The sequence below is a fragment of the Thamnophis elegans genome, chromosome 12 (assembly GCF_009769535.1).
Source record: "Thamnophis elegans isolate rThaEle1 chromosome 12, rThaEle1.pri, whole genome shotgun sequence".
NCBI classification, from domain to species: domain Eukaryota; kingdom Metazoa; phylum Chordata; class Lepidosauria; order Squamata; family Colubridae; genus Thamnophis; species Thamnophis elegans.
The window spans coordinates 47,702,933-47,772,683 of record NC_045552.1 but is presented as its reverse complement, the minus strand read 5'-3'; the positions used below and the strand labels follow the sequence as shown (position 1 = coordinate 47,772,683).

The following is a 69,751-nucleotide window of genomic DNA, read 5'->3' as shown; positions in this document are numbered from 1 at the left end:
TGGACACTTAAACCATCTATCCAGGGCTCGGATGGAAAAGTGATAGCAACCAGTTCTCTGCCCAGTTGTTCGGGTGGGCATGGTATACTTGGCCTCCTGCACCACAGTGGTGTGGGGCGTTTTTGCCCTCCCCAGGCTCCAGAGTCTTTCCTCGAGCCTCTGGGAGGATGAAAACAGCCTCCCCTGGGCTCCGGAGGCCCTCCAGAGGCTGAAATCAGGCCTGTTCCGGACTTCCAGAACTTCCAAGAGGCCCATTTTTAGCCATCCCACAGCCTCCATGTGGGGCCCTGCACTTAATTGGCATGATGAACGGGCGCGTGGAGACTCCTGAGAGGGGAGGGGCAGGGTGGGCGGGGCAACTACCGATTCAGCGAACTGGATGCAAAATTAACATCTAGTTCGCACGAACCTGTCCAAACCAGCTGAATCCTACCCTAGCATCTCTCTGGATGAAGGATTCTTACTTACAAGAAATTGTCGTGCAGAATAGTATTTTCTCAACCTTGGCAACTTTAAGATGCCTGGACTTCAACATCCTAGCCGGGGAATTCTGGGTATTGAAGTCCACGTTTCTTAAAGTTGCCAAGGTGGAGAAACACTGCGTTCAAAAGACAAGATGACTGATCTTCAGAATCAAAAGCATCCCCAATCAGGAGCCCTTTGGTTATACGGTTTCTAACTTTCGTATCATACGATACGTAGCAGCTGACTATTTGAAGAGCTCGGTATTATATTTTCCCCATCCCTCCTCAACTTAGCTACTTTTGGCCTTGGCCCCGCCTGGCCCAGAAGCCCAAACTCCTTGGTTTATGTTTCACCGGAAAGCTGATAGGAAAAAGAAACTTACTTGGAAGGGATACGGAAACCTTTCTATAATGGAAAACTGCTCGTGTTCATTAGTATCTTCTTTTCGCTGCATGCAAAAAAGTTTGGAAATGAAATAAATAATAGAGACATGAATGGATGCATTCATGCATGCATGCATACATACGAGTAGATCAATGCTTCTGCGTTACACTTCTGGGGAATTTGAAACGCTGGGATCGTTCCACCTGGCTTCCATGGGCTAAATGCAAAAGCACGTTAATTTTCATAATCTAACTGTGAAATTCCCCTCCTGCCAAGCCAGTTAGACATCATTCCGCTGGTTGGCTTTTTATCCCTAGCCAAGGATCCTAATTTGGATACCACAATAAAAAGCAAAACAGGGGACAATGCTTTCTTATCGCTTGACTGACAGCTCCCTATAACAGGGAGGGGCTGCAGTGAGAATGGCCCACCAACAAGCCACCTATGGGGGATTCAACCAGCATTTTTTTTAGAACAGGCAGAAATGTCTCGTTACCAACACCCGTCGTTCTGGAGGCGGATTGTTTTCCGGAACCACAATCTCGACGCAGGTGATTTTATCAATGTCCACTGAGCCCTTCTTACTTCCTCTGCGCTGCAGGAAGACAGTGAAAAAAAAAATTTGGAGGGGTTGTTTTTGTTTTTAAACAAAAAAAGAGACCTAAATTTTCAATCTACAATTTGTGCAGCTGGAGGGACGGTACAGATTAATTAACAGAGTTGGAAGGGACCTTGAAGGTCTTCTAGTCCAACCCCCCCCCCCGCCACCCAAGCAGGAGACCCCACAAACCATTTCTGACAGATGGTTTGTTTAGTGACCGTCCATAGTTACGACGGCACTGGGAAAAGTGACTTATGGCTGTTTTTCACTTTGACGCATCCCCATAGCCATGTTTTTCAGGCACTTGGCAACTGGTTCATATTTATGACCCTTGCTTTGTCCCCGGGGGTGGGGGAGGAGTTGTCACGTGATCCCCTTTGCGACCTTTTGACAAGCAAAGTCAGATTCACTTAACAACCAGGTTACTAACTTACCAACAGCAGTGATTCACTTAAAAACCGAGGCAAGGAAACGGGGCAAAATTCACTTGACAAATATCTCACTTAACCACTGAACTTTGGGGCTCAATTGTGGTCATAAGTGGAGGACTACTTGTACTAAGACACTTAGGGGTGAAATGGGAGATAAAGTGAGGGTATCCGGTTGTTGATGTGTCTGAGATCTAATCCGTCTTTTTCCCTTCCAATAAATCTGGTTAAAGAAGACTTTGTGCCAATCTTGGGTTCAGGTCTCCAGGACTCACCCCACGTTCGAAGTCGTATTCATAATAAGAGAGCTTGCTCTCTGTCAACAGAAAGAGGCGCTTCTTGAAATTCAGCGGGGAAGTCTTCTTCTTTTGCTGGGAACGTTTCAGAAAGATGCTCTCTAGGATAACATTGGACATGGCTCCTCTCGTCCTCCTCTTCCTCCTCCTCCTCCGTGATCAATTTGCTGAACTGCCGCTGGCAACAATCATAAAAATGCTAAGCAAAATTGAATAGTGGGATATATTTCTATCCAAATATATATATATATATATATATATATATATATATATATATATATATATATATATATATATATATATATATATATATATATATATATATATATATATATATATATATATAGTGTATGTGTGTGTGTGTGTGTTTTAATAGATTTTCACGGGTGTAGGTATGCTGGTCTTGTTGTATTCAAGTCTTTTCCCGTGTAAGATTGAGATTGAGATTGTCTTGGCAACATTTCGGCGAGGTCCCGCTCACCATCCTCAGGCTGGGTTTTGGGCTTCATGCTTGTGCGGGTAAGGCGTGGTCGGTGCTGTCGTCTTTCTATAAATCTTGGGGGGGAGGGGGGAGTGCTGGCTTTGTTGCTGTAGGTTGTTTTGTTGCTGATGACAGCTCCAACCACGCCTTACTCGCACCAGCACGAAGTCCAAAACACCAGCCTGAAGATGGCGAGTGGGACCTCGCTGAAACATTGCCAAGACAATCTCAATCTTACACAGGAAAAGACCCGAATACAACAAGACCAGCATATACATATACCTGATTGATTGATTGATTGATTGATTACATTTATATGCTGCCCTTTTCCCCCGAAGGGGACTCAGGGTGGCTCACAATTCAATCAGGGAAGGGGGTACAAACAGGGGGATAAAAAAGACAAGACATAACAATACAAAATTTAAAAACACACAACAACCATACCATTCGAGAAGGGGGGCAAAAACTCTTTAGCCCCAGGCCTGTCGGAACAGCCAGGTTTTAAGGGCTTTGCGGAAGGCCTGGAGGGTGGTGAGGGTTCGAATCTCCACAGGGAGCTCGTTCCAGAGGGTCGGAGCAGCCACAGAGAAGGCTCTCCTCCGGGTGGTCGCCAGCCGGCATTGGCCGGCGGATGGAATTCGGAGGAGGCCTAATCTGTGGGATCTAATCGGTCTATTGGAGGCAATTGGCAGCAGGCGGTCTCTCAAGTACCCAGGTCCAATACCATGAAGGGCTTTATAAGTGACGACTAGCGCCTTGAAGTGTATCCAAAGACCAATAGGCAGCCAGTGCAGCTCGCGGAGGATAGGTGTTACGTGGGTGAACCGAGGTGTACCCACGATCGCTCGCGCGGCTGCATTCTGGACAAGCTGAAGTCTCTGAATACTCTTCAAGGGCTGCCCCATGTAGAGCACGTTGCAGTAGTCCAGTCTAGAGGTCACAAGGGCGTGAGTGACTGTTGTGAGGGCCTCCCGGTTCAGGTAGGGACGCAATTGGTGCACCAGGCGAACCTGGGCAAATGCCCCCCTGGTCACAGCTGACAAGTGGTGTTCAAAAGTCAGCTGTGGGTCCAGGAGGACTCCCAAATTGCGGACCCTGTCTGAGGGGCGTACTTTTTGACCCCCCAGCCTGAGAGATGGAAAACTTGGCCAATTAGTGGGAGGGAAACACACCAGCCACTCGGTCTTATCCGGATTGAGTGCAAGCTTGTTATCCCCCATCCAGACCCTATACCTATACCTATACCTATACCTATACCTATACCTATACATATACATACACCAGTGGTGGGTTACGGATTCCGTTCCAACCGGTACAGTTGGAAGGGCCCCGGCGTCACCCACATGCATGCTCATGCGTTGTAGATTCAAATGACATTTCCGCAAGCCTCCGCGACGCTCCAGCTGCTCAGTGTCACAGAGGCGCTGTATGCGCCATGCACGTGCGCAGAAGTGCCGAAAGCTTTAAACCATGGTAAGGAGCACAGGCGGGCGGGTGGGTCCTCCGGAGCAGTGTACTGTACCGGTACTCGCCTGCAACCCACCACTGATACACACACACATATACCAAATTCTGTAGTCTTAAACAGTGGTATTTATTTATATCCAGTCATTCATAGATGATAGATAGATAGATAGATGATAGATAGATAGATAGATAGATAGATAGATAGATGATAGATAGATAGATAGATAGATAGATAGATAGATAGATAGATAGATAAGATGATAGGTATGTATGTATGTATGTATGTATGTATGTATGTAGGTAGGTAGGTAGATAGGTAGGTAGGTAGGTAGGTAGATTGTAGATGAGTACATAGGTAGATAGATGATAGGTAGGTAGGTAAGTAGGTAGGTAGGTAGGTAGGTAGGTAGGTAGGTAGGTAGATAGATAGATAGATAGATAGATAGACAGACAGACAGACAGACAGACAGACAGACAGACAGACAGACAGACAGACAGACAGACAGACAGACAGACAGATGATAGATATCTGAATATGGGGCAATGTGTAATACAGACTCACTTCTGTTGTGTTCATTTTAAGCAATATTCTTTATTTGTGTAACCAGCAAAAAAAAACCTGGTATCTTTCAACAACATTATTTTGAAGGGACAGACATATGAGGATAGCCAAGAAAACAAATATTCATATTTTTCATGGCACATTTTACTACTATACTTTTAATTACTTCAGTAGGAATGGTCAGATAGCCAGAAAAGAGCAGTGCTCTTGAGAGTTAACCTGTTTTTCATTTCCGCCACACAGATATGGATGGGGACAGTATTGCCTATGGAATAGAATTTTTTATTGGTCAAGTGTGATAGGACACACAAGGAATTTGTTTCCGGTGCGTAAGCTCTCCGTGTACATACAAAAAACATGACAGGTCACAGATCATAAATAATAGTTACAATCATTAATCATCAGACACAAACAACAACAACTGATAAATCATGTTACTAACAGAAGGAAAGATGAGAAGATAAGAAAGGATGAGAAATGAGAAGATGAGGAGGATAATAGCAAAACAGCCCTATTACCTGTGTTCTCCCGAAAATAAGACAGGGTCTTATATTATTTTTTGCTCCAAAAGATGCATTAGTTCTTATTTTCCAGTTTAGAACTTATTTTCAGGGAAATACAGCACTAAATGTGTCTGTTTGGCTGACAATCTTAACTGTGGGTTATTTTGGGAGGTAGGGCTTCTATTCTGAGCATTCTGAAAAATCACAATAGGGCTTATATTCCGGTTGGGCTTTATTTGGAGGAAAACAGGGTACATGGCTAAATATCTTTAGGTCTAAGGCAGTACTGTGAGAATGAACTGTTCAGCAGAGTGATGACAAAACAGCCTTTGTATCTAGTTGTTTTGGCATGCAATTAAGACTATCATTAGATATTAGACTCTTGTATCCTGTGAAAACAGCTTGAATTAAAAAGGAGGGGGGGAAAGGAAGTGCTACTTCCTTGAACCACATTTTCCTCTAGTCAGGGAAATGGTTGTCATTTTGGTGTACCCTACAACTCTCTTTTTTCCCACTGGTTCAGCATCTGCTGTGCACCAATGTGCTTTATGAAAATTGGGGGCTGTGCAACCCTAACATCGAGCAAGGAAGCCTGCTTGTAGTCCTAACCCATTTTCTGCTTGAAGATGGTCAACTGAGACAACCTTATACTCTCCCCTGATGACTGTCTCCATTGTAAAAATGCTACTCCTGCAGAAGGAAGGAAGGAAGGAAGGAAGGAAGGAAGGAAGGAAGGAAGGAAGGAAGGAAGGAAGGAAGGAAGGAAGGAAGGAAGGAAGGAAGGAAGGAAGGGTGATATTTCCATAATAACAGGTATCTGCCTCATGGGGCTTTGAGAAAAGGTCCACAGATGCCTTCAAATTCTACAAAGGCCCAATTGTCTACTAATCCTTGCCCTGCCTCTCTTTCCTTCAAGCTAACTATATCCAATATCTACTTTGTGTCCGCCCTTCTTTGCATCTATTTGTGTTGGGCTTTAACTCCAGGGGATCATGTGAATTTGGCCATTGTGTTTTGCAAACCACAAATTACACAGATGAGTGGTATGTGTGAACCTAGCCAGCACATCTCTGTAGAAGGCTGAAATCCTATAAAAGTCAACTAGATCAAGGGTCTCCAACCTTGGCAACTTTAAGACTTGTGGACTTCAACTCCCAGAGTTCCTCAGCTAACTTTAAGTCCACAAGTCTTAAAGTTGCCAAGGTTGGAGACCCCTGAACTAGACAGAACTTGCTTCTGAGTAAACCCAGGCTTCTGCAAAATGCCCACACAAAATAGGAAAAAAGAGTGCTCCTCTCTTGAAAAATGCACGTATCTGTTAGACAACTCAGACGCCTCTTCTGTGTGAATTTTTTTTTTTTTTTTTTAAAAATCAAGAATCACCTTGCAATGCATAAGCTTTCAGCCTGCCTATAGTGGACAGCTGCATTCTCAGAGATTGGCAGAGCTGCATTCCCAGAAAGGTGCCACGTTAGAGAAGATGTAACAGACAGGCAGATGTAAATATTATGTAAAATGTTGGCACTGAATTTATTTCTTCCCCAGGCATTCACCCAATATACTGATATAGAGCAATTATTGCAATTGCTTAAAAGTTCTTTCCTTGCTGGAAGGAAGGTAGAAAAGAAGGAAGGAAGGAAGGAAGGAAGGAAGGAAGGAAGGAAGGGAGGGAGGGAGGGAGGGAGGGAGGGAGGAAGGAAGGAAGGAAGGAAGGAAGGAAGGAAAGGAAGAATGAAAGAGAGAGAAAAGGAAGGAAGGAGAGAAAGAAAAGGAAGGAAGGAAGAAAGGAGAGAGAGAAAAGGAAGGAAGGAAGAAGAGAGAAAAGGAAGTGGGGAGAGAGAAAAGGAAAGAAGGAGAGTGAGAAAAGGAAGGAAAGTAATAAACAAATAAAAAGGAGAGAGAGAAAAGGAAGGAAGGAAAGAAAAGGAAGGAAGGAAGAAGAGAGAGAAAAGGCAGGAGGAAGAAGAGAGAGAGAAAAGGAAGGAGGAATAGATAGATTGATAGATAGATAGATAGATGATAGATAGATAGATAGATAGATAGATAGATAGATAGATAGATAGATAGATAGATAGATAGATAGATATAGAAAGAGAGTCAGAGGCGCGCGCACACACAGATGGTAGAGATGATAGAGGAAGAGGTAGCGGTGGAGAGATAGAGATAGAGAAACAAAACTTACTTACTGGCTATTTCCTCTTTCTTTTCTTCCTCAGATTACAGGCAATCCTTTCAGCGAGGGCCCCACCAGATTCTGGGAGAATGGACCCCCACTGCCTTCCTGATATCTGAGCAGAGGGTGACAGCGATGGCAGTAGCCGGAGGAGACTGATTTGAAGAGCCACATTGAACAACATGCAGTCCAACTCTTATCTGCCCTAACCCCACCCTTTCAGTTCCTCTTTTCTTAGTTTCTGACCAAGCTCTCTCTGTTTCCTCTCACCGAGAAGCCACATGGGTGCAAGTCAAGCTATATTTTTTTTAGTTCTGGGGGGGAGGGAGGGATCTCTAGTCTCTGCCCCCCCACCTCCAAAGGCAATGAAATCATCTCCAGGTGTGGAAAGGCTGGAAAAGGCAGCTGGACAACTGGATAGAAGGTGGAAGCCAGCCGTGGAGACCAAAAGAGACCCACAAAAGCCTTGTTGTTGGGTTGCATATAGTATTCTTCTTCCAACCGTTGAATTGGAAACGTCCTGTGGAAATTCGAAATCTTGGTACTTTGCCTTTGGTCCTTCGTGGAATAATAGGTGGCAGCACAGCAAAGCAGAAAGAGACAGCTAAATAGCGATGGTTGGCATGAGGAGTTTAGCTGAAAAGGGGGAAAGAATTTATTAGACGCTAATAAAGAAGAATATTTGTAGCTCAATGTTGAAATCCAGGGTCCTTGGCGACTCTGAGCTTGGGGGTTTCCTTGCAGATGTTTCCTGATCCAACTAAGGAATATCATCACTGCTAGCTCGGTTTGGGTTTAGCTGTGTTCTGCGTGGTTTCAATTCATACACTCCATACCCTGAAATGTATGGCTCCTATAACCCAGCGAAATGAAGCTTATTCAGTAAACCAGGGGTTATACAATAATAATAGAATAGAACAGAACAGAACAGAATAACAGAGTTGGAAGGGACCTTGGAGGTCTTCTAGTCCAACCTCCTACTTAGGCAGGAAACCCTACACCACTTCGGACAAATGGTTCTTCAACATCTTCTTTAAAACTTCCAGTATTGGAGCATTTACAACTTCTGGAGGCAAGTTGTTCCACTGATTAATTGTTCCGTCAGGAAATTTCTCCTCAGTTCTAAGTTGCTTCTCTGCTTGATTAGTTTCCACCCATTGCTTCTTGTCCTACCCTCTGGTGCCTTGGAGAATAGCCTGACTCCCTCTTCTTGGTGGCAACCCCTGAGATATCAGAACACTGCTATCATGTCTCCCCTAGTCTTTCTTTTCATTAAACTAGACATACCCAATTCCAGCAATCATTCTTCATATGTTTTATAAATGGTTTCGTGTGCGGTACAAAGCCAATCCATAGAGGAGATTCCTTTTGCAGCTTGAACTGGGAGTTTAATGTTAGTTGTCAAAATCTAGTTATAATGATCTTGCACCGTAAGTGTCTCTGACCACGTACAAATTGCATTTACTGCATCTGTTAGCATTGATTTTAGCCACCGCCTGTCTCCTCTTTTTGCAATGATCAACATTAAAACGTGTTTTTTCCCCAAACTGGTCTAATTCTACGAGGTCTCTTGTCGAGATCGTTGACTTTGGTAAGCTGGATTCTTCTGACATCTGGCTTGGCCCCCGGTTTGTTCAATCAAGAACTACAAGTCACGACTGATTGATTTCAAACCACAGACTAAGCCAAAAATAAACCAGCGACCATCTGGCTTGTTCTGTGCATGTGGAGAGACGCAAGCCCTCGCAAGCCTGGCCTCAACTGGGATGAAATCTGCAAAGAAAAAAGTCCTAAGGTTGCAAAGGCCACCCAGGCTTCCCCTTTTCGCGAATTTCACTCCAAAGAAGCGATGACATATTTTGGTTCTGTTTTCTCTTCCAGAGAAAAATCTCTACCCACCCCTCCTCCCTTCTGCTTTTTTTGCTTCTCTGGCATTTAAACACGGTTCCTCCTCTGGTCATTTGAGTGATTTTGAACCTAAATCATTGACCACGCTTTTACGAAACGACGAAAAAAGGAATTATTATTATTATTGCCGTATTTACTCTTGTACACCACCACTTCCTGCCTTTTCCGGCAGGGGGCAGCCGAGGTTTCCTTATTTCTTCCACACTCTGTGGGATGGGTATGGCGCTCTATCCTCCAAGCTTCCTTCCTTTTTTCTCTGCTCTATGGTCTTTATTTCCGCTTCCGGCGAGAGGCTCTTTCTCTGGGCGCCGCTAACGTTGGCAAGATGGTGAGTTAACCGAATCCGGTTCCATCCGCCGCCGGGGCTGAGGGTTGGGGCCTCGGAGCGGGGCTCAGGGAGGCGGCCAAGACCGAATAACGTGGCCGTGGGGCTCTCGTGGGCCGCGAGGAAAAAGGAACGTGGTTTTATATTCGGTAAAGCCGGAGCGAAATATGGAAGGAATAAAGGACATGGTTCTCCTAACTACTAACCGCATTGCCTTCGCTTAGGCCTAGTTCCCAGTGCAGTAGCCAATCAGATCGCTCAAAAGGACTCCGTGATACTTAAAGAACCGATTCCGGAATGTCATTTTTCCTTCTCCCTCTCGGTCTCGTTTTCCTCTGTTGTGCATCTTAAATCAGGGGTCTTCAACTTTCGCAGCTTTAAGCCTGACGGACTTCAACTCCCAGAGTTCGCCAGGGCTGGGACATTCTGGGAGTTGAAGTCCTCCAGGCTTAATGTTGCCAAGGTTGGGGACTCCTGTCTTAGATTGTTAAGTTTTAGCGTCTTGATTCCCCAAGCCTGATTATGCGCTCTAACAATCCATTGTGTGGATTTTTGAATGTTTTTCATGGGCCAGCGTTGGCTTTTCCAACCCTGTTTCTTGTGAATTAGAGATCAAAAGATCCTCAGGGATCTCTGAAAGAATCAGTGAATTGCCCGTCCAGATCAAAGCCAGAAATGAGTCTGGATTGTGGGTCATTTTGCAGTGCAGTGAAATAGTGAGAAATGGAGCTTTGGTCAAAGCAAATCAGCTATGGAAACTTGAGATATTCTGCAGCAGAAAAACTGAAATAATCCCCTTTTGGGGGGGGGCGTGTTTATTTGAATAGTAGAAATCAACGAATTGGGTTAGAAGTAACTTTCTCCCTGCTGGGGTGAATACCAGGCTTTCATTGTCAGGGAAATTGTCAGGAAGGGTACAATCCAGAAATATGAGTCTTGGTCCAAAATGTTTAATGGCTAATATTATTCTTACAAGGTGCTGAGATGATCAACCTTGTTCCTAAAGTGCTTCAAAATGCAAAATGTTTCCCTGTTTCTTTTGAACTGGTAAAAGAATGAAGTTCTATAGCAATGGGAGCTAATCCAGATTATTTTTGGAAACTAATCCAGTTTGACAGTTGCAATTAACAATAGTTAATCATACAACTGGTGCCAAAGGCAGAGTTTGCAACAAATGCTAAAGTAAAAGTGAGATTGGTAGTTTTTGGTTCTGCTTGCTGTAGGAAAGGCCTTCTAAGAAAGTCGGTGTCTCCTTCAGGGCCTTGAGTAAATTAATACATGCGGAATTTTTAAAAAATCTAATAAAATAAACCCTGTTTCTGATGAGCCAAAAGCTTTTCCTTGCTTGGGTGCTTTCTAAAACTTCCAAGCATACTAGCAGGCCATAGTTCTGGAGTTGAAGTTCATATTTGTCTGAAGTGGTGTAGGGTTTCCTACCTAAGCAGGGGGTTGGACTAGAAGACCTCGAAGATCCCTTCCAACTCTGTCATTCTGTTTCATATTGGGAAAGATAGCAGTGTTGGAGAATTCTACCTGGAATATTTGCATGTTTTTCCCTACATGGGGAATGCAGAATTCTATTAATTGGTGTAAAACTGATTCCTTGACAGGTGAATGTCCCGAAAACCCGCAGGACTTACTGCAAGAAATGTGGCAAGCATCAGCCCCACAAAGTCACCCAATACAAGAAGGGTAAAGAGTCTTTGTATGCGCAAGGTAAGTTGTGTTTGGCGCATCCTTGTCTCTGTAATTAGCCCTCCATGCATTAAAGCACTGCGTTTCACTTCCTGATTTCTTTTAATGATAAAAGCAAGGGGCCCTTCTTTCCTTTCCACTCTTTGATTTATTCTTAGGCACAATTGCCGTTTGCATCAGTTTCTAAATATATATATATATCTAAATATATACACTTTCTAAAAAAGCCTTTGTTTCTTCTCTATTAAGAGGAGAAAAGGCCCACCCTCTCAATTTATTTCCATCCAAACCAGACGTCACGATTTTCACAAATGTTTAAATTTCTTGTGCATATCAAGAACAAAAAGCCTCAAAAATAGGGGGCGGGGAGGGGAAAAACCTGCGATTGGGCGTTCTGAAAAGCATTAGGGCGGAAAGGAAGCACTGAAACTCTCCATAAAGAATAGTAGCCATATAAATTTCTAACTTTCAAGAGCCATGGTATAAAAAACTTTGTAAATAAAGATGATTCGATTGATGTAATTGGTCGTGCTTTTTCACTCGTGAGGTTTGCAGTTGAGAAGAAACAACACCGTGATTTTATCTGAAACTTTCTTTTAGGAAAACGGAGATACGACCGTAAGCGCAGTGGATATGGAGGTCAGACAAAGCCCATCTTTCGCAAGAAGGTAAGCTACACTTGGAGGTCTGTTCAATCTTATTTGAAGCATTAATGTTGGAAGATATACAATTTTAAAAAATAGTTTTATTAATTTATAACATGACATGCAAAAGTAATAGGGACGCGGTGGCTCAGTGGCTAAGATGCTGAGCTTGTCAATTAGAAAGGTTAGCAGTTCGAAAACCTAGTACCACAAAACGGAGTGAGTTACTTGTCCTAGCTTCTGCCAATCAGTAGATTGAAAGCACGTAAAAAATGCAAGTAGAAAAATAGGAACCACCTTTGGTGAGAAGGTAACAGCGTCCCATGCGCCTTCGGCATTGAGTCATGCCGGCCACATGACTCCAGAGACGTCTTCAGACAGCTCTGGCTCTTCGGCTTTGAAATGGAGATGAGCACCGCCCCCTAGACTCTCCCCCCTAGAGTCGGGAACAACTAGCACATACGTGCAAGGGGAACCTTTATGCAAAAGCAAATTTTAGGGAAATTAGGAAAGGAAAAAGGGAAGTGGATAGTGGGGGAAAGCAAGGGGGGAGGGAAAGGGATTAACTTCTGACTCCTTTGGTGCAGTAAAATAAGGCATTAAGATCTACTCTCAATTTTTTACTTTTTCATAATAATAGAAACCAGCCGTTTCTATAACAACGGAAGATCCAAAATTTCTACGTTAGGATGCTAACAAGCTGTAGAGCAGTGGTTCCCAAACTTGGCAACTTTAAGACTTGTGGACTTCAACTCCCAGGCAATTTTCTTGAGCCCAGGCCAAGAAAATAACAGGTCTCAAGACAAGGCCCTCCGTAGTTGATACGAAGATAAAATGAAGAATAGAAGCACATTCAGACTTGCTAGATTCGCTTACTGTAGCTATTGCAATAAAAACAGCCCTCCCTTTTATGGCATTGATGTATTTTATCTGGTCTACCTTGTTGGGAGTGTGACATTAATGAATAGGCCCCAAGTCAAGAAAGTTTTTTAAAAAAGCTTTCTACAAACCCAAGTTTACCAGGCGAAGCTCGCAGCAGACGGAGAAAACTGAGAAGGGTAGAAGTTTCTGAAATGATCCGGCCTTGAGGATGTATGACACCACCTCCTTCCTGCTTGCAGGCAAAGACCACAAAGAAGATTGTGCTGAGACTGGAGTGCGTGGAGCCGAACTGTCGGTCCAAGAGGATGCTGGCCATTAAGAGGTGCAAGCACTTCGAGCTAGGAGGAGACAAGAAGAGAAAGGTACCGTTTCTTCTCATCTAGGTTTCCCAAGAGCATGAAGTAGACTCCTCATCCCCATTAAAAAAACCCTTTCATTTAAGTTAAAGGGAATTCCTCTCCATCAATGTCCCAGCCAACAGTCTTTCATGAGATTTCACAACTACAGACCTTTATGGGGCTTGGAGAGCTGCCAGGCTGATAACTTCCAAATGCCACTCTGTAGCAGACAATACTTGACAAGAAGTCAGGAACAAATCTTCACCCTAAGGAATTGAACCAATTGTCTCCTGCAAACTCCACTGCCCTTTCGCTCCTCTCTTTTCCCTGTGGGAGGGGCCATTCACCATCCACCTGTGCCTTTACTCCTGAGTCAGCCCTTGTTCCTTAGCTGTTCTCTTCTTCTGGCAGCTCTGCGCATGCGCACAGTGGGAAGAGACTCCAGCTGTTCTTCTGCCCCACTAATATCCGACTCCAAAGGCAGCTGATAACTGTCGGACAGCCCTGGCCCCGTCTCTGCCTCCGACACAGAGCCCTCATCAGAGCCTTCCCCAGATTCCAGGACCGGCCCATGTTCCTCCCCAACCTCCTCACTTTCTGAGTCTGCCACCAGCTCTGCTGGCAGGTCGTTTGAGTAATATTCTGGGCAGTGGTTGATCCGTTTATTTAGTGCAGGGCTATCAAATTCACGGCCCACGGGCCGGATTCCTCATGTGCTGGCCATACCCGGTTTAGCAATGGGGGGAAAGTCGCGATATGTCATGTTACACCATCGTGACAAGCATTTGATACCCCTGCTTTAATGTTACGAAACAAAACTGGTCTACTTGGATGAATATGTGCTTAGCTGTTCTGGAGATAGTAGCTTTCATGTGGAATACCAGATTAGCCACTGAATTGGGTGGAATACAAAGGATAAATGGAAAGCATTTGAGCAAGGAATATATAGAAATGTGGTAAATCTACTAGTTTTCTTTTATCAGGATAAACGTTTGAAGTTATACCTTTTGTTGTTTTTTTCACATTTGGAAAAAATGAGGGAGAACCAGGTTAGAAAATGTTATCTAGGGCCTTCCGTGTCCCAAGATTCTGACTTCATAGATTTTTAATCGAAGTCTAGGCATATTTTCAGTTTTCTAAGACGGGGATTCTTTTCAAAATTGAAAATTCATCAAACGAAATGTTTTTTCATCTGTGCCTAGAGCAGATGCTTAGTCAGTGTCTTATTTTTCTTTCCACAGGGCCAGGTCATCCAGTTCTAGATATTCTTTGGTATGGAACCCATTAAAATTCTGTCAGAACACAATGATTCCTTGTACTTTCTTTGCTGTTCGTTATTGGGAGATTCCCCCCCCCCCTTTTAAGAGTTCGTCTGTTATGAAGACTGTTCTTGCCACAAAGCGCACATTGGTAACCAAATAAAGGATGTGATTACCTGAAGAAACTGCCCCTGGTTTGGGAAAATAAGTGAGCTTTTTCAATTGTCTCCTGCCTTTTGGTAAGTTTCTACAATTCCAATTCAACACATTCTAATTCTGCACATTTCTTGTTTTAACTATTATTTGGCACATTATATTCGAAAGCGTATTAAAAGTCTACTCAAAATATATTACGTTCAACATTCAAGAAGTAAAACGGTTCCACAATCCTCCCCTCCAAGACATTAATTACAATTTTTAATGTGCGTATTTATTCAAAGAACACGATGGAAGCCATTTTCTGTTTGAAGAAACATTCACAAAACTTTGATATTTTATTCTCCTTCCGCAAACTGGCTCAAAGTAGTTGATTAGATCCTTTGGTCGTTCTCCTTCAAGAAGGAACAGTAACTGGAATAAACGTGACAGTTTCGCTGATTTGATCATAATCTGGGCCCTCCAATCAGTGGCTGCCTTGGACAAAGCTAGCATCAGTGTAGGCAGAAAAGATTTATTGAAACAATGGAGTGGGAAATCTTGGTGGGGAGGGGGAAACATTTTAATGAACTGCAAAATTCATGTTCAGACGTTAAGGCTGGAATTCTCAAGGTCAAAGTCTTAAGTAGTGCCATTCCGATGTAAGTGCAGAGCCTACATCAGAACTAAAATCTGTTGGATTTTAGGAGTAGCAAAGTGCACTTAAATCCTCTTCTAAGAATTTCTTTGGTTATTTCACAATTTACCCGTACAGCTATTGCATTCTTTTGTATCTCTATTTTCCTCTAGTGATTGTTGAGAAGCAACTGCAAGTATATACAATTACGGTCATCTTTTTTGTATCCCGGCAAAGTCCACCTCAGAAAGAAACGGGCTACTATTGTAACACAACAGTTGTGTTTGTATAAAACCACTTGACAAACACGGTCAAGTGAGCTAACTTTTTTTTCCAGCTGTGCCTCCAGGAAGAAAGACAGATAATGTCATCCTTTCGAGGCTTAAAAATCTTCAGAATCCCGGAAAGGCCATATAAGCATTTTTTTGACAATCCGTCTCTTGAAGCAAAGACTCTACAAGCAATTTTCCTTTGATTGCTTCAGGAGGTTCTGTAGGCCCTGCCTTAGATCCTCTTCGTAGCATTTGAGAAGGGAGGATGCTGTCACATTATAAGAGATCTTTAGGGTGGCTTTTCCCATTGCCAATAAAAAGTGTGTTTGTGTTCACCGCTATCTTCAGCAGCACCGTTCCAGTTGGGTTCACCTCCAGCTTCAAAAACGAAACCCAGTTGTGTAGCCCCAGGTTTCTCCTGGTAGGAAGAATTTGCTGGATCAAACAACTGGGATTACAAGCTAAGCCATTCCCAATGATCATGGTGGGGAGGAGATATGCCTTTGGTCCACCCATCTCCTGCCGGTTTATTACAGCTACGGCAAAAGCTCCTTCGGAGAGCGGCCGTTCCCACAGCTCAAAGGTTTTGTCCTGGAGAGAATAAATAACATCAGTCAGAAGAGGTGTAAATGCACCTTTAATCAGATTACGCAGAGACCAAGAATCATCTTTTAACAACCCCATAATAATCTCTCATAGGATGGAGTCTGGGCAACTGAGCGGAGCTAGCAAGAGTGTTTTAATGGCCAAATGCCCTTCCTGTCGCCAATGCGGAGTTTTGTTCAGCAGATACATTCTCAATGTGCCCAGAGAGAGAAATATCTGCCTCTACCTAGGATCGAACTCAGCCTCTTGATTGTGAGGCAAGAGCGCCATCTCTAGGCCAATGCACCACTCTACACAGGGACCAAGAATGGCTGCAATTAGTTAATCAAATCTGCCTATTTGATCCTGTTGCAGAGGGCCTCGTTTAATAACCCGACTGTGAAATAAATAAGCATTGAAACATACCCTTCTTGCTTCTCAAAGTTAACCATCACGAAGGATACACACAAGACTGCTCTTTCCAATTAGTATTGATTCCTTGTGAACAGGTGCAGTGTATTTCAGTGTACACTATTACACCAGATACAAGTATACTAAAGCTAATGGAATGTGTTTGAGGGAGATTGGATCTATTAAATTCTTAAATATTCATGGTGATTACAATTTATGCAATGCCACATGCAAATGGGAAATGATGCAAGCAATATATATATATATATATATATATATTGCTTGCATCATTTCCCATTTGCATGTGGCATTGCATATATATATAAACTTGGCAACTTTTAAGTCTCGTGGACTTACCCCTAACACCCCTTGGTGTGTGTGTGTGTGTGTGGGTGTGTGTCCTGGCATGCAGCACCATCTCAGCTCCGCTGCGCATGTGCAAGCAACTCCCAATGGCCATTGTTCAGTTTGGCCACGAGGGGCAGGCGAGGCCCATGGGGATGCTGCGCGAGCCCAACCACAGCCCATTTTGGCTTAAGGGAGGCTTAGGCTAAAAACAGGGCACCGGGGTGTGTGGGGCATTTTGCCTTCCAGGAGACTGCAGGGAAGCCTACCAGGCCCAAAATGGGTCACAGGGGAGGTCGTGCTCGCATGTGCTGCAGGCAGGGGTAGTGGGATGTGTGTCTTGTGTGACAATATACATATAATTCATTCCTTTTCCTGTCTAATACAGGATTAGGATGAATATCCAAGCAACGCTGGGTTATCAGCAAGTGTAAAATAGAATTTAACATAGATTTTAACATGCTTTGTCTAGATTGGATGCAAGAGACTTGTATGTTTATTCAAGGATGAAAATGCTGGTTGTATTCAAAATCAGATAAACGGGAAAGGAGGTACCAGAGGTGATATTCAGCATGTTCCAACCAATTCTGGAGAACCAGTAGTGGACATTTTGAGTAGTTCGGAGAACCAGTAAATATCACTTCTGACTGGCCCCGTCCCCATCTATTCTCTGCCTTCCGAGTCCCAGCTGATCGGGAGGGAAAGGAGATTTTGCAGTAACCTTCCCCCTGCCATTCCTACCAAGCCACGCCCACAGAACCGGTAGTAAAAAAAAATTTAATCCCACTACTGCGAGGTACCTTAAATCACAATTATACGGTAATATACTTTGCACAGTGCCAATAAAGACGTTTTACAGCCGGAGTCTCCATGGATGGACTTACCTTGGTGATTCGGTAGCCCTGCTTGCCCAGGGGATCCTGGTTGATGGCTATCACTTCCTTGTTCTGGAGGAGAGCCTTGGCCTTGGTGCTAATCTCACGCAGGTCGTTGGACATCAGGAGTGGAGCCGCCATAATAGCCCAGAAGGCCATCTGTGTTATTTGCTGGTCCCAGCTCAGGCCAAAATTCCCAATCACCAGCTGGAAAGAAAAGTTCACAATGGATGCCTTCCGTGCCTCAAAATTCAGCTGGAGAGCAGGAACTGAAAAGACTGGCCCCTTCCCCAGGTCCATAAAGGATTGTAGAAACCCTGACTCAGCCCCCGGGAGATCCCGCTCCAAGAATCAAGTGGCAGGTGTTGGGAAGATCTCTTGGAAACGGAGTTGACACTGTAAATCCCAAACCCAAGGGTGGGGAAACTTAAAATGCTCAAAAAGGCACAAAGTCCCAATTCCATTTTTTTTTTTACTACCCAGTAGTAATGGCGACCGAAATCCACCTCTGGCTGGGATCAATCAGGGTACATTTCTTTACCATGTCTGGGTCATTCCAGCCACCTGGCCCAGCTATGTTGATCAGAACGTCCTGGTTAGAAGAAGTCCAGTCTAAGATCTCCTTGATGCTGCTCCAGGCATCAGAGATGTCACCGTAATTCCTCCAGTAATTGCAGTATTGCTTAATTTCTGTATAGTTGACCTGCCGAGAAAGAGGCAAAAGAGAAGCATACATTTCACACCTTTAGCCCTAAACGTGGAGTTGGACCGTGGCACAACAAAACCGACTAAGCCGCGCCCGATTAAACCGCATCGCTGACGTCAACAGGGCGACAACAGCGAGCGCGGAGAAAGAAGGGCGCTTTAAATAGCGCTTTGAAAGCAAGCCGATTCAACTTAAGGTAAGGGTTAGGTTTAGGGTTAGCTTTAGGGTTAGCTTTAGGATTAGGATTAGGATTAGGTTTAGGGGGTTTAGGTTTAGGGGTTAATTTTAGGTTCAGCGTTTACAGCGTGCTTCTGTCTCTGCGCTGTTGTCGCGCTGTTGATGACGTCAGCTATGCGGTTTCGTCGAACGCGGTTTTGTGGTGGAACCGAGTTGGACACCCTCCATTGTAAAAAAAATTAAAAAAAATGGAACAGACTAGTTTTTATTCAGGTTGCAAGTGGGAAAACCTCAGAAATAAATCCTGCAATGGGAACAAACGTTGAGAAATTGTAGGAAGCTGCTTTAAGACTGAGATCTCTGCTTGACACAAGATGGTCTTATTTTCTTTTGACTCCCTGAAATAAGCCTTGGTTTTGGTGAGGTCTTATTATTTTGGAGGTGCAGGAGGAGGCAAGCATGGTCACCTCATATCTGCTGCTGTATTGCAATATTTGGGGGGAGGTTTTATTTTCAGGGGAGGGCTTATTTTGGCGCATGTGCTCAAAAGCCCAATTGGGCTTATTATCCAGGGAGGTCTTATTTTCAGGGGAACAGGGTACGTATTCTTTACCAGATGTTTTCTCTTAGAATGAGCTCAAGGGAATCCTCCCCATTACCTTTTTAAAGGGTCTCTGGTAAAGTGGCCATTCGCAGGAATACACAATACTTCTGCCAGTTCTATTCAAAGCCGAAGACATTTTCTTATAACCTGGTAGGAAAAAGAAGCACTCCCTACCATCAAAATATTTCAGACCTTTCCAACATCCGCAACAAAGGATAGGCCTCCCATCAGCCAAGCTTGACTTCAGGCAGTCCTCATTTAGTGACCACAGTTAAGATTGGCAACTCAGTCGTTAAGTGAAGCAGTTGCTAAGAGAAACCACATCTGCAGTTACAACCTTACTTCAACTTTCCTTCGCTTGCAGACCTGCGATGGTCACAAATGCAGGGATTTAATTGCAAAAATTCCTGTTTCATTGTTGTGACTCTGAATCAGTGGTGGGATTCAGCCAGTTTGCACCTATTCAGGAAGAACCGGTTGTTAACTTTCTAAGCAGCTCAGAGAACCGGTTGTTGGAAGAAATCGCCTTTTGTTTTTTCCCCCACTTTACAGGGCTAATCCTGTAAGGAAGGCAGGAAGGAAACGTTCTGGTGTTGTTTCTAGCCTAATCTTTATTGCCCTGCTTACAGAAACTGCCTCTCTGGTTAACCCTTATTACATTGTAACAGCTAAAGCGAAGCGCCCATCAACGTGAGTGACATTGAGTTGGCCATGCCCACCCAGTCACATGACCACCGAGCCCCACCTACCCAGCTAGTCATTAGGGCAGAGAACCGGTTGTTAAATTATTTGAATCCCACCACTGCGCTGAATGCTTGCTAAACAAGGCAGCTGCTGGATAAGGACCATCTTTATTTAGGCACAGAATCATAGGCTTGGAAAGGACCATGGAGATCTTCTAATCCGACCCTCTTCTCACAGCAGGACTCCTCGGATCTTCCCAAACCAACAGTAATGAGCAGTAGAAGCTCTCATTAAAAAATGGCAGACAATTTAAGACGGCATTAGGGCCAGACAAGTGGAAAGCACAAATAATAGCCAAAGCCTAGAATGGTACTGGCATATATTTATAGGGCTTTCCGTATAAACTAACAAAACAGAGGCCAACAGTGGCTTGTCAGCTATATTTTATCACAGGGGTTTCCAACCTTGGCAACATTAAAAGTTGTGGACTTCAACTCCCAGAATTCCCTGGCCAACAAGCTGTCAACGTTAGACAACCCTGCTTTATGAGATACCAGCTGATATCCCAGCGCTGCCTGGGTATTTATTTATCCCAATCATCCTTCCTTGAACGTCGCCGTAATTTCTAATGTTGGTTTTCCCCCTTACCAGAGGGAGCCCTCTTGTGGAGTACTGTGAAGCCATTACCAAGGCAACTCCACAGCGCTGTACAGTAGAAGCCATTTTAAGGCAGTACGGTAGAAGTCATTTTAAGGCACAACACGCTGTATCTTAACAGATTGATAGATTTAGTGAATCCTTCCAGCTGTGGCTTATTCAAGAGATCACAGCAAAACCAGCCATGGCTTAGCATCTTGCATGAACGAAACAAACACACCTTCAGCCATCTCCTCCAGAGTCCCAAAGTCACACCCGTCGAATTTCAGAAGATCCACTTCCCAGCTGGCAAAGGTCTCTGCATCCTGTTCGTAGTGGCCGTAGCTTCCGGGAAAGCCAGCACAGGTTCTGTTCCCAATGTCTGCATAAATGCCCAGCTTCAGTCCTTTGGCATGGACCTGAATCACAGAGGCCAATGGGAAAAACGAAGACAAGATCAGAAAAGGGCAGGCAAGTTGTATTTCCTAAGCATTCCTCAAAAAATAAAACATACTCAAATTAAAATTTCTGAGAGCCTGGCAATTCTCCAATGTGTGGGCCTACAACACTCAAAATCCCCCAGCAAGTATAGAATGCAAAGCTGTACCAGTCTAAAACATCTGGCCCATTTTGGATAGGTAGCTTTTAATGGGGGAGGGAGGGTGGGAGACCAAAAAATCATGCCATCACTCAGCATAAGTCCAGATTGGAGACAGAGATTACCATATTTTTCAGTGTATAAGATGCTCCAGAGTATAAGACACACCTTAGTTTTTTGGGAGGAAAATAAGAAAAAAAAAATCTGCCTCTGCCTACCAGCATGATATTCTTCTGGCTAGCATCCTGTCAGTGTGTGAGAGAGTTGAGGGCTGTTTGGAAACACAGTATTTGCTGTGTGAGCAACAAGGAAGGAGACAGCAAGGAGCCTGGGCGTGGCTTGTTCTGTACTAAAGCTGCATGCTATGCTGATATCCGACACTAAAACTGAAAGTGAAACTTCTCTGTTGAACTACCACATTGGAAAAGCTGCTTTTGGTATTGTACATTTACTTAATGTACTTACTTAAATTTAATTGTTATATTATATATAGAGAGAAGTTAATGAATCCTGCTGAATCAGTTACTTGTGTGTGCTTTCTGAATGTGATTGCTGCTCCAAACTCTGACGCATCTTTGCAGCAAATAGCGAACAGCCAGGTCAGCTTCAGCGCATAATTGCAGCCTGATTCAGCCTGAGCAGCTGATTGGCAGGTGGATCGGCCTGCTGGAATACCCCCACTCAGCTGTTGCAGGCTGCAGGGACTGCCACAGACCATCGCCTCCTCTGTGCCTCCCGTTTTTGGCTGCATTTGGTGTATAAGACACACGCTCTTTTGGATGGGGGGGAGCAGAGGTGGGTTCCTACCAGTTCGCACCTATTCGGTAGAACCGGTTCGTCAAATCTACCGAACCGGTTAGAAGAGGTTTCACCAGTGGACCCAGAAAGCAGGCCACACCTACAGAAAAGGTTCCAAAAATTTTTGAAACCCACCACTGGTCCTTGGATATGATTATTCTACACTATCATGCTCATATTTATAAAACTCAGTTCCTCTGTGAAAGGTAAGGATGACTACTGCGTTTGTGGTGCAATCAGAACATTATGTGTATTGAAGTTGTTTTAACGCAAACCAAAGATGCCTTTTAAAAAACAAGTTTACATCCTATTCTTATGCATGCCAGTGCTGTGTGAGAGGTAATTTAAGGTGGTTCTGACAAGTGTCGTCGGCATCTTCATATCCGGTCACATGGGCAGCAAGCCACTCCCACAAAGGAGGCCACACCCACAGAGTAGGTTCGAACAATTTTTGAAACCCACCACTGGGGGGGAGTGTGTCTTATACTCTGAAAAATACGGCACTTAAATTATAAACACATACTAGAGGAAATACCCAAGTAAAACCACCCACTCACAGTTGTAGTCTACCTTTAAATATCAGTTGCCGAAGACAGATAACAAATCAGATGTCCCATTTTTTCAAGATTTGAGAAAAACAATTCATCGCCGTCAGAGAGTCAAACTCCACCCCAAGTTAGGTCTTTTTGAGTTGACCCAGCAGAATGATATTTATGGAATTGTAGAGACAATGAGTTAGGAGAGCAATTTAGGGTTTACTGTTAGAAATTAATATAGAAGGCAAAATATAAATGGGTTTTGTTTAGGAAACCTCTCCCACCTTCTCTAGAGAGAAACTGAATTAACATCTTCAGAGGTTTCCATCAATCCAGCATTCCTGAATTTTCCAGCCACCCCAAGTTGGAAGAAGCTCCCAGGACAAAAAATTCTCAAGCAGCCACTCACATAATCGGCGAGTTTCTTAATCCCGCTGGGGAAGCGTTTGGGGTCTGCCTGTAGCCGTCCCTGTTTATCCCGAGTGGGAGCCATCCAACAATCATCGATGCACAGGAAACGGTACCCAACATCTTTCCATCCCTCTGACGCCATCCGGTCAGCCATCTGCATGAAGAGCTGCTCACTGGGAGAAGAGAGAAAGGACAAAAGGCCAGAGGTGAATAAGGAAGTAGAAACTGAAAAAAAGAAAACAGTTATTCATTCCCTAGAAAGATTCAGATTGTCTATTCTGCGTAGCAACAAGCTGTCACTTCCTACCCAAGGTAGCAAATGTTCTACACCAAGGGTTCCCAAACCCCAGTCTCTGAACTGGCACTGAGCCATCGCATGCCAGAAACCAGGCCACACTGTCATATTGCGCACAGTGTGACTATGTGAGACAACCCAGGAGCAAATACAATAAACAGAGGTTTGTATTTAAATAGTGGTTTTATCTACAAAGAATATATACATACACGTACTTTAGTTAGACAACAAACAATCAGCAATTACAGCATGGAAGCATACATGGAGAGAGAGATACGCTTCAACAGGTCCTCTTCTTATTACAGGCTCTTAAAGTGATATCAGCCCCAAAACCTTGCAGACTCATTCTCAGCATTACATCATCATAGCAGCTGGTCAGCTATTAAATCATTATTACCCTGACATACAAACAAGCAAAGCTCCCATTGTGAGATGAAGGCAACATGTGAAACCATGCTCCCTCCGGTCCACGGGAAAAACATCTCTCTCCAGTTGCTGGTGCCCAAAAGATTGGGAGCCACTGTTTTAGCCAAAACTTAGGATATTCTGCATGCAATTATGGGCAGACCTCTTCCTCCTCCTGGGCTGAAGGCTAAGTTTGGCCTGTTTTTCACATTGCAATTGGTTAGGTAGTCCTTGACTTACAACAGTTCATTTAGTGATTGTTCAAAGTTACAACAGCACTGAAAAAAAGACTTATGACCGTTTTCCACACATACAACCATTGCAGCATCTAGCCTGTAGTCACATGATCAAAATCCAGATGCTTGGCGACTGATTCATATTTATGACGGTCACAGTATCCTGGGGGGGGGGCAAGTGATCCTCTTTCTCGAACGTCTGACAAGCAAAGTCAGTAGGGGATCCAGATTCAGTTAACAACCAGGTTACGCCCAAGTGCAATGATTCTCTTAGCAACTACGACAGGGAAAGTCATAAAAGGGGCCACTTTAAAAACATGTTTCACTCGGCAACATCATTTGGAGCTGAAATGTGGTCACAATTTGAGGACTACCTGCTTGGTGAGTGAACTAGAAGTGGATGGATACACACAAGAAGGGCTTAGCAATTAGGAGGTGCAGGAGCCCTTTCTACCACAAAACACTTGGGAAGACTGTAACACAGAGTCCATTCAGAAATTCCCAAACACAATTCTAAACCATTCAAGTGAGGATAAATACACGAGAGGGTAATTTGACAATATGTTGGGGGGTAATAGAGAGTCGTAGTGGCACAGTGGTTAGAGTGCAGTACTACAGGCTACTTCAGCTGACTGCTAGCTACAGTTCGGCAGTTCAAATCTTCAACAGGTTCAAGGTTGACTGAGCCTTCTATCCTTCCAAGGTGGGGTAAAATGAGGGTCCAGATTGCTGAGGGCAAGAGGCTGACTCTGTAAACCACACAGAGAAAGCTGCAATGCACTGTGAAGTGGCATATAAGTCTAAGTGCTATTGCTAAATTATCTGTGGGTTCTTTGTGGAAGTAATAGCATTAAAGACCAGGAAAAGGAGTAATTGGGTCAAATAGTTTAAGAATTACTGATCTACGGTAAGACAATTTTCTCTGCTTCTGAAGAAAAATCACAGCCCAAATTAAAATAGCTAGAAATGACAGAATATCATGTCTGTGCTGTTTTGTTGATGAAAACACGACCAAAATTCCAGTGATAGCATTCCAGCATTTTAAAAATCCAACATTTCTACTAACGCTTATCACTGGGATGGACGGAGCACTTTTTTCTCAAGAAACATTCATATTCCACGCTGTTTGAGGAAAGGACTTTCCGTTCTGTAATTGGCCCTGTGTACTGACAGCCTGATATAAAAAACATATCACGAGACATTCACCTCAAGTCACTGAAATGAGTCACAGATATTCCTAGATTATGAATTGCTTAGTGGCAGGTTCTGCAACCTTTAGAGGGAAAACTTGTTAACTGCCACCAAAGGAACATGCTGGTTCTTGTTGGTTGCGGTCAATTTGCTTCTATTTGGTTTTCTATAGGATGCAGTGGCTCAGTGGCTAAGACACTGAGCTTGTTGATCAGAAATGTCGGCAGTTCGAATCCCTAGCACCGCATAACAGAGTGAGCTCCCGTTACTTGTCCCAGCTTCTGCCAACCTAGCAGTTCGAAAGCACATAAAAAATACAAGTAGAAAAATAGGAGCCACCTTTGGTGGGAAGGTAACAGCGTTCCATGCGCCTTCGGTGTTTAGTCATGCTGGCCACATGACCATGGAGACGTCTTCGGACAGTGCTGGCTCTTCGGCTTAGGAACGGAGACAAGCACCGCCCCCTAGAGTCGGAAACGACTAGCACATAAGTGCGAGGGGAACCTTTACCTTTTTATTTAGTTTTCTTGTATGTAACAATTGTTTTGTGCTGAGAACCTTTTTCTTCTTGCTCTACAAAGAAGGCCAAATGCAATTGCAGAAAAAAGGATATAATACCAGGTTTCCCTATTAGGAGCTTAATTTTATGCATGAACCAGTCTTTGCTATATTTAAGCCATGTTTTATGACTAAGCATTTTTTGTGAACCCATTATTTCTGAGCAAGCAAAGCAAGTAGTAATCAATAGAATGAGGGACATGGAGTTCCAAGAAGAACTAAATAGGTTGCCTCTCCACAGTAGGGACAAAATCAAACAGGGTGTGTGGGAATCGGCAAGATATCTAAATGACCTGATCTCTCCAAAACAAAGAATAGCTTTCTTCAGAGCCAGATTTAACATTCTTCCTTCAGCACTCCTCCAGGGCAGGTATAAGAGAACACCTATAGCCGAACGCGTTTGTATATGTGGTAAAGGAGAAGTGGAAGATAATTCACATGTACTATTACACTGCGAGCTATACAGAGCTTGTAGGTCTGCACATATTCTCCCCTTATTAGAGAGATTGCCAGGGAGGGCAGACAATTTTTATCTAGGCTTTCTCCTCCAGGACGCTAACCCGGTTACCACGTATGCAGTGGCAAAGTTCTGTGCTGCTGCTATGTCCATAAGAAAAAAATTGGCTACAGTATAATACCAGCTTGTACCTATTATCTGGACATACCTTTAACAATCTTTGGACCATAATGTTATTATCCACTTTTAATCTCAATACTTTTTAATCATATTTTAATGTTAGTATTTTTTAATATAGTGTAAAAACAAATGTATATTGCTGGTCTTTGACAGTAATAAAGATCTTACTTACTGATAAATCCCTATACACTGCATTAAAATTTGGTTTGTTTAATCCCAGTTTATGAAACCATGATTCATACTTCGCTCGCTGTTCACACAAACCCAAAGGCTAGGCTCAGACGAGTCCCTTATATCTTAGCATAATATGAATTCAACCAGTGCTTTATTCTGGCGTAAATCAACTAATATTGAGACTACCCCATTCATTTCAATTCTTATTAATTCTGGGGCTTGAAAACCTATCCTTTTCAGCCAATGGGAAAAGGGTGCGTAAAAAAAACAAACAGAACCGCATGGGGATTGGTCTGTTGCTGGATTTTGGAGCCAATGAAATGATCACAGTTAGGACCAATAAAACGGTTGAGTCCGAGACTGGACCACCAATCAGATGGGAGCTAGAATGGAGGGAAAACAGTATAAAAGGGGCCCACCGCCCACAGAGTGGGTCAGACTGCCTGGAGAAAAGAAGGGGAAAGGAGGAAGAGAGAAAGAGCTGGAAGGGAAGAGAAGACTGCTGAGGCACGAGAGAGAAATCCTAGGAGCTGGAGCACTGACGTTCCCAGGAAAGGAAACGTGCATTGGGAGCCTGTGGAGAAGTCACCCTGCAAACCAGTTGGACCAGTGTCCTGTGGGAACAGCACACTGGGGCCCTTTGCTGAAGAAGATCTGGCAGGCAAGATGCCATCAGCCCATCCTGGCATGACTACAGATGGATATTGCAGATTCTGCTACACTTGAAATACACTTTGGTCTTGATTCTTTCTCTTGTGCAACCTCCTTAGCTGATTAAGCCACAGCCCAGAATGTTTGAGGGAGAGATTAGGACAGTGGCGGCTAACCATTTTCTCCTTGTGTGCAAAAATTGTGTGCCATGCCCATAATGCAATGTGCCCTGCCCCCTGCAAAATGCGCTTCCTTTGTGCTCCCCCCCATGCATGTGATGACCCCTCCCTGCATCCTGTTTCGGGGCTAGCAGGCCTCCCTGCAGCCTCCAGGGACCAAAACTGGACTGTGGGGGATTCCATACTCCCCTGAGCCCCATTTTGGGCCTAACAGCCCCCCCCAAGCATCCTGAAAACAAAAATGGGGCAGGGGGGGGGGCATGCATCTCCTTCACCTGCATGCATGGTGGAGCTGAGATGGGAGACAGTTCATGTGTCCACAGAGAGATTTGCCACCACAGGATTAGGAAGACAAGGAATGTGATTTGGGACTTTCGGAAAGGAGCATCAAGCAGAAGCAAGACCTTGCTTAAAAGGCTCAGTAATCCGCTATGGCTGTGTAAGCAGGCTACTTCTGCTGACTGCCAGCATTTGGCAGTTCAAATCTCACCAGGCTCCAGGTAGACTCAGCCTTCTGTCCTTCTGAGGTCAGTAATATGAGGACCCAGATTGTGGAGGGCAATATGCTGACTCTGTAAACGACTTAGAGAGCGCTGTAAAGCAGTATATAAGTCTAAGGCCTATTGCTCTTCCTTCTCTCCCCCCCCCCTTTCATTCCTTCCTTCTTTTTCCCTTCCTCGCTCACTTCCCCTTTTCTTCCTACTGAGATGTGGTGGTGCTGTGGTTAGAATGTAGCATGACAAGCCCATTCTGCTGACTGCCAGCAGTTCCATCCGGACTGGCTGACTCAGCCTTCTATCCTTGCAAAGTCAGTAAAATGAGGGCCCAGATTGTTGGGGAGCAAGATGCTGACTTAGAACACGCTCCTTAGAGAGAGGCTATGAAGTGGTGTATAAAATCTTAAGTGCTGCTATTGCTATTAGTTCATAAGAAGCTTTTAAAGAGGAGCTGATGGTGTCACATTTTAATCCCACGTTCAGCAAAGAGCAGGACGCTTTGGGGTGGCTTCTCTGACTTGGGGTTTGGGAAGGCAGAGATGGGAAGTCAAAAGTGGGCTGGCTGGCTGGCTGCCACCCTTTCCAAGGCGACCTTAAGAGTTCAGAGAAGAGCAACAAAAATGATTAGGGGACAGGAGGCTAAAACATACAAAGAACAGTTACATGAACTGGGTATGTCTAGTTTAATGAAAAGAAGGACTAGGGGAGACATGATAGCAGTGTTCTAATATCTCAGGGGTTGCCACAAAGAAGAGGGAGTCAAACTATTCTCCAAAGCACCTGAGGGTAGAACAAGAAGCAATGGGTGGAAACTAATCAAGGAGAGAAGCGACTTAGAACTAAGGAGAAATTTCCTGATGGAACAATTAATCAGTGGAACAACTTGCCTCCAGAAGTTGTAAATGCTCCAACACTGGAAGTTTTAAAAAAGAGATTCAATAACTATTTGTCTTAAGTGGTGTAGGGCTTCCTGCCTAAGCAGGGGGTTGGACTATATGACCTCCAAGGTCCCTTCCAACTGTTAGTTCTATTCTATTCTACCTCCAGTGGGAGGAGACTCCGCTCCGACTCTCCAAAGAGGAAGAAGTTCCCAAATTCCAGCTTTCGGGGACAGGGAGCCCCAGCACTTTCTGGACTACAAGTCCCATGTTCCTTCCCCACGGAGGGAAGAAGGGGGGCTTGTCCCAATCCAAGGATCCGCATTCAGCCTCCTCTCCGCCTACCTGATGCAGTCGCGGGGCTCCCGCTCGCAGTCCGTCTGGCAGAGGAAGCGCTCCCAATGCAGCCAGCCCATGGGCGGCGTCCGAGCCAGCCCGTTGTCCAGCGCGGCGGCTAAGCCTATCGCCGCCAGGAGTGCCGCCGCTGCCAGCCTAGCAGCCCGCTCGCTTCGCCCTCCGGCCATCCCGGCTTCTTCCCTTCCTTCCCAGCGATTCACGGTCGGGCTCTCCGAACGGGCCGTTTCGGCCAATCGCAGCTCTCCGTTCCCTCCTTGGCAGCCAATTGCAGCCTCCTGCTCTTGCCCTTCGGGCCAATCCGAAGGCCCCGGCCGGCTCAGCCAATCGTCTCCCGCAGGAGGAAAAGAAGTTTGCGGGGGGGGAAAACAACTTGTGACTTTTTCCCCTCTTGTGATGGAAGCTGGATCACGTGACGCGGATCACGTGATGATGCAAAAGGCAGCGGTTAACCCTTTGCAAGCTTGCAGTCCGCTTTGCCTTTAATTCCAAAGGCGCTTTTTATTTATTTTTCCAGGAGGCAACTGGACTTCCTGGGGGTTTTTTTTTTCCTTTGAAGACGTTTCGCTTCTCATCCAAAGACACTTCTTCAGCTCTGACTGAATGGAAGGATTTATGTGCCTTGCAATTTCATTTTTAATGTGTGCTCGTTAGTGTGCATTCAAAGTGACAAGAAAGCTATTCTATTTGCAACCTTTTAGAGAGTCGTTGAGGCCACTTGGAGGTTTATCTATTCTTCAGGATCAAGAAAGTCCAGTTGCCTCCCGAGAAAGGACCTTTGGGACAGCCATGACCTGGTTGACTGAGAATCTCTTCAGACTGTTAGCTATACAATTTGCGATGAACACCCTTTGAATGGTGTGGGAGGAGGAATGGCTTTCCAGAGGAAAAAAGTTATTTGCAGACTACAGGACCCAGGAGCATCACTCAGGTGACCCTAAAGACACAGAAGAACCTCCAAGTGCTTCAAGGACCCTCTAAAAGGATGCAAATAACCAGCGGTTTTCAAGAAATATAAATCTTTCGGTTCTCTTGATGCTACATATTTTCATATATGGTGGACATGTCGTAATGTTAAGGCATTTTGGATAAAAATATGGTGGATTCTGCAAAATATCTTCAAAAGAAGGATAAAATTCACCCCCCAGCTGTTTTTACTAGGTATATGTATTGACTTTACGGCAGCAGAGATTAATTTGGTTCTGTACTTAATAACGGCAGCAAGACTCTTGGTGGCGCAATATTGGAAGAAGAAAGATTTGCCTACAATTCAAGAATGGACTTTGAAAGTTATAAACTTAGCCGAAATGGCAAAAATTTCAGCATATCTCAAAGAACATTCAAACGAGAGATATAAACGAGACTGGAAAAAATGGATTGATTATATACAAAGTAAACATGGGATTAAGAAACTCCAGATAGCTTATGCTTAGCATCAGTAAGAACTTAAACTGTTTAAAATTTGGGTAACAGTAAGAAGCTGAGATCAATGTAGAGATATTTTAGACTGTGATTGTCAAAAAGTTATACCATGTATGGTCTCTGGGAGGTCGGGGGGAGGGAAGGGAGGTGGGGATCTAGGGGGAGGGGGGAGGGGGGAAACATAATATGTGTTAAACTTTAAGGTACATGATTGCACTTGTATACTGTGGCTTTTTAATTTTAGTGTTAAAACAGAACAAACCGAATATATTGGAAGGTAATAGAAGTATACCGAAGGGAGGAGCTGAGTGAAAGAAGGAGGAGGGTGGAGAGAGTGAGAGAGAGGAGGAGGAGAAGGAAGGGAGGGAATGGATTAAGAGAGGGAGTGATAGGGTTAGGGTTAGATAGAGGGGGAGGGGAAGTAGGCGTAGAGGGGTATGTGAGAAGGAAGAATGAAAGTTGGAGGGGGTTGAAAGAGGGTGTATGGTGGGTCAAGGTGGTATACTCGGTTTGTATTGTAGGGGGCACTTTCTATATAAGTGAGGGTTGTGGTTATTACTCAATGTTATATGCCCTGGTTATGCACAGTAAACATGTGATTGTATAGAATGAAATGGAAATAAAAATATTATGCAAAAAAATATATATATAAATCTTTCCATTCCCCATCATCCAGTCACAGCTAAAGAAGCGTCTTAGATGAGAAGCGAAACTTCTTCGAAGGAAACCAAAAAATCCAGTTGCCTCCTGGAAAAGCACCTTTGGGACAACCATGACTTGGGTGACTGAGAATCTCTATAGATTCACCTTTAGCATAATATAAACTTCTTTTTTGACCAATGTAACACACAATTATTACTATTGCTACGGCAAAAAAAATATATCCCCAAGCAAGACTTTGCAACAAGGAAAATGCAGGATCAATCCATACACAATCCTTGGTGCTCTCCTAGCTTACTTGTTTTCTTGGAGATGTTTCGTGACTGAAACAATCTGATGAAGTTCCCTAGTTTGGGTCATAAAACTTCTACAAGAAAATAGTCAAGCTCAAAGAGCGCCAAGGACTCCTCATATATTCCTCCTTTATTAAATTCAAATATACCTAAGCACATAAATACGTGTGCATAGTTGAGCTTTTGCTTTATGTGGATAGCCAAAGTAGATAATCACTCAGACTCAATATCCATTTTCATTTCATTCATTTCATTTATTAAATTTATAGGCCACCCAATCCTGGAGGACTCCGGGCGGCTAACAACGAAAGAAGAAAAAAGAAAAGCAAAATAAGTAAAAAAAATAGATTAAAATTCACAACACACATACGTTCTAAGCGGGGCTGGACCTTAACACTAAGGTCAACAGCCCCAGGCCTGCCGGAACAGCCAGGTTTTAACGGCTTTCCTGAAGGCCATGAGAGTGGGTAAGGTCCGGACCTCTGGGGGTAGCTGATTCCACAGTGCCTGTGTCACAAGCAGGTTTGAGTTTGAGTTTGAGTTTGAAGTTTATTTATATGCCGCCCTTTTCCCTGGGGGGACTCAGGGCGGCTCACAACCCAAGGGGGAGGGGGAGACAAACTTTTAACATATAAGACAATACATAATTAAAAAACACAACATTCATACCATTCAGGCGGGTTACAGTCTTAGCCCCAGGCCTGACGGGATAGCCAGATTCTGAGGGCTGTGCGGAAGGTCTGGAGGGTGGTGAGGGTACGAATCTCCACGGGGAGATCGTTCCATAGGGTCGGAGCTGCCACCGAGAAGGCTCTCCTCCGCGTAGTTGCCAGTCGGCATTGACCGGCAGATGGAACTCGGAGGAGGCCTAATCGGTGAGATCTAATAGGTCGCGTGGAGGTAATCAGCAGTAGGCGGTCTCTCAAGTACCCAGATCCACTACCATGTAGGGCTTTATGGGTGACAAGTAGCACCTTGAAGCGCACCCAGAGATCGACAGGTAGCCAGTGCAGCTCGCGGAGGATAGGTGTTATGTGGGTGAAGCGAGGTGCACCCACAATCGCTCGCGCGGCCGCATTCTGGACTAGCTGAAGTCGCCGAATACTCTTCAAGGGCAGCCCCATGTAGAGCAATGATTGTGTATGCTTTGTTATTTCTCTGCAAACTGACCTCCCCCCCCCCCCCAAAAAAAGAGAGACCTATATAATGTGGAATAATGTATAGATTGGAGCCAATGCACATTCCACCCACAACACACACTGAAAGAAAAGCCAAGTCTTTCTGTTTTCACAAGCTTGACAAGCCGAGAGAAAAATAAGAGTCAAAAACTCCTGGGGTAGCGTTTAACGTTTACTATTTCCGCCCTTCCACCATGATTATGTGATATCCAAACTTGGTTTTAACTGGGGGATCAGTGTACACCGGTTTGTCCATGCTGCTGACGGGCAAAGCAAACGCTGCCTCCTGGAAGGGCCCCACCATGGAGCCTCTAGTCATCCAGCCCAGATCTCCCTGGAAAACAAGCACAAGGGAATGATGCAAAGGGCTGCGAAAATGGCCTATTCCACCCTATGTAAATTCATCCGCTAGAGAATATTCTATATATACGTGCATTAATCCTGCATTTCAGTTCTTATAGTTAAGGAACTTTGGAAACCTAATTTGGGGCAGAAACAAGAGATTAGTCATGCAGGGGACGCGGTGGCTCAGTGGCGAAGATGCTGAGATTGTCAATCAGAAAGTTTGGCAGTTTGAATCCCTAGTGCCCTGTAACCGAGTGAGCCCCCATTACTTGTCCCAGCTTCTGCCAACCTAGCAGTTGAAAAGCAGGTGAAAAAATGCAAGTAGGAAAATAGGGACCACTTTGTTGGGAAGGTAACAGCGTTCCGTGCGCCTTTGGCATTTAGTCACACCGGCCACATGACCAGGGAGACATCTTCGGACAGCGCTAGCTCTTCGGCTTTGAAAAGGAGATGAGCACTGCCCCCTAAAGTCGGGAACGACTAGCACATATGTGTAAGGGGAACCTTTACCTTTACCTCGTCATGCAACTGGAGAAAACACTTTATTCGCCTTAAGAATTCTGCAAACGTTCTTGCTTTAGTTTGGAGAAACAAAAGAACTTACCCCTTGCCTGGCTTTATCTTCACTATACTGCGCAGCGACCTCACTGAAACGTACTCCAGCTTTGATTTTCTCCAAGGCTTCCAGAGCTCTGCTGTGTTTCTCACAAAGAATATGCCTCACCTAAAAATAAAAAACAACAAACCAACCCACAACTGAGATTAGATACATATAAAGAGGTCATTCCACATTTAGCTTAAGAGTACTGGAAAGCTGACAGATCGGGTTTGAGACCTGTGTCCCACGAATGGGGTGAGCTTCTGTTTCTTGCCTCAGCTCCTGCCCATCTAACAGTTCGAAAGCACGCAAATGCGAGTAGATAAGTAGGTACCACTTTGGTGGGAAGGTAACAGAGTTCCATGTGGCTTTGGTGTAGTGCCATGCTGGCCACATTTGCACGAAAATTGCCTTCAGACAACAGTGGCTCCTTCGGCCAAGAAATGGACTCTAGTACTGTGCCCTAGAGTCAGACACGACTGACAAGGAAATGTTGCATTTGCCTTTTACTCCTACAGTTATCTTCCTCAGTACTTGGTAAGCCAAGACACAGTACCATTCACCTCTCACTGGCTAATTTTTGAAAGTTTCTAGTGCAGTTTCCCAATTTATGACTAGTTGACTAAGGAAGGTGAGAGGCGAAGAAGCAAGACATTTTAATCCAGGATAATTGATTTCTAATTGTCAAAGAGTGAAAGCAGATAGTCTAAGATTCACATTTTGGTCTTTTTCAGATAAAGAGATCGAGTAGCAAACAATAAGAGGTTTGCATTAGCAGAGCTTTATTTGCCAGTAGCAAATTTAGTGATTTTTCTCTTATCCCAAAGTATTGTTCAGTTATTGTTTATATTTTATTATACATACATACATACATACATACATATATACACACACATACATACATACTCTGTTTCCCCAAAAATAAGCCCTCCCCGAAAATATTGCAACACAGCAGCAGCCATAAGGTGACCACACTGGCTGCCTCCTGCATCTCAAAAATAATAAGACCTCCCTGAAAATAAGGCCAAGTGCTTATTTCGGGGGGGGGGGGGGGAATAAGACCCTGTCTTATTTTCGGGGAAACACGGTACATACATACACAAACACATATATGCATATATATATACTGCGAATTATCCTAAAAATACAAGTTCCGTGTAGTTATAAAAGAAGAAACAGACATTGCGATCTCCAAGACTTAAAATATTAAAACTACCATTAAAGTAATATCGCACACGCAATGGACAAATTGCTTAATGATGTATAAAGGCAGATCTCTCTTTAATAGTGGTTTTTACACTCTGATGATGTTAGCAGAGGCTAATGAAAGCTGTGGGCAATATATTTTAAGTTCTGGAGATAGCAATGTCTGTTTCTTCTTGTATACATATATACATGTGTTGTGGCCCAGCCGGAGCCATTGGAGCTGTAAACAGACTCCGATAGTGAGGGGCTCTATGAGTCGGTTCTGGAAGATGTGGAGGACCCTGGACAGGGTTCAGACTCCGAGCAGGGACCAAAGAGGCTGGTTGGTCACCAGGAGGCGCCTGAGGCATGGAGCAGCGGTGAAAGCCAAAGGGAGTGTGCCATGACATCAGGCCCTGGAGCAGTGGTGAAGACGTCAGGCCTTGGAGCAGTGGGGAGGAGTTAAGGGAGTTGGTCCCGGAGGCCAGGCAAAGGCGGGCAGATAAGCGACGACAGCAACTACACAGATACAGAAGATAATTGGACCCAGGTGGTTGTAATTAGGCTCCTCCCAAGAGAGAATATAAGGAGAGACTTTGGGAAGAGGCTGTTTGCAGGATTCAACTAATATACCAACACTGGAGAAGCTCTAGTATGTATTTTTTATCTTGAAAGTCTGGATTGCTGCCAAGGTCTTTTCGGTGTATTAATTTACTATGAATAAATTGTCTAGCAGTAATCTTGTCTTGGAGTGCTCGGCATATGGAGGGGGGGGGGGTCAGAACATACATGTGTACATATATACATATGTATATATACTCCTTCCTCAGGTACAAAGAAATCTGAATGATTCTGAACTAGTCCTTCTCTTTCAGCCCTGGAAAGAATATCATGACAAACCATTTCTGAAAAAGTCCTGCTCAGAAAACTTGCAGGGAGTTGTCTATATCACTGCCAGAAGTCAAGACTGATTTGAAGAACACTCAAGTCTAATATCTCTAATTTTATTTACTGAAAGTAAACATATCAACACATTCAGGATATTGGGCATTGAAGCGGGGGAAGGGCAAATCCAGGTCTCTGCCACTTTCGTTCTGAATTTTTCCCCACTCTGAAATATTTTTGGCTTTGAGATAATGACGCCTCATTCTATTCTCACACTCTGTCCGTGCCTGGAATTGCATCCTCAGATGCCATCTCAAACAGGGCGATCAGAAGACCTACCTTCACGGAACTGCCTCCTCCTTTTGGCCCCTGAGCTTTCTTGTCCGCTGTGTCACTGCCAGAAGATGCTCCTCCTTTAAAGACATAAGAATGGAAAGCAACAGTGAATCGGTGTGGAGAGCTCACCTGGTTGCACCTCCATTCACTGAATCGGATGGGCAGGGCTGGACTGAATGTTTTGGGTGCATCTGAGGTCCAGGCTATCATGCCTCACCTGGTAGAATCAGACAGCAAGCAGGAAAATGTTTGGTTGCAAGCTTGGTTGCAAACGTTTCCTCCCCATTCGAGGAGACATTTTCAGTGCACTTTGGATCGTACAACGTAACTACCAACCCAGGCTACTAACATTCAAAGACACTTCAAGCAGGAAAATGTTAGAATGTGTTGGAAGGAAAATCCAGCTGGTTCAGTTCCAAGCCGTGAGGAAGGCACTGGAAATAAAATGGAGACTGGAGGCCGATTGGAAAGAAGGTCCATTTATTGATGAAGCAGAACCACCAACCACATGTGATTCTGGTAAAGCTGACAAAATGGGAGTTGAGAGTGAGTGGCTTTTTATACCTTCTGGATTCCTATGGGCCATGTAGGGGTTCATGCCTGGCTCTAGAGGCAAAAGGGGAAATGCAAATCCTAGGTGTTTCTCTGAGCTAATTGTTTTTGTTCATTGCTTATCTGAGTTTCTGTCTTGACCCAGTCTTTCTGAAATCTGCATTTCTAAAAGCTGGCCTCCTGAGTTTCTGTTTGGGTCAGAGAAACTGGGGCTGCTTTACGCCTCTCTTAAGAGCATGTCTCTCCATTTCTCCCTTTGGGGAAATATAATATTCTGCTTCTTTTTAACATTTCCCCAAATGTTTCATTCTTGACCATGGGGGGGGGGGGGCAGAGGTGGGTTCCTACCAGTTCGCACCTATTCGGTAGAACTGGTTCGTCAAATCTACCGAACCGGTTAGAAGAGGTTCCCCCAGTGGACCCGGAAAGCAGGCCACACCTACAGAAGAGGTCCCAAATTTTTTTGAAACCCACCACTGGTCCTTGGATATGATTATTCTACACTATCATGCTCGTATTTATAAAACTCAGTGCCTCTGTGAAAGGTAAGGATGACTACTGCGTTTGTGGTACAATCAGAACATTGCGTGTGTTGAAGTTGTTTTAACGCAAACCAAAGATGCCTTTTAAAAAACAAGTTTACATCATATTCTTATGCATGCCAGTGCTGTGTGTGCGGTAATTTAAGGTGGTTCTGACAAGTGTCGTTGGCATCTTTATATCTGGTCACATGGGCGGCAAGCCACTCCGATCTGGTCACATGGGTGTCAAGCCACTCCCACAAAGGAGGCCACACCCACGGAGTAGGTTCGAACAATTTTTGAAACCCACCACTGGGGGGGAGGCACCCTTCCCACAATACATACCCCACACACCGTGCCCATAAGGACCAATTTCACTTAGCATCCAGCCTAAAAAGGAAATTTTAGGATTGAATAGGAATAGGAATAGAATAGAATTCTTTATTGGCCAAGTGTGATTGGACACACAAGGAATTTGTCTTTGGTGCAAATGCTCTCAGTGTACATAAGAAAAATAAAACAGAATACATTCATCAAGAATCATAAGGTGCAACACTTAATGATAGTCATGGGATACAAATAAGCAATCAAATCATACTGGGGAACTATCAATATAAATCGTAAGGATACAAGCAACAACGTTACAGTCATACAGTCATAAGTGGGAGGAGATGGGGGGATAGGAACAGATTGGTGACAGAGGAAAAAAGCTATTTTGTAAATTTTTGTGAATTTCCTATTTTATGATTCACACACAAACCCCTCATTTCGTGAATTTTTGGCTGGTGGGAGGATGGAAGCCCTGCACATCCTGCTTACGCCTCTCATTCTATGCTACCCACAAGGTTCAAAAGCGACGCATTTGTCACAGCTAAACCGGTCGAGCCCCCTTTTTCCAGGCATATGCAAGAACTACAATTCCCAGAATTCCTTGCCCGGCCACCTTAAGGCTAGATCGTTTCATGCTGGCCGAGCAGAACTGGCCGGCTCCTCTCCCAGTGGGACTGGGAAGAAGAAACTGGGAGAGAAGAAATCGGAAGGCCCGGTCCCAGTTCTCACCTTTTGCCGCTTTGCCGCCGCCTTTCCCTTTCGGAGGCATCTTTATGGGTCCTTCCTGTCTTTCTACAGCATGTAGAGTCGCTTCCCTGTGACGTCACCGCACGCGACTGTAAGAAGCAAGGTCCCCCCCCCCCGGCGCAACCGCCCTGGGAAGTGCCTGCAGGCATATATTTATAATTTATATATATACTGTATAATATCTATATATATATATAATATTCCAATGGACAATCCCTCATTACAGAGCTCTTTCTCTTTTCTTCTCCTAGAAAGGAGTTGCTGTTGTCCAATTCAGATGTGGAACACTGGGGGTGTTATTTTTTATAAATATACTAGTTAATATTTTAATATACTTAAATATTAATATTTTCATATTTTTAAAAAAAATACTTTTCCAAGCTTTTGGGGAAGTGAACATGCCTCAGAAGCTAAGTTTGGAATTTTTGTAGGAAGATCAAACACTTGCTATTTTAATATCTTTCCGTTCATTTTAAAGAGATTGATCTGGATTTTTTGTTTTTGTTCTGATCTCTCCAAAATGTTCCCTGTAGTGTCCACGCTTGACTCCAAATTCAACAAGTTTGAAACCTTCACTCTTTTGACACTGACTCCACGCACAATACTTTTTTTGTTGCAATGTTGCAGAAATTTCTGCTTCTAAATATTGAGCATTTCCATATTATGAAACAATGTGAGAGGCCAGAAAATAAATGTCTCCAATGCCATTATTGAATGTTTTATTGTATTGTATTTTCTTTTAGCTGCTCTCAGTGGTAAAAACATTAAACAGAGGCCTGAGTATGTCATGTTCAAAGAAATTATTAAAATGCTTTTAGCCAACATGAGTTGTAAAAAGTATCAAAGATCCAAAGAATAGGGTCAGTAGTTCCCTCCCAAAGTTGTGCATGACAGTCCTTTGAAAAAAGGCTTGTTTGGATAATGATCAAATAAACAAAACGTCCACAATCTTACAGTCCTTAAAAACTGACCCCCAATTTTCTTGATGCAGTTCAAGGACTGGCTTTCCCAAAAAGGAAATGTATCTATGCGTACTGCAAATATTGCACATTCTATTAAGAGTTCAAAGGATTCCTGGCTTCCTGTTCAGGTTATAGTCTTCAATCCTTCAAAACCACAAAATTTCCATCTCTTCTCGAGGCTCGCTCCCACCCCGTTCATTTCTTGTTTGAAAGTATGCTGGAGTCGTGTCATGAGGTTTTCCACTTCCGTAGCACAAATCTACAAAAAAAAAGAGAGAGAAGCAACATGTCATTAAAACTAACAAACTGGGATAACCCCTCGACATTTGGGGTGGTAAAACTGCCATCAAAATCCCCTGGTTTAAGTTGATTGCCACGTCTCAATAAATTACTTTTCCTTTTGCCTTTTTAAGAACATCTTCAGATCTTTACAGAATGGCACTAGCTGATGAAAAGTAGTCCATCTCTGTTGTAACCGTAGGGCAACGGTTCCCAACCTTGATAACTTTAAGATTTTTGAACTTCAGAGTGATGTAAGGAGATACAAGATCCCAAGGGAGAAGCATGGGAGATTTATCAAAAAGTCAATAAAAACTGAAATTCCAAAAAGGGCAAGAGAAGATGAATACATATAGAATACTTCTTAATATGGTGGCTATTTCATCAAGGGTTAGAAAAAAGAAGTAGAAAGTAGAAATTGGATAGTCTTATGCATACTGATATATAATACAATATATTGTAATCACTATGTAAACATAAATGTTAGAAGTTGAAAGATTATGATTTTCTATATCTAAATAGCATTATTATTGTTATTAGTATTGTGGATAAAGTACATTGACCCACACAATACACTATATTTTTTATAATGTATTTCTGTAAGCCGCCCGGAGTTCTTCGGGATTGGGCGGCCTATAAATTTATTAAATACTAAATACTTAATACTGTCCACTAAGCACTTACGGATGTTTATTTAAAGTACTTTAAATAAAATTCTCTCTCTCTCATTCCCTCTCTCTCTCTCTCTCTCTCTCTCTCTCTCTCTCTCTCTCTCCCTCCCTCCCTCCCTCTCTTTGTAACAGGTCCACTGCATCCTCAATTACTCAGAGTCTGAATTCACACATATTGTCTTAGCATACCACTGAACAAACTTCAATCACAGGAGTTCACATTATGCTAAGCCAAAAACTGTGTCTTATGAAGGACAATGTTTAGGTCTGCTTGTCACATCAAGTTATGTTTTTGAGCATGGCCTACTGGAATAAACCAGGCATTAAAGGAAGTGATAAACCATCAATCCCAAAGATTTAGATCGCACAAAATAAAAAATAAAAAAGTAACATTACTTACTTAGGATGAGGTGCAAACTCAGTCCATAGAAGTTCAGGCACACAATTTGCATTACAGGAAAGTCCTCAATTTTTAAGTTTGTTTAGTGACTGTTCAAAGTTACAACAGCACTGAAAACAGTAACTAATGACCAATTTTCACACAACTGTGGCAGCATGCTCAAGTCACGTGATCAAAATTCAGAAGCTTGGCAACTAGTTCATATTTACGACGGTTGCGGTGTCCCAGGGTCATGTGATACCCTTTTGCAAACTTCTGACAAGCCAAGTCAAAGGTTCATTTAACAACCGCGTCACTAACGTAACAACTGCTGCAATTCACTTAACAACTGTGGCAAGAAAGATTGTAAAATGGGGCAAAACTCACTTAACAAATGCCTCACTTAGTAACATAAATTTTGGGCTCATCTGTAGTCGTAAGTCGAGGACTACCTGTACTTGGCTCAAGATGAACCACTCCAAGGAAAAGAAGCAGTCTAAAAGTAGAGAAGACTCTTTGGGTAGCAAAAGCCGAGGTGGTGCAGTGGTTAAATGCAGCACTGCAGGCTACTTCAGCTGACTGCAGTTCTGCAGTTCGGCTGTTCAAATCTCACCGGCTCAGGGTTGACTCAGCCTTCCATTCTTCCGAGGTGGGTAAAATGAGGACCCGGATTGTTGTTGGGGGCAATATGCTGACTCTGTAAACCGCTTAGAGAGGGCTGAAAGCCCTATGAAGCGGTATATAAGTCTAACTGCTATTGCTATTGCTAAAAGCTTGAGAGGCATTTAAAGGTGGCCAACTTCCACCTGGACATGTTTCCATATGAATGTACCTACCTTACTGTCCAGGCGCTGAAGGTAAGAACAGATGTATTCGATGCTTGCCCCAAAAGGATGAACATGCAGAAAAGTTGAGATGATCCCTAAAAAAATATTGGGAAAGGTGTGTTACTCTCAAGAGATGGGGGATGCCAGCACAGAACACACCTTAATTTCCTCCAAGAGCTGCTGTGCATTTTGGAATGCAAAGCAGGACCCCACAGAATTGAAGAGTAATCAACATATCGCCCAAGATTTGTCTCTTAACAACAAGTTGATTTTTTAATTGTGCTCTGCAGACATTGGAATAACTATACTGCCACAGTCGTTTAAGCAGGAAAGGTTGTGATCAAAAGCCATTCTGTGCATGGAACAGCCTATTTTAAGACGACCGAGGCCAGGAATGAAACATGAGCAACCTGTTCCAGGTTGTTCCAACCATAGGTGGAACAAAATGGGGTTCAGATTAAAAGATTAACATAGTTGGAAGGGACCTTCTAAATTATCTAATCCCGTGATGACAAACCAATGGCTCACATGCCCAAAGTGGCACATGAAGCCGTTTTGCCCAGCATGCGCAGCTTGCCTGTTTGTCTTCCAGGTTTCTGGTGCACATGTGCACAGGACAATCAGTTGTCCTTCGTGCACACAGCCGTGCCAAAAACCAGTGTGTTCATACACACCAGAACCCAAAGGTTTGGTTTTTCAGGAGCGCAATCCCCTCACACGTGTGGCAGTGCAGAAAACAGGCCTGCGCATGTGGGTCGGCCAGCTGATCGTTGGGCATGCATGTGCACCAGAATCCGGAAGTTCGACTTGTCCAGAGCGCAGCCCTGACAAGTGTGCATGCATGCACACAACATTTTCGCGCAACCTTTTTAGCACTTGGTGCCAAAAAGGTTCCCCATCACTGATCTAGTCCAACTTCACCTAAGCGGTAGACTCTGCCGACCCCATTTTTACAGAGGGCAGTCCAGTCTCTTCTTGAAAGCTTCCAGTGATGAAGCTCCCACAACTTCCGAAGGCAACTTCTGTTCCATTGACTGATTGTCCTCACTGTCAGAAAACGTCTCCTTATTTCCCTGTTGAATCTCTCCCTGTTCAGTTTCCATCCATGATTCCTTGTCTGGCCTTCGGGTGCCTTGGAAAATAGCGTGACCCCCTCCTCTCTGTGGCAGCCCCTCAAATATTGGAAGACTGCTCTCATGTCTCCCCTGGTCCTTCTCTTCACTAGATTAGCCATGCCCAGTTCCTGCAACTGTTCATCATAGGTTTTAGCCTCCAGTCCTCTAATCCTCTTGGTTGCTCTTCTCTGCACTCTTTCTAGAGTCTCAGCATCTTTCTTATAGTGTGGTGAACAAAACTGGATGCAGTATTCTAGGTGTGGTTACACAGGCTTTGCTTTCAGGATTTGTTTGGTTGGATTCAGACCCAAAGAGGAATGGCCCAGCTCCACAGGAAACCCAGGAAATCTCTCTTAGATAGTGTGTGGACCTCTCGGAGCTAACTAAATGGTGCCTTATGCAAGGCAGCTTCCGATGGTCCTAATTTAAATTTAAACATCAAAGATCCTGCAGCTCAGAAATCCTTACCCACTAGTAAAGCTTCCCTCTCCAATCTTAAAGGGTTGCAGTGAAGTCCTTTTTCAAGCAGTCTTTTCTTCTCTGGACTCTTTGAGCAAATGCTTGACAAGTCACTGCCCTAAAAGGAATTAAGGGCACCAACAAAAGAGTTTCTGTCTACAGTCAACATCCAGATAAGCAGGGATTAACACCAGACAAACCACCAAACAGAAACAGTATCCCATTGAAGGAATTACTAAGCAGAAAACCACACCCCCAGCAATACAAGCAGGGCAAGCTACTGTATATAAACAGGGAGCAAACTCCATTCTCAGTAACACTGATGATGTTGCCTAGTTGGGTAATGAAATGTCTGCAAGCAAACAATCAAGCTCAGGGAGAAACAAGGACCCCACAGAATTGAAGAGTAATCAACATATCGCCCAAGATGTGTTAAGTATATTGATATGGAAGCATAAATATCATCAACATAGAATGGAGTTTGCTCAGAAGCTGAAATACACCAGTGAGAGGAAGAGTGGGAAACAGAGGAGAGAAGAAAGATAGGAAGAGAGGGATAGGAGAGAGGGTAAGGGGGGAAGATGAGGATAAGGAGAAGTGGAATGAAGAGAGAGGAGAAGGAGAAAGGAAGGGGAAGTAGAGTAGAAAAGGATGATGGAGGGAAGAAAGGAGGTAGGAGAAAGGTAGAAGAAAGAAGTGTATGGAGAGCAGAAGAGCTAATAATGGGTTTTTATTTTTCTGGGCGTTGATGACAAGAGGAACTGATGTAATTACTACTTAATACAATAGGATATTGGCTATGTAATAGTATACATGTGATTATATGTTATGAAAATGGAAAATAAAAAAAGTATATTCAACATATCGGCCAAGATTTGTCTCTTAACAACACATTGATTTTTTAATTGTGCTCTGCAGACATTGGAATAACTATACTGCCACAGTCGTTTAATTTAAATGACATTACTTAAAAGGCAGGCTGAGGGGAAGAAGCAACTTCATATTTTACTCCCAGTTGAAATTCTCATTCTATCTCACACAGAACAACAAATAAATATATCAGGTGCAATGGAATTGCAATGCAAAGAGCAAGTGTGGTAAGTACTATCATGGATAATGTTCAGGAGATAACTTACTACTTCATCGTTAGCTTCCGTTGAGTCTTTCTCTCTCTCACATCCAGCTGGCACTTCTTGCTGCATTCAGTTGGAAAAAGGGAACGTTATAATCGCTGGAATGAATAGTTCTTCATGCAAGATCCTTCTGCCTTCCTGATGATTCAAATAGCCATAGCTTTGCTGCTAAGTTTAATAAGGAATTTGCCAGTACGTTAACTTGGTAATTCAAGGTACAAAGCTAGCAGAGCTGCTGATCTTTTTCAAAGTACAAATATGCAGGGACCCGCTCCGTAATTATACTAGTAGTGACTTGATTGCTTTGGATTTTCCTTTTTGTAATGTTTGTAATTGTTTTCATTTTATTTCAATTCTGTTTGCCACCCAGAGTTCCTTGTTGAGATAGGCAGCTAAGAAGCATTGTATAAAAAGGCAGGATGCTATAAAAAGCAACGTTGCTCTTCTAAGGCAAAAACAAGATTTATTTCTTCATATGGAGAACATCCAAATTCCCCAGTGGAAATACAAAACATCAATTAAAATATTGTAACTGACAGGCACCTAAGTGTTGCTGTACTCAAATAATCAGACATATGAAATGTCTGCATTTATCCAAACTGAAATTTCCTTGGTACAGAATCTAAACCTGTTGGTATGCATTTTATTTTATTTTATTTATTTTATTTTCTTCCTTTCCTTCCATTCTTTCCTTTCCTCCCTCCCTTCCTTTCTGTATACTTCCTTCGTGTTTTCCTTTCCTTCCTTCCTTCCTTCCTCCCCTTTCCTTCCTTTCCTTTCTTTTCTTTCTGTCTTTTCTTTCTCTTTCTTTCTTTCTTCTTTTTCTTTCTTTCTTACACCTACTTCTCAGAATACATTGTCAAGTTCCACGTGTTTGATTTCTGAACTGTTACTGCTCATATATTGAAAATCAGATGCTGTGAACCCTCGGTGGAATAGAAGTGAACATTGCAAAATTATTTGTTGTGAGCAAAACTGTATAATGGTCTATTTTAAAGCTCCATCAGCAACACTACCAATCCCTCACACCAATCTATGACAACCTCCTATCCTGAAAAATCAGAGAAGCCCACTGTCCAAAGATTGATATGGAAAATGTATCCTGTAAGATTGTAATGGCTAGCTGGGGAATTCTGGCAGTTGAAGTCCACTTATTTTAAAATTGCCACAGTCGAGAAACAGCTCATCATTAGCTAAGAACAATTTGTACCTTTTCCTTGAGTCTCTCAAGCAATTTGTCAAGCTGTAATTTTTCTTCTTTCGCTTTTTCCAATTCAGCTTCTCTTCTTTCATAGTCCTCCTGCAGTTTGTGGAGATGCTAGAAGGGAGGAAGGAAATGCAGTGTAGCAATGTGCTACTTACGGCACTACTACACCATGTAGTAATTGAAGACAATCCCAACCCAAACAATGCAAAAGTTACATAATGCAGGAATAAACAGAACAAAGGCCGAGCTTAGGTCTAGAGATGTTTACATCTACAGCCCCATCTTGGCAAGACTTGAGTCTCCTTTTCCCATTTCTTGTGTTTGATTTTATTTAAACTACCTGATAACCCAGCGCTGCCTGGGTATTTATTTATCCCAACCTTCCTTCCATAAATGTCGCCGCAATTTCAAATGTTGGATTTTCCCCCTTACCTTGTGGAGTACTGTGAAGCCGGTACCATGGCAACTCCACTGCCCTGTACAGTAGAAGCCATTTTAAGGCACAGCAAGCTCTATCTTAACAGAACACACACACACCGAGGGGAGTTAGGAGTGTCTTACCACCACAGTATTTGTCTCCAGAGAGTAAGTCATCTGTGTACCAAGTTTGGTTGAAATTGCTCGAGGCGTTCCAGAGTTATGCACGTGCGCGCACACCAGAGGTGGGTTCCTACCAGTTCGCACCTATTCGGTAGAACCGGTTCGTCAAATCTACCGAACCGGTTAGAAGAGGTTCCACCAGTGGACCCGGAAAGCAGGCCACACCTACAGAAGAGGTTCCAAAAAGTTTTGAAACCCACCACTGGTCCTTGGATATGATTATTCTACACTATCATCCTCATATTTATAAAACTCAGTGCCTCTGTGAAAGGTAAGGATGACTACTGCGTTTGTGGTGCAATCAGAACATTGCGTGTGTTGAAGTTGTTTTAACGCAAACCAAAGATGCCTTTTAAAAAACAAGTTTACACCATATTCTTATGCAGGCCAGTGCTGTGTGTGAAGTAATTTAAGGTGGTTCTGACAAGTGTCGTCGGCATCTTCATATCCGGTCACGTGGGCGGCAAGCCACTCCCATCCGGTCACATGGGTGGAAAGCCACTCCCACAAAGGAGGCCACACCCATAGAGTAGGTTCGAACAATTTTTGAAACCCACCACTGGTGCACGCACACACACACACACACACACACACACACACACACATATTTATATAGAGAGATTATCTTCTTTTTTGATGAAGAATTGGGGAGAACTCAAACGTCTGCCTACTGCAGTCTGCCATCTGAATCTGTCCTAAAAAAAAGGCAGATCCCAGCTGTACCTTTTATTTGGGAAAGAAGGTTTCCCCATAAATTACAGCTAACCCTGGACTTACGATCACAATTAACTCCAACATTTTTGTGGACTAAGCAAGACAGTTGTTAAATGAATTCTGCCCCATTGTACGACCTTTCTTGCTACAGTTGTTCAGTGAATCACTGCAGTGGATAATGTTAGTAACACAGGCTGTCCCGAAGGTGTTTTTTTTCCCCCAAGAGGCAATTGGACTTTCGGCTTTTTCTTTGAAGATGTTTCGCTTCTCATCCAAGAAGCTTCTTTAGCTCATCAGCTTAGTAACACACATGTTTCGTGATTCTGGTTTCCCCCACTGACTCTGCTTGACAAAAGGTCGTAAAAGGGGATCACATGACACACACACACACACCCGGGACACTGCAACCATAAATAAACAGGAGTCAGTTGTCAAGGGCCTGAATTTTCATCCCATAACCGTAGGGTTGTGGCAATGGCTGCAATGTGAAAAACGGTCATGCCACTTTTTCTAAGTGTTGTTGTAACTTTGAATGGTCACTAAATGGACTGTTGTAAGTCAAGGACTACCTGTACAAGTCTCCCAGGAGAGAAGCTTGGGCTCCAAGGACAGGAAGGAGAGGAACCATTTGAGTCGCGGTGGCGCAGTGGCTAGAGTGCAACACTGCAGGCTACTTCAGCTGACTTCTAGCTACAGTTCAGCAGTTCAAATCTCACCAGGCTCAAGGTTGACTCAGCCTTCCGTCCTTCCGAGGTGGGTAAAATGAGGACCCAGATTGTTGGGGGCAAATAGGCTGAGTCTGTAAACTGCTTAGAGAGGGCTGTAAAGCACTGTGAAGTGATATATAAGTTGCTAACTTCCTCCCTCCCTTCTTTCCTTTCTTCCTTCCTCCTCCCTCCCAGTGGTTAGAAGACAATATTGCAGGCTAACTCTGCCTACTGCCAGCAGTTTGATTTCCACCGGTCAAGGTTGACTCATCCTTCCGAGGGTGGTAAAAATGAGGACCCAGATTGTTAGGGAGCAATAGGCTGACTCTGTAAACCTCTTAGAGAGGGCTTGTAAAAGCACTATGAAGCGGTATATAAGTCTTAAGTGCTATTGTTATTGAGCATGACAAGAGAGCCCCCCCCCCCTCCCCTTCCTTACCTGCTGCATTCCTTGCAAAGTCTGCTGGAGGATTTTCAGCTGCTGGTCTTGCTGGGCTCATCTTCGCGCCCCGCTCTGCCCTGCTCCTGCTTCAAGAGCTCAACTTCATTTCGGTAGGCATCCAGCTGGCACCGTAAGCTGTTGTTTTCCTCCTTCAGCGCTTCTGTTGTGAAACTAAAACTGGGACGGAGAAGACAGAAAACTGAGATGAGCTAGTTGCCTTAACACAAGAAGTCACGACGTGTCGACCTCCTAATGTGGGAATGATGGGGATGTAGTGAATAATTCTAGAACACATGTAGATGTCTGTTGTGGCCTAGCAGGAGCCGTTGGAGCTGCCACCAGACTCCGACAGCGAGGGGGCCCTATGAGTCGGCTCTGGAGGAAGTGGAGGACCCTGGACAGGTTCCGACTCCGAGCAGGACGCAGAGAGGCTGGTTGGCCACCAGGAGGCACCTGAGCCTTGGACCAGTGGGGAGGAGACAAGGGAGAGTGAGCCAGAGCCAGTAGTGAGTTGTTCCTGGATGCACCGCATCGAGAGCTACTAGGCGTCAGGAACATTACACAATTACAGGAGGTGATTGTACTCAGCTGGTGGTCATTAGGCTCCTCTCCAGACTATAAAAAGCTACTTGTGCACACGGCCCTGTTTGCAGAAGTCAATGCAGTCAATGAATGTCGGAGGACATTACTGTGAGCTTGGCAGGCTGGATTGCTGCCAAGCCTTATCTGTGTTTATTGCTGCCTGAGTTTCCCTGAGTTGCTGCCAAGGTCCTATCTGTTTGTTCTGCTTGGCTTTCAGCCACTGAGGTTTGGTTTCTTGCTATTAAAGTACATTCCAGTTAAGCTTGTCTCGGCAGTCATTACTGGACGGAGGAGGGGGTCAGAACAGATGTCTATAGAGAGCCTCAGTCGTCCAGGTCATGGATGTCCAAAGGTGCATTTTCAAAAGGGCAACTGGACTTTATTCCTTTTTTTCTTGAAGACCTTTCGTTTCTCACCCAGGAAGCTTCTTTGATTCTGACTGAACAGTGGAGAATGGAAAGATTTATATTCCTTGAAGTCATCTGGTCCTCAGTGCTTTGCCTGAGAGTTGTCGATACCATTTGGAGGTTAACAGTGGGTGAGAGCGCAGTACTGCAGGCTACTTCTGCTGACTGCCGGCTGCCTGCATTTGGCAGAATCAAATCTCACCAGGCTCAAGGTTGACTCAGCCTTCCATCCTTCTCAGGTGGGTAAACGAAGACCCAAACTGTTGGGGTCAGGTCCAAGGTCAAAGCACTGATTCCCGTTTCCGAGAGATCAAATGTTCCATGCCTTGTTCCCGCATCTCCAGAGAAGGCGGCATTCTAGCATTGTACTCTGGGTAAGTACCACTTCCATCTCCTGTATGCACAGCTTCTTGCCTACCACACACAGGAAGTCCTCAACTTACCAAAGTTCATTTAGTGACCGTTCAAAGTTACAACGGCACTGAAAAAACATGACTTATGACCATTTTTTCACGCAGAATCCCCAGGATCACATGATTTATATTGGGACGCTTCACAACTGACTCCTATTTATGACGGTTGCAGTGTCCCAGGGTCATGTGATTCCTCTTTTGCAACCTTCTGGCAAGCAAAGTCGAAGGGGAAACCAGATTGAATCGCGGTGGCACAGTGTCAGAGTGCAGTACTGCAGGCTACTTCTGCTGCCTGCTGGCTGCCTGCAATTTGGCAGTTCAAATCTCACCAGGCTCAAGGTTGACTCAGCCTTCCCATCCTTCCGAGGTGGGTAAAATGAGGACCCAGATTGTTGGGGGCAATATGCTGACTCTGTAAACCACTTAAGAGAGGCAAAAGCACCAGGAAGCAGTATATAAGTATATAAGTGCTAGTGCTAGTGCTATTTAACTGTGCCCTTTGCACCTGAATAGTGAAAATGGGCGAGAAACATTTTTGGAACTGATGAAAGGTGAAAAGTTGCCTTTTGAAAAACACCTTTGGGAAAACACACCTGGCTGGATTTTGCTTCATCGAATTAGGGCCATTCCTATTTCTATACTGTAATGTTCATGGATACCTGACTCTTCCGTTTCTTTCATTTCAGGCGAATCTGTTTCATCATCAGACATCTCCATTGCCTCCTCTCGGCGAATGTCCATCAGTTCATCGTTGTGAAGGTTCCGGAGTTCCTAGGATTTAAAAGCTTTTTTTAAAAAAATGCTCATTACAAGCCAGTTTGGGCATAGTCCATATACCACGCTGGGGCTCAGGACCCGGACAGCACTTCGAAGTTCGGGGGAGCTGGTAGAGGTTTTAAAGGGGATTCGGGTTAATGTCAGGGTTCCAAGTAACCCCCCCTCACCCCCCCCCCCCCAACGAAAGAAGACTGTGAGGCTTAAGTTTCCTCAAAGTTTCATTTTATTAGGATGTCCTATTGGCACATCAGGGAAAAACCCGAATCTGAAAGTTTCCAGGTTTCTCCATCCAAAAGAAAGTTCAAGTCCCTGCCCAGCACCCACATGTCCATCACAAGGTCCATCAGCACTGTTCCAAAACTGGAGATGCCTCCCAGTCACACCATCGCAGCTGCAGGGCAGGATGTCCTTGACTCTCTGATAAAAGAATGTTATTTTGACTATATCTCACCCATACTCCATATAATACCCGCCCTCCCATTTCCCATAGAAATTGTGGCAGGCCTGAAGCCCAATGCAAACAATGGCTTCCAGGTCTGAAACGTTCATGAAAAAAGAGCATATAAACCAACCATTTGAACTCATTCCAGATACCCCACATATATTCCAATAAAGAGCCGAGGTGGTGCAGTGGTTAAATGCAGGCTACTTCAGCTGACTGCAGTTCTGCAGTTCGGCTGTTCAAATCTCACCGGCTCAGGGTTGACTCAGCCTTCCATCCTTCCGAGGTGGGTAAAATGAGGACCCGGATTGTTGTTGGGGGCAATATGCTGACTCTGTAAACCGCTTAGAGAGGGCTGAAAGCCCTATGAAGCGTATAATAAGTCTAACTGCTATTGCTATTGCTATAAAAACCTATTTCCTCTGGCTCTTCCAAAATCAAGTCATTTCGGCAGCAACTTGAAGGCTTTGCTTTTTCTGCTTATTCTACGGTGCAGTTTGGCCTTTGTGAAAACTGGTCTTGATTTTCGTTTAATAGGACTCCCTTGTTGGGCTTCTTGGTCACATGTTGGGAATCTAATGCCTTCCCATTCTGGCTGGGAATCATGGAAGGCGTGGTTCCATACATACGGAAGGGCCAAGGTTAAGGAAGGTGATGTTAACAGGTGTCTTCATGGAAGTTATTGCAGAACAATAACCAATAACCAATTTCGTTGTATTTACTTTGTGCAATGATAATAAGGCTATACTAAAAAAAACAAGATATAAGGTAAAGGTAAAGGTTCCCCTTGTACATATGTGCTAGTCGTTCCTAACTCTAGGGGCGGTGCTCATTTCCATTTCAAAGCTGAAGAGCCAGCGCTGTCCGAAGACGTCTCCGGTGGTCATATGGCCGCATGACTAAACGCCAAAGGAGCACGGAACGCTGTTACCTTCCCACCAAAGGTGGCTCCTATTTTTCTACTTGCATTTTTTACCTGCTTTTGAACTGCTAGGTTGGCAGTTCAGGGGAAAAGTCAGGGGAGCTCACTCCATTACGCAGCGCTAGGGATTCGAACCGCCAACTTTCTGATCGACAAGCTCAGCATCTTAGCCACTGAGGCACCGTGTCCCCAAAGCAAGATATATTTACTCCAATATGTGAACATCCTGTCACTGGCAGCTTCACATAAAATAATAGAAGGTGTACTGGCTCTCTTTATTTTGCATTTGAACGAGAATCAGCCACTATAGGTGAATAGAGGCTCCTGGACCATAGCCTGCTATTCTATAAATATCCAGCTTAGATAGGATGCTCCATCTAATTTAGTAGGCTTTTCTCAGAGTGAGCTCTCCGGAGACTTCCAGAAGTTTGGATTAAGCATTTTTATTTTATTAAAGCAAAGTGTCAACTCTGAAGCTGGCCTGACTGGGGCCATCTTGAGGCTTAGTGTTGCCACATTGGAGATGAGGGTTAGGGAGGGGGAAATAGAGATAGCTGGGGGTTTTTGTAGCCAAAACAAAATAGTTCCTCTGGGAACCAAGGACATTCGCACAGGTGGCTGAAGAGAGGAGGAGTGAAGTTACCAAGCAACTGGACAGAAACTTGATTGGAACATGATTGTTTGGGGAAAAGAGGTGGGGACACTTTTACTTTTAATTAGATGAAAACTGTGGGAACCTTCAGAGTCGGTTTTCACCAGTCTGTGCCAATATGATGTCTCCAATAAAACTTTCTTTGAGGAATCTACTTGCCCTCAGTTACTTAGAACCCTGACATTAAACCGACTCTTAAGATATTTTCTCCGTTCCAACCGGAGCGACTCTCTGGGATCCGAGCCTCGGCTGCTCGGCTACCTGGGCAGCAGAAAGGAAAGACAGCGAGATGGAGGACACAAGGATTATAGGACAGAAGGCCAAAACATCTGTGTTTAGTTATTTCTGATTAGCAGCAGGCTTCCCAAGTTTCAGGAAAGTGTTTCGGCTCCCAGCTCCCATAAGGCAGTATGTACCTACACAGGCACGAATGCAGGCATGCAATACAAACATTTAAAATGTTTTTTTCCCAGCACCGAATCTAATAAGTGGGAGAGTGAAAATGCTGCTTTTAAATTCCTCGTTCAAAAAAAGTGTCAGATATCCTAAATTGGAGGTGGAAACCTCTAGAAAGTTTGGTAGGCATGCAGGATTGATTTTTTTAAAAAAAATAACAGTACCATCCCCAGGGAACTGCTATCCTGAGAGAGGAACCTTGCCTCACAATCAAGAAGTTGTGGAGTTCAATCCTAGGTAGAGGCAGATGTAAGATTTCCTGTTTGGGTAGGGGGGTGGACTAGATGACCTGGACGGGCCCTTCCAACTCCGTTAATCTGTTAATGCGCTTCTGATCTGCTGTTTTTCTACCGGCTTTTCACACCCAAAGGTGTCTCTTTTTCAAAACAATCCTGACAATCCGCCACTGTTGCCGATTCGGATCTTCCAACCCATCTTCCATTGTGCTTTTTATTTTATTTTGTTTTTAAACCGCATTAAAATGCCTACCGGGAGAAGGAGAATTGGATGCTTCGCTTGTTTTAAAGAACACAGTTAAGACCCAAATATTTTTGTAAAAATAAACAAATATGAAAACGTGAGGTCTCAGAATATTAATTCCCTTCTAGGCTGCATCCATATTGCACTTAGGTTCATTCCCACCGAACCTTTACCAAAATTAAAAACAATTAATTCTTACAGGATAAAGCCTCAGCCTGAAAGACAGATTACCTGTTGGACAACTTACCTGAACTTTCTGTTGACTGCAATCAACATCTTTGTTCTATATGGGATTATTTGAGTGGTTTGGAAGACTGTGAGATCTTTTCCCCTCCCAGTGATCAGCTCTACAGTTATGGAGAGGGCCAGCATGAAAGGGCCTTTGATTGACAGCTGTCACTGTGACCCGGACAATGCTACTATTGGCAAAAACTGACCGAATAAAGGGCTTGCACAACACACTTAACCAGGTTGCTTACAACCCCTAGTGGCTGCATTCAGATGACAGCCTGTCCAGCTTGGCATCTGTCTGTTCAATGGCTTAGCTTGATGCTTGTATCCTGGCCGCACTGATTAGCTTATGGAATCCTGTAAAATCTCCAACTATAGGGGAAGGAATGGCAGAGCTTGGCAATAGGCTGACTCTGTAAACCGCTTAGGGAGGGCTGTAAAAGCACTACGAAGAGGCATATAAGTCTAAGTGGCATTGCTGTTCCTTCTCTCCCTTCCTCCTCTCCTTCCTTTCCCTCCTTCCTTCCCTCCCTCCCTCCATTCCTTCCTTCCTTCCCTCCCTCCCTCTCAGTAGTTAGAATGCAGTATTGCAGGCTAACTCTGCATTCCCACTGCCAGCAGTTCGATCCTGACCGGCTCCAGGTTGACTCAGCGTTCCATCCTTCTGTGGTTGGTAAAATGAGGACCCAGATCATTGGGGACAATATGATGACTCTGTAAAGCGCTTAGAGAGGGCTGTAAAGCACTGTAAAGCGGCATATAAGTCGAAGCGCTACTGCTGTTCCTTCTCTCCCTTTCTCCTCTTCCTTCCTCTCCCTCCTTCCTTCCTTCCCCCTCTCCATTCCCTCCTTCCCAACGGTTAGAATGCAGTGTTGCAGGCTAATTCTGCCTATTGCCAGCAGTTCGATCCTGACCTCAGGATTGACTCAGCCTTCCATCCTTCCAAGGTGGGTAAAATGAGGATCCAATTAGGGCCAATAGGCTGACTCTATAAACCGCTTAAAAAGGGCCATAAAGCACTGTGGAGCAGCAGTATATAAGCCTATGGTGCCACTTACCTTGCAGGGTTTAACAAGCCCATCATTTATAAGCGCACCTAGTGTTACTGGAGCTGGGAGAAACGTCCTGGGAAGGTACCCACCTCTGCTTGCTTGCACCACACGCTGATGTTCTTACGCTGCGCTTTCGTGAAATGGTCCCAGGCCTTTTGTTTGCAGGCGGAATGGTACACGGCCACGATCTGCTCGACTGCAGGTTTCAAAGTCAGCAGGCAAAACCGGGCCACAATATCATCCAAAGGGGATGGGGGTGGGGGAGGGAGGGGCAAGAAAAAGGAGTAAAGGAGTAAGAAAGCGCAATTTTTTTTAAAAAAAAATGACGTTGTTAGAGAAGGCCGATTCCCTGGAGTGGGAGGCGGGGGAGATCCGGTGTTGCAGAGGTAGCAGCGTTGCTGGCAGCAGAAACAGCAGCAGAACACCGAGTCCCTGTAGGTTTTGATTTGAGGAGTTCAGTGCAATCCAGGGGATGGCAAAAAGGGATATGGAGGAAGAATGGAAGAGGAGGGGAGAAGATCAGAAGGAATGGAAGAGGAGGAAGAGGAGAGAGGAGCAGGAGGAGAGGGAGGAGACGGAGAGGAGGAGGAGGAGCAGGAGGAGGAGCAGGAGGAGAGGAACAGGAGAGATGAATAGGAGTGGTGGAAGAGAGAAAAGAGGAGGAGGAGACGAAGAGGAGGAGCAGGAGGAGAGGGAGGAAGATGAGACGGAGGAGCAGAGAGGAGGAGCAGGAGGAGGAGGAGCAGGAGGAGGAGCAGGAGGAGAGGAGCGCAGGAGAGAGGAGCAGGAGGAGAGGAGCAGGAGGAAGGAGCAGGAGGAGAGGAGCAGGAGTGGTGGAAGAGAGGAAGAAGAGGAGGAGGAGACGAAGAGGAGGAGCAGGAGGAGAGGGAGGAAGATGAGACGGAGGAGCAGGAGAGGAGAGCAGGGAGGAGGAGCAGGAGGAGATGAGCAGGAGGAGATAGGAGCGGAGGGAGAGCAGGAAGATATAGGAGGTGGTGGAATAGAGGAAAGAGAGGAGAGAGAGGAAGAGGAGGAGCAGGAGGAAGGGAGGAAGATGACGGAGGAGCAGGAGGAGGAGGAGCAGGAGGAAAGCAGGAGAGAGGAGCAGAGGAGAGGAGCAGGAGGAGAGGAGCAGGAGGAGAGGAGCAGGAGAATGAATAGGAGGTGGTGAAGAGAGGAAGAAAGCGGGAGGAGGAGAGACGGAAGAGGAGGAGCAGGAGGAGAGGGGGAGATGAGACGGAGGAGCATGAGGAGGAGGAGCAGGAGGGAGGAGCAGGAGGAGAGGAGCAGGAAGAGAGGAGCAGGAGGAGAGAGCAGGAGGAGAGGAGCAGGAGGAGATGATATGGAGTGGTGAAGAGAGGAAGAAAGAGGAGGAGGATAGGACGGAAGAGAGGAGGAGCAGGAGGAGGGAGGAAATGATACGGAGGACAGGAGGAGGAGGAGCAGGAGAAAGGAGCAGGAGAAAGGAGCAGGAGGAGGAGGAGCAGGAGGAGAGGAGCAGGGATGAGAGGCAGGAGGAGATGAATAGGAGGTTGGTGGAAGAGAGGAAGAAAGAGGAGGAGGAGAGACGGAGTGAGGAGCAGGCGGAGAGGGAGAAGATGAGACGGATTAGCAGGAGGAGGAGCAGGAGGAAAGGAGCAGGAGAAAGGAGCAGGAGGAGGAGCAGGAGGAGAGGAGCATGAGGAGAAGCAGGAGATGAATATGAGGTGGTGGAATAGAGGGAGAAGAGGAGGAGGGAGAGACGGAAGAAGAGGAGCGGAGAGAGGGGGCAGGGGAGAGGGAGGAAGAGGAGAGGGAGGAGGAGGAGCAGGAGGAGAGGAGCAGGAGGTGGTGGAAGAGAGGGAGAAAGAGGAGGAGGAGGTGCGCCCGAGGTGATGGAAGGAGGAGGATAGGGCAGGAGATGGTGGATGAGAGGAGAATCAGCAGGAAAGGAGTAAGCCGCCCTGAGTCCCCTCAGGGAAAAGGGCGGCCTATAATGTCATTAAAATGAAAAAAATGAATGAAATGAAATGGAGGGGCAGAGGAGATGGAGGAGGAGGAAAGGGAGGAGGAGGAAAAGGAGAAGGAGATGGCAGGGTAGGGAAAATAATAATGAATGGGAAAAGGAGGCAGGATGTCTCTGAAAACTGAAAAGGATCGGAGACATTTGGCAAAAAACCATGTTTGGCCAGAGAGAAGCAAAGGTGAAGGTAAAGGTTTCCCTGCCAGTCCTGTGAGACCCTAACGCAAGGTGAATCTCTGTTCTTAGCCAGGGATCCAATGTTGTCCATTTACCTGGTCATGTGGCCAGCATAGATGACACTCAAAGGCGCACGGAACGCTGTACCTTCCCTTCCAAAACGGTGCTATTTATCTACTCACATTTGCTGCTTTAGAACTGCTAGGTGGGCAGCAGCCGAGGCAAGGAACGGGAGCTCATCCCTTGCATGGTGCTCGGGGTCTCAAACCCGGGCTCTCCAGCGGCCAGAATAGCATCTTTTAACCGCTGAGCCATTGCATCCCCGTTTGCAAAGAGAGGATTGTAATTAGCACTGGGGGCCGTTGCAGAAGACTGGAGTTGCAAAGACAAAAGCCCTGCTCCATTACTATTCCTTTGCGAGGCACGCAAACTCACAAAGCCAGCATGCACGGGGCGAACCGGTGGTAGACTTCTGTGAAACCCACCTCTGGATTCCGGGGAGAAACAGAGGAGTGAAAACCGCAATAGCATCGCCAAGGGTGGAGAAAGCATTAAAGGACCAGAATGGGGTTAGGAGCATAGAAAAAGAAAAGGGCGGGAGGGAATACAGCAGAATTACATTACCTGGAAATCTCAAACCTGCCAATTAGAAAAAATGACCTGCAGATCTTCAAGTGAAAAGAAGAGTGGAATTGTGGGAGGACAGGGAGTATCCACCTACCTTGGTTACCTAAGCCCCTTCCCAATCAGCAAAAAGTTAGGGACGTTTGTAGCAAGCCCCATCACTAAGGCACGAAACGGAGCGGAGACAGACAGGGAAAAAAGCCTGATTCACCTTAAACCTCTTCCCTCAAATTACCCAGAAATTCGTCTGGCAAAAAACGGAGCTGCCTTCCAGAAGGGCCCAGCGGCATGAGCTGCTGCAGAAAATGGCACAGAGAGTCCTCAACGTACAACTTAACGCTTAGTGACCATTCTAAGTTCTTACGCTCACATGGGGCTACCCCTGAAAAGCAATTCGGAGACTACAGCTAGTCCAGAATGCAGCCACGCGAGCGATATTGGGGTGTACCAAATCTACCCACGTTACACCTATCCTCGTGAGTGCACTGGCTGCCAATTGGTCTCCGGATGCAATCATGGGTTGGTCATACCTTTAAAGCCCTACATGGCTCAGGACCAGCGTATTTGCGAGAGACCAACCTACGCAGCATACTCCCCAACGGCCTAAGATCCACAGGGTGGGCCTCCTTAGGACGCCGTCAGCGGACAATGTCAGCTGGCGGGGCCTCGGAGGAGGGCCTTCTCTGTGGCTGCTCCGACCCTGTGGAATCAGCTGCCCCCAGAGGTCCGGACCTCCCAGCCTCATGGCCTTCAAAAGTTGTTAAAACCTGGCTGTTCCGGCAGGCCTGGGGCTGTTGACCTTATTATGTAGGGTCCAGCCCCAACTTGAATGTATGCATGTTGGAGAATTTTAATCTTCATTTTTATTTTATTTAGTTTGTTTTCTTTCTTGTTCTGTGTAAGCCGCCCGGAGTCCTTCGGGGCGGCCTATAAATCTAATAAATTAAATTAAATAAATTAAATTAAGTTACCGTGTTTCCCTGAAAATAAGACGTCATTTCTGAGGTGCAGGAGGCAGTGAGATCCCCTCATGGCTGCTGCTGTGTTGCACTATTTTCGGGAAGGGCTAATTTTAGCGCATGCGCTTCAAAAGCCCGATTGGGCTTATTCTCCGGGGAGGTCTCATTTTCGGGGAAACACGAGTTCAACGGCACCAAGAAAAGTGACTCGTTTCCCACACTTACAACCACTGCAGCATTTCCCCCACAGTCACGCGATCGAAATTCAGGTGCTCCACGACTGACTTGTATTACGACGCTTGCCGCGTTCCCCGGGGATGGGGGGGGTCAGGTGACCCCCATTTTTCGGCCTTCTGACAAGCCAAGTCAATGGGGAAGCCGGCTTCCCTAAGCAACCCTGCGACTAACTTGACAACCGCAGAGATTCGCTTAACGGCAATGGCAAGAAAGGTCGTACGACGGGGCGGGATTCGCTTAAGAAATGTCCCACTTATAGCACAGGCTGTGCTCAGTTATGGTCATACGTCGAGGACTCTCGGTAGCAGGTCTTCCGATGGGGTAAATGGCTTGGAAGTCTACCTGATATTTGCCGTCTTCGAAAGCCAATAATTGCCTGCAGAGAGTGCCTTCACGTACCTTTAGTTCTGGAAAGAGCCATTGCTTCCGGCCTGAGTGGAAAAGGAGTGAGGTCACCTTATCATCACCGGAACGAAGGAAGGGCCCAGATTCTGCAACCTACGTATTCTGCAACCTACGTATTCCTTACTCCAAAAGGAGGAGAATTTGGACTTCGACGTTCTTTTTCCTTACCCATCAAAAATTGGGGGGAGGAGGGAGAAAGACTGGGGTCAGGAGCGTACCCCTTGATCTATCTCTTTGTTAGAATGGCGGAATCTTTTAGACATGCACAAGAGGTGGCTCTAAACACCTTCACTAAGCAAGTAAGGGCGTATTTTAGATCTACATCTCCTCTGTCTGACCTTCAGTGGGAATTGTAACAGGGAAATGTCCTCGTTTTGTTGTGGCCTGCCAGCGGCAAGCAGAGCTGGCAGCAGATTTGGACAGTGAGGAGGTTGGGGAGGAAGATTGGCCAGTCCTGGAGTCTGGGGAAGGCTCTGATGAGGGCTCTGTGTTGGAGGCAGAGAGCGGGCCAGGGCCGTCTGCCAGTTATCAGCTACCTTCGGAGTCAGACATCAGTGAGGAGGGAACAGCTGGAGCCTGTTCCCGTGCGCATGCGCAGAGTTGTCAGATGAAGGGAACAGCTGAAGAACAGGGCTCGACTTGGGAGGAAGGCCACAGGTGGACGGTGAATGGCCCCTCCCTTAGGGAATAAAAGAGCAGCGAAAGGGGTGTTTTCAGGAGACAATGAGTTTGCTTAATTGGTCCGTGACTCTCCGGGAATCCTTGCCAGGTTTTGTAGATATCGGCCTGGCAGCTCTCCAAGCCAGATAAGGTCTGTGACTGTAAATCCTCCCTTGAAAGACTTTGCTGGATGTGAATGAGCGGAATTCAGTCAATTAATAAAAAGGTGGGGTTTTTTGTTGGGACAAGGAGTCTGCTTTGTGGTTTGGGGAGGGGCAGGGCAGAACAGTTTGCAGGCTAAGCAAAGCCCCCGGGTTGCAAAGAGCCCCTGGCACTTACACTGAGCAAGAATCCCCGACAAAGCCAGTTTCAATTTCTCCTTGGCTTCCTCCATTTCCTTATCATGGGCCGCTTTTTCATTCATCAGCCGGCGGATGTGGCTGTTGACCGATTGGACCATAGTGTAGAAGCTGTTGGCAGTCCGCCGGTTCACTTCCCCCTCTCCAGCCAGGCCAGCAACGTCTGGACAGCTTCCAAAAACTTGGCATCCACTGGAGGGAGAAAGGGGGGGAGGGAGAATCGCAGTTAGGTTACAAGCGTGGCCCTTGTTGGCTGGACACGTGGATTAAAGTTTTAAAAAGCACAACCAAGGAAGAGATTCCTCATGGGGGCAGAAGTAATATATTTTGGAGTTAAGACCTATTCCCCCTCCAAAAGAGAGTGAAAATCTGGGTGCGTCTTATAAACTGAATACAGTATTTTGGCCTCCCAAAACCACGCCCCTTCACAAAAATGGATGCGCAGAGGGTTTGGGAGGCCTGCAAAATGCTCCTGGGTGCTGGGGAGGGCAAAAACGAGCAAAAAAACAGGCCTTTTGCTCGTTTTGCCTCCCCCCCCCAGCCCCCAGAAGCACTCTACAAGCCTCCCAAAGCCTATGCATGTCCTGTTTTTTGCAAAAAAATTGGCTCATTTTGACAGCCCCCAGAAGCACTTTGCAGATCTCTCAAACTCTCTGCATGCCCCGTTCTTAACAAAAAAAATGGCGTGCAGAGGGTTTGGGAGGCCTACAGAGTGCAAAAACCTTTTTTTTTAAATTTACCTCTTCAAAATCTTGGCGCGTTTTATACTCCGGTGTGTCTTCTAGTCCGAAAAATATGGTAGGTGGAACCGTCCCCTCAAGCAAAATGCAAAGTTGGGTGAGGAGATTCACCCGTCCCCAGTTGCAACGCTCTTCTCTATTTATGGTTGAGTCACGCAACTCAGGCAGGGGTAGGATTCCACCAGTTCAGACCAGTTTAGGCGAACCGGTTTGCTCCGACTATCAGCCAGGCCCGCCCACCTGCCCTTGTGCTATATACTCCCCTATAGTCTCGTTTCTGAAGCCCAGTTCATGGGCGTGGCATAGTGGATTGCCAGCGCCTCAGCCTTTTTCCTTCCCAGCAGTAATGCAGAAGGTGATTTCTCCATAAATTGCGAACCGCGCGCTCAGCGTACCGGTTGTTAAACCGGTAGGATCCACCCGCATGTGCATTCTGATCAGCGCACGCGGATTCACGGTTCCACCACAAAAGGACGACGAAATCGCGGTCGATGAAAGCGCGTATGTGATGTCATCACAGTGCGACGAAAAAGATCGAAAAATGTAAAATAAAGCGAAAACCTTACCCTAACCTCCCAAACCTAACCCTAAAACTAACCCTAAACCTAACCCTAAACCTAACCCTTAACCTAACGAAAAACCTAACGCTAACCCTTAACCTAACGCTAAACGTAACGCTAACGCTCTAAACCTAACCCTAACCCTTAACCTAACCCTTACCTTTATGTGAATCGGCTTGCTGTAATTTAATTTTTATTTCAATTTTTCGATCTTTTCGTTGCGCTGTGATGACGTCACATACGCGATTTCGTCGACCGCGCTTTTGTGGAACGCGGTTTTGACGGGTCACGGGATTCACGCCGGAAACCCAAAAGAGGAACGGGCGAAGCCACGCGTACCAGGCGACATGGCTCTGCAGAGCATCACGGTGCTATGTCAATCAATCCCCTTTTGCTACATGTGCTTATGCTTCCGCGATCCCCTTCCGGTGAAAAGTAATCGCAAATACCTTCAGCTTCTCAACCACCAGGCTGCACTCATAATCGGAATAGTTCACCACCGGCGGTGGGGAGGGCGGGAGGAACCGCTCTTCCGTCTTCCTCTTGCGATGGCGCTCTTCTCTGGCCAACATCCGCTGCTTTGCATTCCCACTCGTAGAGATCGTCCCGGGCTTCGGCAAAATCCACATGGAGGCGTCCCGTACTTTCTTGTCGGTGCTGGAGCCCAGTCGGATGCATAACCTGGTGGGGACAATGCATGAAGTCTCTGGAGGGGGCCAGGCGGCTCGATTCTTCTCGGCCTCTCAGTGTTGGGGTTGAAGAAATGCAAACAGCTTAAATCTTCTTGCAGAGGTTCTCATTCATGCAGGTCGTGGTTGCCGCCAAAGGTGCTTTTTTCCGTGACCCGACAAAAGCGCGAACGTCAAAAGCGTGCCGACAAAACCGCGGCGCTAAAACCACGATGTCAAAAGCGGGCCGACAACAGCGCGCTGACTGAAGCACGATTTAAGTTAAGGTAAGGTTTAGGGTTAGGTTAGGGTTAGGGTTTGGTTAGGGTTATTTTAGGGTTAGGTTACAGCGCGCTTCTGTCGGCGCGCTGTTGTCGCGCGCTTCAGCGCTCATTCGTCGGCGCGGTTTTGTCGGTGCGGTTTTTGTCACCGCGGTTAGTCAGGCACGCTTTTGTCATTCGCGCATTTGTGGTGGAACCCTTTTTTTCAGCAGGCAACTGGACTTTCTTGCTTTTTAGACTACAGGAACCATTTGCATCACTCAGGTGACCTTGAGGACAAGATAACCTCCAGTGGCCTCAAAGACTCTTTAAAAGGATTGGAAGGACCAGCTGTCTGCAAGGAATATAATCTTCCATTCTCCACCGTCCAGTCAGAGTGGAAGAAGCTTCTTGAATGAGACCATTCTTCAAAGAGAAACAAGGAAGTCCAGTTGCCTCCTGAAAAAGCACCTTGGGGACAACCGTGACCTGGTTGACTGAGATCTCCAGAGACTTTAAGCTATCCAATTTGGGATGAACACCTTTTGAATGGTGTGGGAGTAGGGATGGATTTCCAGAGAGAAAAAATTGCAGACTACAGGAACCATTTGCACTACACGGGTGACCCTGAGGACACAGATAAAACCTCCAAATGCTTCAAGGACCCTCTAAAAGGATGCACATGATCAGCGGTCTGCAAGGAATATCAATCCTTCCATTCCTCACCATCCAGTCAGAGCTGAAGAAGCTTCTTTGGATGAGAAGCGAAACATCTTCAAAAGAAAAAAAAACCAAGAAAGTCCAGTTGTATCCTGGATACAATACTAGCACATATATGTGAGGGGAACCTTTACCTTTATCTATGAACTACACATTAATTATACGTTGTGATCAGAAAAAAGTAAGAAACAGAACATGCAGTGGGAAAATCCAAGCTAGCTGACATGGCAGCTTCTGGCCAGTGCATTCTAAATACCTAAATTATAAAGAAGTTTGTTCCTTCTGAAAAATCTACAGAGCAGACAATAAACACCACCTGACAGATACACTGCTTTATCCACCATATATTCTTCGGCAAAACGGATATGGCAGAAATGCTTTTACTCTTCCGAAGAGCGATGATCTCTCCGCACTTCTCAAAAATCTCCACGATGGTCTCTTCCGTCCCATTTTCTGGCAGCCCCCAACAAACACCGTCTTGCACCCAGGAGGCCTCTCCCTTGTCGTGGGCGGAGGAAGATCTAGAAATACAAGAGGAAAACTTCCATGAGCAAAAGATATCAGGCGTCATTTATAAACCATTAACAACTGACGGGGGGAAAAAACACCTAATTATTGAGCAAAGCTGCACTTAATAACAATTGAACAGATAGCACAACCAAGGTAAAGGTAAAGATTCCCCTCGCAAATATGTGCTAGTTGCTCCAGACTCTAGGCGTGGTGCTCATCTCGTTTCAAAGCCGAAGAGCCAGCGCTGTCCGAAGACATCTCCATGGTCATGTGGCTGGCATGACTAAACACCAAAGTGCGCAGAACGCTGTTACTTTCCCCCAAGGTGGTGCCTATTTTTCTACTTGCACTTTACGTGCTTCCGAACTGCTGGGTTGGCAGAAGCTGGGACAAGTAATGGGAGCTCACTCCATTACGCAGAGCTTAGGGATTCAAACCGCCAAACTGCCGACCTTTCTCATCGTCCTTACCACGACCCACCACACCACAGTAGTCATGCCTGCAGCCGGTCAATTTGATTCTAGCAGGCATTGTCACCTCCCACCTCCTTCAAAGATCTCTGAAACCAGATCTCTGCAACACCGCGACCCTTCCCTTGATCTACCATTCGAACCCAGGCAGCAGGGTGTGACTTTCTAATTCCAAGGATTTCTTGCAGCCCTCGAGGGCGGTTTGCAGGCATTCAGGCAAGGCTCACTCGGATTAGGTGGAAAGAGCGTGCAGCTTTTGCAGTGGACGATCTCCTTGGCCATCGGCATATCGACAGGATGGGCGGTGGCACGATTCCCAAGAGCCGGGCATCAGCGGGTTAAGCGGTGGGATGCCCGTCATCATTCCCAGGGCGGGGTCGAAGTCTGAAAGACAGAAGGATTTGAGACGTAAGCGCACAAGCATCCCAATGAAGATTCCAAGCGGATTACGCACCCGTTAAGACTCAAGGGGCCCAAAATTGTGAGACATTCCTAAGGCGATGCACTTTGAAAAAGCCAAGCTCGTTTATCAGCGCAGAATCCATTGCACGAAACTGGCTATTCTGGGTTTGGGGAGAGTAGGAGATCTGGACGAGGAAAGCATCCACAGTTTGCCGAATTATTTCCCAAGTTGCCCTCCATCCTTTCTTCCTGCTAGAAGGACGCCAACATGTTGAACGCCAGACCGGGACAACTCGCTGTGGCCAACTCGCCCTGGGACAATTCAACAATTCAATTTAATTCATCAGCATCATCTTCTTTTCACGACCCCATAATCCCTTGCGCGGTGGAGTCTGGAGAACTGAATGGAGCTAGCAGAGTGTTTACTGGCTCGATGCCTTTCCTGTTGCAATGCGGAGTTTTGTTCAGCAGATATATTCTCGGTGTGGCCAGAGAGAGAAATATCTGCCTCTACCTAGGACTGAACTCACAGCCTCCCAATTGTGAGGCGAGAGCTCCATTTGTAGGCCACCGCACCACTCTCAACAATTCAATTTAATTATTTAAAATATTTAAAAACAATTTACTTTTTGTCATTCACATTTCATTTTGTCTCTCCTTTGGCATCTTTTATTAATTATTCTATTCCAACATTTCTTTGATATTAGTATAACTCTTTTCCTGTAGCGAGTTGGCCATGGTGAGTATCCTAAGACCCTTTGTACACTGGCTTAGTTACTTTCCCATCTTCTTTTTCACTTTTCATGGGTTGCTATTTTTGCTGTTTAAAAAACAAAGACTTCCAGGCACTAAGAACCCCCATCCACTTGAAGGAAAGAGGGAAAGCAAATTGAGCTCGAACTGGGTGGAGTAAAAATAGCCTTTTGCACATCAGAACCCTGCCACTGGTATAATATCTGAGTTAAAATACTATGGCAGAAGATATAATATTGCTTGGTTATTGGAAAGATACAGGTTGATAGATGGAAGAATAGAACTTAAAACTAGTTAAACTTAGTGAAACTTAGTAGTAATAGGATATAATTAATAAATAATTGATAATGATAATAATGTATACAATGTGTAGTGTTATGATAAGTAATAATTGGATATGAATATTGAATGATACCCATGAAAGGAAGATTAGAAATCCTTTTGGATTATACAAAAGTTAATAAAAAAGAATTAAGTTAGATACAGTTTAAGTTTTGATTATTAGGGGTAAAATGTTATGATACAGGATATAGTCAAATAAAGGAGGGATAATGATGACAACCTATATACGTATATATGAGTATAATATAAGGAAACTAGATGAAAATTGTCATCAGCAATTTGGAAAGGAGGATTAGAAAGTCTGTTTTAAATATTATGGATGTTTAGCTAGAATAGGACATAAGGATTCAGTGTTATTGGAGGATTTAGAAATATTAAATGAAATGACCGTATGTGGTTATGTATTAAATTTCGGTATATTTTTATGCTGAAGGACGTTTAAACAATTATAGTCAAACATAAATGGAGGTATAAGAGTAACATGTATAAATATTGAGTTAAAATACTTGGTTAATATGAATTAGCTTGATGACTGTGGAAGAGATGCATGAAAACCTTTTGTAACCAACTGATACACTTTCTACAGTATGTACGATGAGAATTTTTTTAATGTTGTTTTTTATGTTTAAAAATAAAGAATAATTGCAAAAAAAGAGAGAACCCTGCCCAAATCACCGTTTTCAATACCCTCTGATTCGAATCTGTATTACAAAAAAATGGTTATAATAGTGGTATAAATAATTAATATTATTATAAGGGTTGCTACTGCTGTTGCTATATTATAGGACAAAGTATAAGCAACAGGAAGGCATGCAAAATGAAGAACTAGAATGGCTCAACAGGGAAGTTGATAAAGAAGGCTGTATAATTACTTTATATTATTATGTATGTTTTGGTTTTTTTGTTTTTTCTTGTGTTTTCTTTCTGTTTTTAAAGATTAAAATGTTCAATAAAAACGATTTTTTTAAAAAATTGGTTACGATAATATCACTGGGTTATGGGCTATCAACAATGTTGATAGTTCTGCCACCATGAAACCAAGCACAAAAAATTTCCTGTGCATATAAATAGCCCCTCTCATAACTTGAGCCACTGAGCCAAGTCACGAGTTGCAGTGAAACTAAGTAGAAAAAAAATAGAGAACAATTTGTATCTGTCTTATGACTCAGTTTATACTGTTTTCCTTATTAATATGAGATGGGGGAGTATCACCAGTGCTCTGCAGCATGTCACACAAAGGTATTTATTTTTATTTTATTGATTTATTTATGCATTTAACATGCATAAGTGCTTAGTAAACAATGTATTGTCTGGGTCAATTTACTTGTACATAATAGTAATAATAATAGTAATAATAGTACTAATCATCATCATCATCATCATCATCACTTATACCTAGTAATAATCTTCCACTTCTAATTTCTACGGCTATTGTCTAACCATTGATAAAACAAATCCCATGTTAAAAATATTCTGTATCTTCTTTGTCCTTTATGTTTAATGTTAACCTATTCATTTCTGCACAATCCTAGTATTTTCCTAATCATATTTTCAACTGTAGAGTATGTCCTCATTCTTCCAGTGTTGTGCAAATACAACACCGTTGCTGTCAAGACATGGTAGTATTAAATATATGTTCCCTTTGTCATATTTTTTGGTATTATAAAAGGTATTTGTTTTTCACGGAGAAGGGAAAATGACATCTTTCAGGGCAGAAATCTTATTGGGGGTTCCTTTTAAGAGATTAATTAGAGATTAATTCTCTAAGAATGATGATATTTGACCCATGTGCACTCTTCTGGATCAGGAGTGTACTTACTAGGTAAAGGAGGATCTGCTGTCATTCCCATTGGAGCCATCCCTAAATTATTCATCGCGGGGTCCAGGCTGTTGGGTCAGACATGCCAAATCCATCGGAGAAGAATCAAGATTCAGTGTTTGGATGTTCTCTGCAGAGAAGGTCACAATTAGGAAAGGATCCAACCGTCAGGCCTGCAGCCATCTTTTCTTTTGGATCTTGGCCTGCCGCACTTTCTATTATTCTGCTATGCATTTTCTATTGTGGGAAAATGGGAGGGGGGATTGTAAGGAGTTGCATGCTAGGTAGCCATAACAAAATTCTTTCTAGAAGCCAAGGTCATCCTTTGTCTCTGCACCTGACCGGAATTGGATGGGTGGAACTGCCAGCATGGCAGTGGGAGATTGGACCATGGGATGGGCTTGTGGGTGTGGGGGCAAGATCTTGAACTTTCAACTGGGTGGGGAAAACCTGGAAGCTTTCAGATTCGGGTTTTTCCCAGATGTGCCAACATGGCTCTCTTAACAAATTGGAACTTTGAGCAATGCTTTGCCCCGGACTTGATTTACTTTTGGATGCTGTTTGGAATCCTGACACCAACTTGCTTTGAACCTACTAAAAATGAAGTGAGGCTTTTTAAAAAAACTGCTATCTTTATTTGGGGAGGAGGTACGATGGAGCCAGAGACAAAAAAAAACAACATTATTTGGATAAAGATAGGAGCAAACTCCGATTACAGAACAAGATGTAACAAGAGATTCAAAGTCCTTTATGCCGTGAGAACTCAATGGAAATATATGTCCCCCTCCCCCTGCCTCGAATAAGGACGTGGTCTTCGCAACGCCAGAACTTGAGGTGTCAAGGTTTCAAGCTCAAATAGATGTGTACAAAATAGATCTTTGCGGGCACCTCTCTTGGCTTCGAATGATCCCCTGATTAGCAGGTGTACAACCCCCTAAAATGCAGGCCATGGTCTAGAGTGGTGTACATATGTTTATTTGCACCCAGGAAACCATTTGGCAAAATTCCCTTAAAGAAGGGCTCTTGCTTGCCAATTCCTGAACTGAAAACAGACCCAGATTAAGAACACAGTAAGAACATCTCTGTCTCATAGTAACATAAATTCAAACTCATCAAGGGATGGAAGGGAGTGTTGTGGCCTGCCAGTGGGCCAGTGAAGCTGGCAGAAGACTCGGACAGTGAGGAGGTTGGGGAGGAACATGGGCCAGTCCTGGAGTCTGGGGAAGGCTCTGACGAGGGCTCTGCATCGGAGGCAGAGATGGGGCCAGGGCCGGTCTGACAGTTATCAGCTGCCTTCGGAGTCGGAGATCAGTGGGGCAGAAGAACAGCTGGAGCCTGTTCCCGATGTGTGCATGCACAGAGCTGTCAGGAGAAGGGAACAGATAAAGAAACAGGGACTGGGAATAAGGCCACTGTTGGATGATGAATGACCCCTCCCAGAGGAAATAAAAGAGGAGCGAAAGGGGAGTGGTGCTTGCAGGAGACAATTAGTTCGTTAGTGTGAAGATTTGCTTATCTGAGAGACTCCTTGCCAACTATTTGCATATAGCGTTCTGCCTGGAAGCTATCGACCTGGCAACTATCCAAGAAATGATAAGGTCTGTGTTTGCAACTCCCCCTTGAAAGACTGTTTGCCGGGACTTTGCTGGATTTGGTGAAGCCTAGGTCAGATAGGGAGAGAGTTGCTGTGGTGACTGCGAACCCTAAGACAGCAGCATTGAATCCTTGCCCACCTCAGGAAAAAAAAATTTTCTGTTTCTTCCTCGTACTGTTAGGACATCGTCTTGTTTAACAGTGAAAACATTGGGCACCTGAAACTTGTTCAGGAGGGCATCAGGTCAAGATTTGCACTCCAGATCTCTGGCCCATGTATTAAACTGCCTAATGTTTATTTACACAATGGACACAATGGAAAGTCCAGTGGTTTTTCTGCTTATTTTTGGACTCCTGCTTCCATCCGGCCATAAAAACACATCTCCTTGGAGAACTGAACAAAACCATTCTGAACCACCAAGGAATTGTCTTCTCCAATCAACTCTTCTGTCGCGGGACAACTTGATATCAGCTTAGGATACTTTAGAAACAGATCTGGAAGGGACCTTGGTGGTCTTCTAGTCCAGCCCCCTGCTCAAGCAGGAGAACCTATATACCATCCCAGACAAGTGACTGTCCGGTTTCTTCTTAAAACCTCCAATGATGGAGCGCTCATGATTTCTGAAGGCAATTTATTAAACAATATCATTTCTTCTATTTCTCCTTTCCTACTTCATGGCACCAACAGTGCTGTATTTTATATCCGCTTTCTGTAGCTCTTTTAGGGTCTTTCTAAATGAGGGGTGGGATACCACAAGTCATTCGATTTTACTCAGCTGATCAAACTGACTAATGAAAATCAACCTCTTCTGCCCGAGGCTTCCCAAGAGCATGAAGCAAACGCCTTGTCCCGACAAAACCTTTATTAATTGACTGTGAATTCTGCTCATTCACATCCAGCAAAGTCTTTCAAGGGAGGATTTACGGTCACAGACCTTATCTGGCTTGGAGAGCTGCCAGGCCAAGATCTGCAAAACTTGGCAAGGAGTTTTGGCGAGTCACGAACCAATTAAGCGAACTAATTGTCTCCTGCAAACTCCACTCCCCTTTCCCTCCTTTTATTTCCTCTGGGAGGGGCCATTCATTGTCCACCTGTGGTCTTACTCCCAAGTTGACCTCTGTTCTTTAGCTGTTCCCTTCCTCTGGCAACTCTGTGCATGCGCACACTGGGAACAGACTCCAGCTGTTCATTTGCCTCACTGATGTCCGACTCTGAAGGCAGCTGAGAACTGCCAGATGGCTCTGGCCCCCTCTCGGCGTCCGACACAGAGCCCTCATCAGAGCCTTCCCCAGATTCCAGGACTGGCCCAGGTTCCTCCCCAACCTCCTCACTGTCCGAATCTGTTGCTAACTCTGCTGGCTGCTGATGGGCCACAACAAAACCCAGGTATACAGATTCAAGTATGGGCAAAGTTTTACACTGTTGACTTCTAGCTAATAGACAAGCAGCAACAGAAATCTGAGAATTCAGGCATTGAATGAGCTGGAAATACCAATATTTCCCCCACGCTAATTCTGATAAAGGTATTGGTTGTGTTCCTTAGATCAGTGTTTTTCAACCTTGGCCACTTGAAGATGTCTGGACTTCAACTCCCAGGTTGAATTCTGGGAGTTGAAGTCCGGACATCTTCAAGTAACCAAGGTTGAGAAACAC

At 44.7% G+C, this 69,751-nt stretch overlaps 5 protein-coding genes across 6 annotated transcripts in view; 1 reads left to right on the top strand and 4 right to left on the bottom strand.

Annotated features, from left to right (window-relative positions):
- BTK (Bruton tyrosine kinase) overlaps positions 1–7,553 on the bottom strand; it is a 25,958-nt gene extending 18,405 nt beyond the window's left edge. The window contains exons 1-4 of one of the 2 annotated variants that reach the window (XM_032228659.1): positions 7,370–7,553; positions 2,154–2,352; positions 1,346–1,444; positions 848–913 (exon numbers count right to left, since the gene is read on the bottom strand). In XM_032228659.1, coding sequence (XP_032084550.1) covers positions 848–913; positions 1,346–1,444; positions 2,154–2,294 — 306 coding nt within the window. In that variant the 5' untranslated portion in view covers positions 2,295–2,352; positions 7,370–7,553. The remainder of the gene's footprint in view (positions 1–847; positions 914–1,345; positions 1,445–2,153; positions 2,353–7,369) is intronic. The other variant, XM_032228658.1, reaches the window with a different exon arrangement.
- Positions 7,554–9,522: 1,969 nt separating this feature from the next.
- On the top strand, positions 9,523–14,461 carry RPL36A (ribosomal protein L36a). The gene is made up of 5 exons (XM_032228121.1): positions 9,523–9,596; positions 11,204–11,309; positions 11,889–11,956; positions 13,054–13,176; positions 14,394–14,461. The coding sequence occupies exons 1-5, from the start codon at positions 9,594–9,596 to the stop codon at positions 14,412–14,414; spliced, it is 321 nt and encodes a 106-aa protein (XP_032084012.1). The 5' UTR covers positions 9,523–9,593; the 3' UTR covers positions 14,415–14,461.
- Positions 14,462–14,503: 42 nt separating this feature from the next.
- GLA (galactosidase alpha) lies at positions 14,504–29,145 on the bottom strand. The gene is made up of 7 exons (XM_032228120.1): positions 28,868–29,145; positions 22,820–22,994; positions 20,720–20,897; positions 19,214–19,305; positions 18,213–18,374; positions 17,681–17,878; positions 14,504–16,046 (listed from the first exon to the last, which is right to left on the bottom strand). The coding sequence occupies exons 1-7, from the start codon at positions 29,044–29,046 to the stop codon at positions 15,732–15,734; spliced, it is 1,299 nt and encodes a 432-aa protein (XP_032084011.1). The 5' UTR covers positions 29,047–29,145; the 3' UTR covers positions 14,504–15,731.
- Positions 29,146–32,588: 3,443 nt separating this feature from the next.
- Positions 32,589–38,002, bottom strand: PIN4 (peptidylprolyl cis/trans isomerase, NIMA-interacting 4). Its single transcript, XM_032228132.1, has 4 exons — positions 37,911–38,002; positions 35,782–35,855; positions 33,379–33,498; positions 32,589–32,763 (listed from the first exon to the last, which is right to left on the bottom strand). The coding sequence occupies exons 1-4, from the start codon at positions 37,948–37,950 to the stop codon at positions 32,605–32,607; spliced, it is 393 nt and encodes a 130-aa protein (XP_032084023.1). The 5' UTR covers positions 37,951–38,002; the 3' UTR covers positions 32,589–32,604.
- Positions 38,003–38,630: 628 nt separating this feature from the next.
- Positions 38,631–66,634, bottom strand: ENOX2 (ecto-NOX disulfide-thiol exchanger 2). Its single transcript, XM_032228326.1, is given in 24 exon segments — positions 38,631–39,149; positions 41,056–41,141; positions 42,630–42,738; positions 43,757–43,816; positions 44,964–45,071; positions 47,421–47,473; positions 47,476–47,589; positions 47,592–47,600; positions 49,485–49,596; positions 53,927–54,033; positions 59,241–59,402; positions 59,405–59,452; position 60,715; positions 61,010–61,141; positions 61,143–61,204; positions 61,207–61,266; positions 62,522–62,590; positions 62,593–62,667; positions 62,670–62,729; positions 63,416–63,481; positions 63,484–63,508; positions 63,511–63,572; positions 66,505–66,564; positions 66,567–66,634. Coding segments are annotated over 24 exon segments (1,797 nt in total). The 5' UTR covers positions 66,589–66,634; the 3' UTR covers positions 38,631–39,014.
- Between the last annotated feature and the right edge of the window lie 3,117 nt (positions 66,635–69,751).

What these genes read in the sequence shown, in the direction of transcription:
- RPL36A (XM_032228121.1), top strand. An exon ending in AGAGTCTTTGTATGCGCAAG is followed by an intron (nt 11,310 to 11,888) that starts GTAAGTTGTGTT and finishes ACTTTCTTTTAG; the next exon opens with GAAAACGGAGATACGACCGT. An exon ending in AGCCCATCTTTCGCAAGAAG is followed by an intron (nt 11,957 to 13,053) that starts GTAAGCTACACT and finishes TCCTGCTTGCAG; the next exon opens with GCAAAGACCACAAAGAAGAT.
- GLA (XM_032228120.1), bottom strand. Translation starts at nt 29,046, where the DNA reads ATGGCCGGAGGGCGAAGCGAGCGGGCTGCTAGGCTGGCAGCGGCGGCA. An exon ending in TTAAGAAACTCGCCGATTAT is followed by an intron (nt 20,898 to 22,819) that starts GTGAGTGGCTGC and finishes TCTGTGATTCAG; the next exon opens with GTCCATGCCAAAGGACTGAA. An exon ending in AGGGCTACCGAATCACCAAG is followed by an intron (nt 16,047 to 17,680) that starts GTAAGTCCATCC and finishes TATTCTCTCCAG; the next exon opens with GACAAAACCTTTGAGCTGTG.
- PIN4 (XM_032228132.1), bottom strand. Translation starts at nt 37,950, where the DNA reads ATGCCTCCGAAAGGGAAAGGCGGCGGCAAAGCGGCAAAAG. An exon ending in GAGGAGGCAGTTCCGTGAAG is followed by an intron (nt 33,499 to 35,781) that starts GTAGGTCTTCTG and finishes TTTTATTTTTAG; the next exon opens with GTGAGGCATATTCTTTGTGA. An exon ending in AAGATAAAGCCAGGCAAGGG is followed by an intron (nt 32,764 to 33,378) that starts GTAAGTTCTTTT and finishes CTTGTTTTCCAG; the next exon opens with GGAGATCTGGGCTGGATGAC.